The 60,140-nt window shown below is 34.4% G+C and overlaps 4 protein-coding genes and 1 pseudogene across 11 annotated transcripts; 4 read left to right on the top strand and 1 right to left on the bottom strand.

Annotated features, from left to right (window-relative positions):
- The first annotated feature begins 13,327 nt into the window (after positions 1 to 13,327).
- On the top strand, positions 13,328 to 16,227 carry LOC129870546 (cytokinin dehydrogenase 1). Its single transcript, XM_055945359.1, has 5 exons — positions 13,328 to 14,158; positions 14,747 to 14,874; positions 14,991 to 15,251; positions 15,342 to 15,604; positions 15,690 to 16,227. Exons 1-5 carry the CDS (start codon positions 13,507 to 13,509, stop codon positions 16,015 to 16,017), a joined length of 1,632 nt encoding a protein of 543 aa, XP_055801334.1. The 5' UTR covers positions 13,328 to 13,506; the 3' UTR covers positions 16,018 to 16,227.
- An 82-nt stretch (positions 16,228 to 16,309) lies between these two features.
- On the bottom strand, positions 16,310 to 20,703 carry LOC129870547 (uncharacterized). 7 transcript variants are annotated; one of them, XM_055945360.1, is made up of 3 exons: positions 20,466 to 20,703; positions 18,658 to 18,845; positions 16,310 to 16,859 (listed from the first exon to the last, which is right to left on the bottom strand). In XM_055945360.1, the coding sequence occupies exons 2-3, from the start codon at positions 18,686 to 18,688 to the stop codon at positions 16,513 to 16,515; spliced, it is 378 nt and encodes a 125-aa protein (XP_055801335.1). In that variant the 5' UTR covers positions 18,689 to 18,845; positions 20,466 to 20,703; the 3' UTR covers positions 16,310 to 16,512. The 7 variants fall into 7 exon arrangements, with proteins under 7 accessions (XP_055801335.1, XP_055801338.1, XP_055801337.1 ...); XM_055945363.1 differs by having other exon boundaries at positions 18,658 to 18,784; XM_055945362.1 differs by having other exon boundaries at positions 20,527 to 20,703.
- Positions 20,704 to 21,656: 953 nt separating this feature from the next.
- On the top strand, positions 21,657 to 33,649 carry LOC129870056 (uncharacterized). Its single transcript, XM_055944636.1, has 11 exons — positions 21,657 to 24,416; positions 24,614 to 24,853; positions 25,298 to 25,427; positions 28,080 to 28,232; positions 28,361 to 28,587; positions 28,678 to 28,747; positions 28,928 to 29,134; positions 30,986 to 31,224; positions 32,080 to 32,158; positions 32,242 to 32,382; positions 32,847 to 33,649. The coding sequence occupies exons 1-11, from the start codon at positions 21,856 to 21,858 to the stop codon at positions 33,069 to 33,071; spliced, it is 4,272 nt and encodes a 1,423-aa protein (XP_055800611.1). The 5' UTR covers positions 21,657 to 21,855; the 3' UTR covers positions 33,072 to 33,649.
- An 866-nt stretch (positions 33,650 to 34,515) lies between these two features.
- Positions 34,516 to 39,280, top strand: LOC129871524 (ribosome biogenesis protein BRX1 homolog 2-like; annotated as a pseudogene).
- A 2,276-nt stretch (positions 39,281 to 41,556) lies between these two features.
- On the top strand, positions 41,557 to 58,993 carry LOC129871649 (chromatin-remodeling ATPase INO80). 2 transcript variants are annotated; one of them, XM_055946603.1, is made up of 23 exons: positions 41,557 to 41,882; positions 43,810 to 43,897; positions 44,174 to 44,558; positions 44,684 to 45,119; positions 45,207 to 45,407; positions 45,564 to 45,674; positions 46,819 to 47,234; positions 47,358 to 47,466; positions 47,559 to 47,639; positions 47,751 to 47,923; positions 48,621 to 48,746; positions 49,882 to 50,043; positions 50,127 to 50,184; positions 50,613 to 50,843; positions 50,977 to 51,123; positions 54,213 to 54,767; positions 54,848 to 55,105; positions 55,204 to 55,311; positions 56,439 to 56,533; positions 56,609 to 56,765; positions 57,239 to 57,436; positions 57,568 to 57,717; positions 58,224 to 58,993. In XM_055946603.1, exons 1-23 carry the CDS (start codon positions 41,835 to 41,837, stop codon positions 58,545 to 58,547), a joined length of 4,617 nt encoding a protein of 1,538 aa, XP_055802578.1. In that variant the 5' UTR covers positions 41,557 to 41,834; the 3' UTR covers positions 58,548 to 58,993. The 2 variants fall into 2 exon arrangements, with proteins under 2 accessions (XP_055802578.1, XP_055802579.1); XM_055946604.1 differs by having other exon boundaries at positions 41,558 to 41,882; positions 57,571 to 57,717.
- Positions 58,994 to 60,140: the final 1,147 nt, after the last annotated feature.

The following is a 60,140-nucleotide window of genomic DNA, read 5'->3' as shown; positions in this document are numbered from 1 at the left end:
AAAGGCGACTCAATTTCTATAGTTCAAATTCGAGACCTCTGATTAAAAATGAAAAAATACTTACCACTTCAATACGATCTTTGAGGATTCATTTTCAATTCGATATCGATGTTGAACATGATTTATAAAATAACAAAAAGAAAAAAGAATAATCTAGATGTCATTTAAAACATCTTATACTAATTTTATTTTCATTTTAATTGAACTGTTATTACTTATTATTTCTACAAACCTTTTTAACTAAATTAGGCTAAAGGTAGAACTTAAAAAGAAAAAGGAAAAAAAAAAGAAGACAATGCTCATATTGAAGCTAGCTTTGACTTTTCCAGGACAACTTTTTACCCATTTAATTGTATTTCCCTAACCAATCCGTATATATATGTGTCATTTAAAATCTTCCGGTAAAATTGTTACACATTTTAATATAACGAAAAAATAATAATCAAACAACGCTCCTTCTCCATATGAAAAATTGAAAGATAGTGTTTGAGTAAACTATATTTTTTTGTGTGTGTAAGTTGACCTTAGTTGTATTCTTGCTGAATGGTACGTAAATATAACTCGTTGTTTAAATAATTATTCAGAGGTCCTAAAGCTTCTCGTAAGACTTGTTAGGAAATCCGTTGTCAGAATTATATATATATATGTAAAAAGCTAAACTTTGGTAATAAAATCATTCCCTAAAATCATTTTATTTACCCAAAAAAAGAACACAATATAGCTACCACGTGAAGATAAAAAGTGTCTATCATTCATAAACCAAAAGAAGTGATCGCTTTCTTTTCTCCATATCTTTGAGTTGAAACATATCTTTCTTTTCTCTTTTCTAGATTTATCTCCATATAATTTTTAAAAAACTTAACATTTGCTAAAATAAATAATGTACTATATTTCTTTTTTTGATTTTTTTTCGGTGTTTGATATTTGCTTTGGGGTCCAATTAATTTATATTTACGCTAGAAAGTCTCCGAGTGATCAAAGACGATTTCATAAGTAGGGTTCAACCTCGAGAACTCTAGTTAAAAATAAACTAATACTTATTAGAATTTTTTATCTTTGTTTTGTTTTGCTTAATTTGTTTTGAATGATGGTTCCAAGTTAGAAGCACATGAAAAATGTGTGTGATGAATAATTGATGGTCATTTTCATATACCAATCAAGAGATATAGTATATCTTATCCTCCTTTAATTTGCATGTTAACCTACCAAGCTAGGTTTTTTTTATCCTAAGGATAGCATTACTTGGCATAATGGTAAGAGTTTTCATCGTATGATTAGAAAAACATGGGATTAAGCTATAAAACAATCTCTTATAAAAAGATATGATAAGACTATGAATCACTTAATATAGTCTGGCCCTTCTTTGACCCCGCATATAGTGACTGCCTTCTAATCTATCTTGGGTTTTTGGTATATGAATAGAAGCATTGATATAATGGTAAAAGTTTGACGTTGCGTGGGACGGGTTCAAGTCGCGAAAAAAGTCTCTTCATAAAAATGTAAAATAAAATTACATATAATAAATTTAATATGATCTGACTTTTTCCTAAACCCTATATATAATAAATTTAGTGCATCTGACTTTTGTAGCATCATATTTTTTAATGGAAATTATTTAACAATAAGCTAATTATTATAACATCAAACAATGTTGTTTGTCGATAGTTTGTGGCAAAACCTTTTTTCTTGATTAAAAATTAAAGCGTAGCCTGATACATTAAACTTTCGATATATGCGGGATTTAAAAAAAAATCAGACATCAAAGGTCTATTATACATAGTTCTATCACATATTCTTTAAGAGGTTATTCATTCCTTAAACTTTTTAAAAATTTGGTGGAGGATGTATATATTGTCCAAGTATTTCAGATTACATGAACCTAAAATATGACTATGACCTCCATTAATATTAGACGAAATCCAATAATAATAATCACATTACACACTACTTTTAGTTTTTTTGAGTCACAAATTCATTCAATTTTTAATCGCAATCGCAAAGTCGGAAATTCTGATTATAATATCAAAAAACAAAAAAAATGGCAAAAGAAATTTAAAACTAAACCTCTTTAATTACCTAAACTTAGATCTGCCTTGTCTTTCACCTAAAGCAACGGAATGGTGGTCAATTATATATATATATATATATATATATATATCGTGTTACATGTACATTCTTAAACGCTCTTAGCAAAAATTCTGAATTCATTATGCCCTTGAAACCAATTGATCATGCAATTTTATGTCATCTCAACAATTATTCCACAATCAATTAATTAAATGCATTATTGTATGTATTGAGCTAACAAATTTCAAATGGAAATAATTGAAAAATAATGAAAGGAACCTCAAAGTAAGTATTGACCAAAATAAGTGCTCCTAATTCAAATGCAAAATCCTAAATAGACAAGTGAGATTCTTTGATTTTGGTCCAAAAATGCAACTAATATTTTAAACATAATTGGTACTAATGATGAAACTATGTAACATTTTGAAAAGTCCAAAATATCTCTTTTATAAATTATAGTGTTGCATAAAAGTCAATAATATTTTGATTGCACCTTTTTAATAAGAGTAATTCATTCATGTCTAGCATATATATGTGCAATGGCAAGATTCAGGTATATATTGATTTTGTTACTTTCAGGTATTTTAACTGAAATACGCACCCTAAAAATTATCAACATATTAAGATATAAGGCAAATAATGACTAAATATATTTATTTTATTAATTAAGTCAAACATCAAGTATCTTTAGGCAGTGGCGTTTAATAAGGGAGTTCAAAATTTAAAGAAGTAGACACACGAACTAATCGAAGGGGGTTCGACATCCACTATTTATATATAAAAATTTACTTTAATCATATATAAATAATATAATTTTTCGTTGAGAAAGAGGTTCGAATGAACCTCCTAGCCACAATATGGCACCACCCCGTCTCTAGGGATAATGGATCATCTATAACAAGGAGAAGCAGTGGTTTGAATTCATTTCTGAGCACAAGTCGTCGAATTTCTTAATTTAGGATAGAAAATCTTGAGCACAAATCGATTACTAATTATTCAGGCTTCATGCAGATGAGTTGCAGTCTGAAATACAAACTTTCAATGAATTTTATTTGAAGTTAGTTCACTACAACAATACCAAAATTGAATCATAATATTGCTTTATAAAGAAAAAGAAGAACAATAAGGAAAAAGATAAAAATAAAAATTGAAGCACAAAATGTTGACACCATCAACATTTGAATAGAGAGATCTAGGTCACCTTTAGAAATTAAATTAAGTAAATAAATAAAGTATAGGGAAAAGGGACAAATAGACAAGACTAGAACAGAATGTAAATAAGATGGGGAACAAGATAAGGATAAAACAGGATTTTTCCTATATAATCTTTTAGCTAGGGTTATATGAAACTTTTTTTGACCCCTATCTTTTCATTGATTTTTTTTTTTTACCTCAAAAGAATCTTGTTATATTTTTTACTTTATAACTTTCTATTATTTGAAAGACTGAAATTGACAAGTACAATATGACTACTCTCCTGGAGACAAGACACAGTATCACACTTAATTAGTGTCCTTAGGAATCATTTTCGCATATAAAAAATAAACTGACAAAGATTGTTGTAATTTTCATTATGTGATACTTATTTCTTTTAATTTATTAAAAAAATAACATTATTTTATATACGAAAACTCTTTATTTTTTTTTATTTTAGTAGTGAAATGTGTTTGTAGTGAAAGAAATATCATAACGTATTTAAGATTGCACGTATATTCTAAAAATGCACTTATTATAGGCGACGCTAAAATTATTTCTCTTAAATTTTGTGTAATATATTTGATCAAAACGCTATTATATTGAGTGAAATAAAAAGAGTATGACATAAAAATGGGAAACTTACATAAATATATAATATTAAAAAAATATTTACCATCTATAACAATAAAAAAATAATTTCATTGAACACTTATAATACATTTATAATACAGTTTTAATACATATTGCAGAGAACTATTTATAAAACATATACAATACAAGTTTTATAGATGGATAATACATTTATCACATATTTTAATAGACTTATAATACATTATGTTAGTTTCTTACTACACAAACATAATATATATTTTAAAATATTTATAATACATTTATATTGTATGCATAATTCACTTTTAATACAAGTATAGATTTATCATAATATTGCTATGTATTGCTATAAATGATAATAAATAAAAAATATCACTAAAATCAGTAATTAATTTTTAAAAAGCACTCAATCAACTCAATCAAGTAATTTTTTCCATTAACCCCTATGATGTGTTGATTCTCTATTTGATGTCTCCACCCCAACAGCCAATCAAAAAGGTTGTTGTGCATTATTCTACTTTTTTTTTACATGAAATTAAAATATCGTTTTCTCTTCACCTTCAACACTCAATCAAAAAAGCTACTATTGCGCATAATTCCACTTTTTTTTTACATGAAATTAAAATTAACTCGTATATGATGTGGACAAGAGGAGTTGCTCGAATGGTATATGCATCAATCACTTTCAACTCTAAAGTTATGAATTCGAATCACCAAAAAAGTAAAAAAAAGAAAAGGAAAGCTCCTAAAAAAGGGTAACAAAAATAACTCATATGATGTGTCGTTTCCCCATTCAATGTCTCTCCATCCCCTTCAATAGAAAAAAGTTACATAATTCTATATGTTTTTTTTTTTACATAAAATTAAAATTAACTCGTATGATGTGTTACTTTCCTACTGAATGTCTCTCCAACGCCAAGAGCCAATAAAAAAAAAGTTACATAATTCTATAAGTTCTTTTTACTAAATGAAATTAAAATTAATTCGTATGATGTGGCGCTTTCCTATTCGATGTCTCTCCACCCCCAACAGCCAATCAAAAAGTTACAAAGATATATATCCTTTTCTTTTATACATAATTAATTTTATACTACATGCCTAACTTAGTCTTTTTTTCAACTTGGTTGTCTCCTTTTCATGAGCATATGCAATAATATAATTCTCCATTATTCATTATAAAAATAATATTAGAATGGTTTTTTTTTACCTTTCTAGCTGTTGGAATCATGATTAAAAAAAGTTATAATTTATTATGTGTTTCATAATTAATACTATTTTATTAACAACTAAAATAATGAATTAAGGATTTTGTTTCAATTGGAATGTTTCTCAAGATTTTGCATGTGGGGTTCATTTGAGAAGTATATATTAGACAAAATCAAACAAGAATATCTTAAAAAGGAAAAAAAAATTAAAAAAATAAAGTAGGGTTCTTAATTAACAAATGGTGATTAAAAAAAGATGCAATGATGTTGTCTATAGGAAAATATTTTATTCCAATTAAAGTATGAATGGAATAACTTGGTTATTAACAGAATACAAAAATTGCCTAAATTAGTATCTTCTATAATATTTAATTATTTCAAGTATGATTTTAACTTAAGCTAGTTGCTAACAATATTCATATAATTATTGTTATGTTATATTTAACAGCAATAATAAATATGAATATTTATAATCTGCAATTTATATAAATGTCGTTAAGCTTTAGCGACTTTGAATACAATGACATTAACTCAATTGTTGTTAAATGATAAAAGAAATATTTATTACCACCTAATCTCTTTTGTTGTAGTGTGACCCTTTATGGCCCAATTTGGCATGCATATATTCGAGTTTGTTAAGCTAAATAGTAAATTTCAGAGATATCGAATACAAGTAATAATAACATATTCAATATAATTTCAAGTATAAAATCTAGATAGAATAGTGTGTACGCAACTTTAATAGTTGACCTAATTAATTTGAAAATGTGTGTGAAAGGGATTACTAGTTCAATTTCTACCAAATACGGACCAAACTCCAAACTCTATTTATTAAAAATGTCAAATTTGCCTATGTATTTGTTTGAAATTGAGAAATTTTATTCTTCGTTACACTTTCAGCCTAATCCATTCTCTAACGAAACTCCAACTCGAGGGCAATCTTAAATCATAGTTAAAAGTTGAGGGGTGATTCCGACTTGTAATTGTTTAGTACCAATACAGACTTAGCTAAAGATAAAAGCACAATAGAAGAAAAAGTTTCATATACGTAATAGCTACTAATTGAGGCTAGATTTTAGGCTCGTATGAAATTTAGTAGTAGTATTTGTATATATATTGTTAACCTATTGTGGCTAGGGAGTTCATTCGAACCTCTTTCGATAGAAAATTATACCATTTATATATGATTAAAATAACTTTTTATATATATAAAGTAGATGTTGAACCCTCTTTGACTAATTCATGTGTCTATTTATTCAGATTTTGAATTTTTTATTTAAAATCCCGACTCCACTACTACTGAAGGTATATATACTTGGCAATTTACTAACAATACGATGTGTATATATACATGGCAAGGTAATTTGAATGGTAGATAAGTAAAAAAATATTGAACCTTTTTCTCATCTACCAATAGTTAATGCACACGAAAAGTTCTTTGAAGGGAAAAATTGTGATTTGTTTTATAAGAGGAAAAGGCTGCAAATGACTTAAATAATCCACATAACAAAATCATTTGCAGTGAGAATCATGCTGGGATCTAGGACTTCATAGACAATATCTATTATTCTTGACCAGTCTTTTAGCTTTTGCAGATCCTTTTTGGTTGTCACATATGAAATGTTTTTGCTTTCTGACTCATTGTGACAACATGACAATGCTCATAATATGTTTTTTGATTTTCGTTGGGATTTGATATTCGTATGAAAGGCTCATTAGAGGACGAATTCTTGCTATTAGGACTTTTTTTCATAGGTATAATGTATCAACGAGATCTTTGAGTACTTAATTATTTGTCAGCTAAATTCAAATTTGAGCATATATTTATGTATTATCTCTTTTTCATATTCAACATTCAAAATCAAAATTTCTGAAGAAAAAAAATAGAGGAATCGATCATATTCTTCTCACCACGATCTTTGATTTAACTAAAAGGTTCATTGACTTTTCTCTATGGTTTAAAATAAGCAAATAATATTTCCCAACACCATAATAATGATCCTTTCCTTCTAGCAAGAGACATAATAATAACCTCATACTATTTCAAGATTCTGTCCTTTAAATGTGTTAAAAAGAAGTTTCTTCAAATTACAACAAATTACTATTAAAATTACTTAGGAGTTTATTTTTTCACTCAAAGTTTGTTTTAGTAACCCTATTGTTGGATTAACCAAATCAAATTATAATGTGCCATTAGTACATCATAAATCTTCTTTTGTTTTGTAACATGATGTAACTAGGCTCATAATTACAAAATCTCTTAGTTGCTTAGGTATTTTACAACATCATTAGACTATAGTCAAGTAACATAATTTGTATATGTTATTGATTAATGTGATTGTTATGATGGACATAATCTTTTTTTGTCATTTTTGTCTTCTTACACTCAAGCAATTAGAGGATCAACATCACAAGGTGCATTACAATGTCTAGCAACATAAATATTTTTTTAAAAAATAAATTCTCTTAGTTGGCTATGATAATTGATAACCACTATATAGTATAATATTCCCTCCTAGCCACCCCCACACCCTACACAAAAAGGAACCTTTCTCTTTTTTTCTTTCTTTTTAGGGTAGGAGGGGCATTGATCTTGTTTATTCATACTTGTAGCTTAATGTAATTCATGAGCACTATAAACTTTGTGTCTGAAAAATGTTACCTATGTGAAACACTAGCAATTTGTAAATTTCTGAGGATCAATAATAAAAAAAAAACCCTAGTGTGCTCGAAAGTCCCTGATCATTGAGTATAACTAAGGTTATTTACGTGCAATTTTAGAGAGACGTGAAAACGAAAATCTCTGAAATCTTTTTTGTAAATAAATAATCAAACACTGAAAACCAGCTCTAAATTGGACGATTTAATGTTATAATGATCCTAAACTTATTGAGGTCAACTAATTATGTATTTATTATCGTCTTCATTGATTTTCCTCCGATAGACTACTTGAGTTTTAGCAAAAGCGATTCTCCTCGATAATTCCATTAGATAGGAACAAATTTGACCAATACTGATAATTCCTGAATTCAATAATTAATGACGTATGATTTGAAATTCAGTGAATAAGGGATCCCTTCAATACCCTTTCTATTTGATTTTTTTTTCAAATAAGAGACGTACGTCTAATCAATACATCACATTTAATGATGTATCCTCACCACTAGACCAAAACCTTTGGCCCATTAAATGACAAGGATTTTAAATTTAGTGGCTGATGACACTATATTTAAGGGTATGTAAAAAGTACTTTATCACTGCCTAACTCTGGTTTAGGTGTCAATGGCTCCCTTTGAAAAATTATGCACACACGGATATCTCTTACCTTTTTTTATATAGTCGTCACTAAAATGATACTTTATATAACGTAGTCACACTAGAAGAGTCATAGGCCACTATTATTATAACTTTAGTCTTTTGTGGCAATATTATTGAGTCGCCACAAATATCCTTACTTTTTTATCACTATATGCTGACTACAAGGGTTACCACTAAAACTATAGCTTTTTTGTTGTGATCTTATTGAGTCACCTTCCTTACTCTACAATGATATGTTACATAAGATCACTTTTTTGCATATAATCGATAGTGAAATGATATTTTCTATGACGCTTATAAGGGTCACTGCTTAAATATCATTTTTTTTAATGTGATCTTATTGAGTCGCCTTCTTTACTCTTTGCATATAGTTGTCACTAAAATGATATGTTATGTGACATCTATGGCGATTACTAGGGTTACCGACTATTATAACTACAGCTTTTGTGACAATCTTATTGAATCGCCACGAATATCCTTACTTTTTGCGTTATTGTGTATAGCAGTCACCTCAAAATGTCATCACTAAAATGATATTTTTTGTGACGACAATGACACCTACAAGGGTCATCGGCCACTATAGTTACAATAGCTTTTTGTGGCAATCTTATTGAGTCAACATGAATTATCCTTACATTTTGTGTATAATCGTCGCTAAAATAATACTTTCTGTTGATAACTTGTAAGAACAACGGTCACCATTATAACTTTTTGTAGCAATCTTGTTAAATCGCCATAAATATTCTTACTTTTTTTATGTAGTCGTCACTAAAATGATACTTTAGTGACGACTATATAAGTCACCAGTACAAGTATAATTATTTGTGGCAATCTTATTAAATCACTACAAATACACCTTTAGTGGCAACTTAAATAGAGTGATTTTATTTGAGCATTAACACACATAGTAAACACACACTGATGGAAGTAATTAATTAATGTATCTTCACAAATATGCACAATATTAAAATACTTATATACTGTATAGTTCTTAGTACATAAATGGATGGAAGAGGCACTGGACATACATTATGATTCATTTTTGGAAGGTGAAGAAACAAAAGGAAATGGGGTAATAATTTCCAGAATAGTAATTTGTTTGGCACAAAAAAAACAACAAGAAAGCAACTCAAAGAACATTTTAAGAAAAAGAATATTGAGTTGATTACTTAATTAGCTTCTTTTTTTGTGTGTTTTCCCTATTCAATATCTATGAGGAAGCACTTTCCTTTTCAATAAATCTTATACAATATGAATTCGAATTAATCGAAATTTCAATATGAATACTGAACACTCACGATGAAATTGCCAAAACAAGTATAGTCTTTAAACGCAGTAACTTCATGAAGAAAACAGCAAATAGAGAATTGTTACTTATTTAAAGACCATATAATAGTTGTTTTGGCAGCAAAAAGTTGCCAAACTTATAAGCCCCTTTAGTTTATTTCTTTTTTTTTTATTGGATATATGTTCTTTTTGTCCTTTTAACTTTGAGTCATGGGATGTATTTTGTAAAAGGAAAATGTTTTTCTCAAAAATAAGTAATTTATTTATTTATTTATTTATTTTATGTTGTTTGTTTAGAAAATAAAATTTATTGTCTAAAAGTGTTTATATACCATCTAGATAAATATTATGAAAGGTGAAGGAGGGATAAGGGTGTGTAGGCGGAAGCACGCAGAGAGAAAATCTCACTTGTCCTGAACAAGTACGTAGAGATTTTATTAGAACTGTGGAGGGAGTCTCAATCGATGTTGGAGGTTGAGGACTACAAGAATGGATTGTGTTAGAGGAACGGAAGAAGTAAAATGTAACATTTAAAAATATTCCATCAAGAAAGTCAATCCTCCTAATTTTTAATTAACTCGTTTCTCCGATTTCAAAATTTTTGATCAATCGAATATAATATCTAAAAAATAGTTTCACCCTACCAAACTCTCCCCTAATCCATTAAGTATTTTTCCCCTCACAACTTTCATTCAAAAAATAACTAATTCACATAATTTTTTTACTCCAAATATCTGTTGAACTCTCTATTCAACTATTTTGGAAACAATCTCTCTCTATAAGATAGGTTTAAACTTATAAGATCACATCAAATATTATTATTATTTCAGCTCCAAATATCCCTTTTCTTTCACATGAAAATTTATCCAATTATATATTTCATCAAAGAATATTATAATAATGTACCAAATTTTCTAAAGTGGCAAGCTCAGGACCACCACTAAGCTTGATAAGTCTTTTTTTTCAACTCAGCCCCATACTAATAAGACCTAACAACAAGTAACTTAGTAGGGGCCTCCCCTTGGCTTCTCCACACCCTCTCCATCAAGAACTAAAATCCATCAAACAGATACCTGACACTATTAGTAGATGTAGATCCTATGTAGAGGTTGACAAGACTTCTAACAGTCAAACCTCTTTCTATTATTTGTTCAAATATTTTATGATAGTTTTAGAAAACTTATAATATAAACATAATACATAAATAGATACCTTAACCTCAATTAACAATAAAACACTCCAACTTACAAGATAATCTTCTAGACACCTTTAAAATTTATATGTCACGTCAGCGTTGAGTGTCCACAAGACATAATAGGGACAAGTTGGAGTGTTTAATTGCTAGTTGAAATCAAAATGAGGTATCTAAATAAGCACTCTCAAAGTTGTGAAGTGCTTACTTCCCAATTAATTTGAGTGTTTGTTCATGTATTATACCTATAATATAACATAACATGACAATCGGTTCCAAAAAGAACTCGATTGTTATAGTGAAATATTATTATATAAGATGATTATCATAAAGGGATCTAACTTTTATATACCAAGACCATACACAACCAGGTCATCTAAAAAATAACTACAAGACTTCGTGAAATATTAATTGTGAAATATTAGTTACGGACTTCTCAAAAAAGTTGTCGTACTAATATCGAATCCTTCGATTACATACTATTTTCGGATAAGGCGACAAACACTCCGACAACTTTTTTGAAAAGTTAAATTACCTGCTATAACATATTAAAATATACCAACTATATGATAGCTGTCGGTGTATATATATATATATATATTTATATTACCTACTATAACATATTAAAATATACCAACTATATGATAGCCGTCGGTATATATATATATGTCAAATCCAAGTTGGAATGTGATCTGGTAGACAGACAGAGAAACACACATGCATTCAATCCCGCGTGGATTAAATATCCTCTTAAAGCCTCTTACCCATTGGGGAAGATAAAATTTGTGGACCTAGTAAAGCTTAAAGGGCATCCACTATAACAGAGAGAATTGAGTAAATTGTTTGTGCAGCCAGCCAGCCATAATATATAATTTTTATATTAGGACACACTGAATACAACAACACTATATACAGTATAATCTTGCACTATATACAGCATAATCTCGTAAGTGGATTTGATAAAGATAATTTGTACGCAAACTTACCCTATCAGATGTTATTTCCGATAGACCCTCAACGTCTCAAGAAAGTAACATGAGTGAAGAAATCAAAACAAAATACAAAACTAAGCATCCTGACAAAAGGAATAGTAACTACAACAAAATAATAAGATAATCAAAATACAAGGACTAATACAGGCATAATACATAAACAAACACTCAAACTTGGCATTAGGGCTGTACAGGACAAACCGATAAACCACACCAAACCGACAAATCGAACCAAACCGGAAAAAAAACCCGACTAGTGGTTTGGTTTGACTTGGTTTGGTGTTTGAAAAAAAAATCCGACCATTATAGGATTGGTTTGTTTTTAACTAAAAAAAGTCAAATCAAACCCAAACCGATCCGATTATAGATATACTACTTTTAAATTATGTTATACATAAAAATATTTATTAAAATGTAATTTATAAATATTTTTTTAAAATTTTTTATAATTTTTATTTTCTTTCTTACATTTAGATTTGAACTTGAGAAGCTCATCTAAATAATATACAAAAAAAGATCATCTTATAAAGTTATATTATAAAGTTAAAACTTCAAAAAGTATTCTGCCTCCATCTTATATGTTGATATTTTGTACTAAAACTCTTTTTAAGAAGCACTGCTCTGTGCTTTTTATTAGATACTATGAAAAATCCGAGAAACCCGAAAAAATCCGAAAAATCCGAGAAAAATTGATATCAAAAAATCCGACTTTTATTGGTTTGGTTTGGTTTATAGATTTAATAACCCGACACAAATGGTTTGATTTGATTTGTAAAAAATTCGAACCAACCCGGTCCATGTACACCCCTACTTGGCATAAGCTGACAAGTAAGCACTCCAACTTTGAAAGTGCACATCGTGACACTTCAAATTGGTCTCAACTGACAACTAAAAACTCCAATTCATCCCACTATATCTAGTGGACACCGGACACTAACGTGGCACATAAATTTTAAAGGTGTTTAGTTGATCATTTTGTAAGTTGGAGTCTTTAGTTGATACAGTGAAGACGAGTTGAGGTATTTAGATGTGCATACACAAAGTTGGAATGCTTACTTGCCGGCTGAGGCTAAGTTTGAGTGTTTGTTTATGTATTATACCAACAATAAATAGTAACGGAAAATAGACGAAACAAGATTAAGATACACTGAAAAGGTTGCAAAAATATAATAGTAGTACATATCACCTTCATATAGAATGGCTTTAAATAAAGAAATTTGGTGACATTGTTTCACCAAAAATGAACACTTTGAATAAATAGTTGGTGTAGAATACCAGATTCTGCAGATAAAATTTGCTCAAAATAGCAAATAAGACATGTTAAAAAAAAATGATATGGTGGTAGTTGGAAGAACAGTAGTGAAGTACCAAGTGACAGGTGAAATTTTTTCTACTTCAAACTAAAACAATCTGAATCCAAAATCAAAATTTTCAATATTTTTCCATAAATTAACATCCACTTTCAAGTTATATAGTCCTCACATGCAGTCCAATAGACCACTTAATTAGTGCCAATTGATAGTGACACTTACAAATTCTCCCCTTTATATATTCTCTTGACCAACCTTAATTTTCTTGAGGCCATTCTACACCCCTTATTTTCAAGAAACTTTGTGTCAACAACCACTTTTAAGAAAGAATGAAGTCATCACCAACTCATTTCTTCTTTAAACATAATAATATGCTTCTAAGGTTTCTTGTATTCATATTAGGCCTTTGCTCAATCAACAGAAGTAACCTCTGTTGTGACCAACTTTTTGTCACCCCTTCAAGTTTCTCAGTGATTCAGTCATCACTGAAACAGTTAAAGATTGAAGGGTACTTTAGTTTCAAGAATATTGATCATGTAGCAAAGGATTTTGGCAACAGATATCACTTCCTTCCATCAGCTGTTCTGTACCCGAAATCGGTTTCAGACATATCATCCACTGTAAAACATATATTTGACATGGGAACAACAACAGACATAACTGTGGCAGCAAGAGGACATGGTCACTCTCTAGAAGGACAAGCTCAAGCTTACCAGGGAGTAGTGATCAGCATGGAATCACTTCGAGCACCAGCGATGCATTTCCACCATGCAGGGGAACTGCCTTTTGTTGATGTCTCTGCTGGAGAACTTTGGATAAACATCCTGCATGAAAGTCTTGAACTTGGATTAACACCAAAATCATGGACTGATTATCTTCACCTTACAGTTGGAGGTACTTTGTCAAATGCCGGAATCAGTGGGCAAGCATTCAAACATGGACCTCAGATCAATAATGTCTACCAACTTGAAGTTGTCACTGGTATGTTCATGCACAGCAAGCCTATTATTCAGGGCAAGTTCAGGGGGGCGGTGTTTGGCCCTGAAATTGATATCATTTTTCACTTTGAAAACAAAAACTACATTTTTTAAATACTCACAATTTTCATGGCCGAACGCCCCCTTTAGTCTTCCCATTTTTTCTATTTTATTCAATAGGAGTACCAATCAGCACTGAGAAGTCATATAGTTAATTAGTAAAAAAGAGATTACATTGTGGACTTGGACTCCACAAAGTCAATAACAGAAGGCAATTCTGTTACAACAAGTCTTCACCTTCTTCTTTTTCTAACTTTTGGATACTTAACTATAAATATTGTGGAAAAATCACATCCCTCCATTTATGGAAGTTGGATCGTAGTTTTTAATAATTGTGGTGTCCGAGCCAGCTTTCACACACCTCAACTAATTCTATGGGATACCTATCACCTCCAACCATCAACAAGTACGAAGTAACTTTGTCCAACCAAGGATAGGACAGATGGGAAGAAATCACCTATTGTCTTTTGTCCATACTGAGATTTGATCTTGGATCGTTTTGTATTGTTGGAGGTTAACATTTTTTTAGCAGGTAAAGGAGAGGTGATTACTTGTTCAGAGGAGCAGAATGCTGACCTGTTCTATGGTGTACTAGGAGGACTAGGCCAGTTTGGTATCATCACAAGGGCTAGGATTGCTCTTCAACCAGCACCTAAAAAGGTAACTTTTTCCAACTCCAAATATCAAATAAGTTAACGTTAATCGAAACAAGATTTAAGGAGGTAGAAAAGGGGGGAACAAGCCAGTAATTTCTACTAAAATCCAATTGTTAACAGGTAAAGTGGATCAGAGTGCTGTATTCAGATTTCTCAACATTTTCCAATGATCAAGAACATTTGATATCATCAAAGGATTCTTTTGACTATGTAGAAGGATTTGCCATTATCAATAGAACAGGATTGCTGAACAACTGGAGGTCTACTTTCAATCCTAAAGATCCACTTCTAGCCAGAAAGTTCAGTTCTGAAGGAAAAGTTCTCTACTGCCTAGAAGTTGCCAAATACTTCAATCCAGAAGAGACAACTAGTACTGATCAGGTAAGATATTTTCTAAAGTCAAGTTAATTAAAGCTTCTAGCTTTTGATAAAAATGTCAACATCTTGACTGTTGTTTTCTTAATACTACAGAATATTGATGTCCTCTTATCTAAGTTGAATTATATAGAATCCACGCTGTTCCAATCAGAAGTCTCCTACGTGGAATTCCTCGACAGAGTCCACGTATCCGAGGTGAAACTCCAAGAGAAAGGATTATGGGATGTCCCTCATCCATGGCTAAACCTTTTAATTCCAAAGAGCACGATTCATGACTTTGCACAAGAAGTTTTTGGGAAGATTCTTACTGACACTAGCCATGGTCCTATCCTCATCTACCCAGTTAACAAATCAAAGTATGGAAATCATTATCACTCAAATAATCTTCTTACAGAATGTATGCATTTTCCTAACATGAACCATGATCACTTTGTGTTGCAGGTGGATAAAAGGAACATCAATGGTTACACCTGAAGAAGATGTCATGTATTTAATAGCATTTCTATCTTCTGCCATGCCATCTTCAACAGGAAAGGATGGACTAGAACATATTCTAAATAAGAACAAGAAGATACTGAACTTTTGCGAAAAAACACATATTGGAATGAAACAGTATTTGCCACATTACACAACACAGGAAGAGTGGAAAGTTCACTTTGGCCCTCGATGGGAAACATTTGCTAGGAGGAAATCCACTTACGACCCTTTGGCTATCCTAGCTCCTGGACACAGAATTTTTGAAAGAGCATCACTCCTTCAACAACAATAACTTCTTCCGATAAATTAAATAGCTATATAGAGTTTTTTACATAGATCTATGGTTATAATGCTCCACAACGTACACATATAACAAAGTTGAAGCATTGTAGCATTCTTTTTCAGAAAGAATATCTTTGTACATTGAATACCTGAAAACTGGCAGCGACTCTGATGCTTGTGCTTAGGGGATTTGATTAAAGATTCAGTAAGATTCCACTCACGGTTGACATTTTCATTTTGCGTAATGGATTTTAATATGGAATTCCAATCTCCAACACAACAAGATACATTAAACAGGAAAGCACAGAAAGGAGAAACAATAGATTGACAAGTACGCACGTCGCTAAAAAGATCCATCGAGGTTATAATTAATTTCATACATGGGGATAGGATTTATTTCTTGAAGAACCATAAGACACATAAGGGAATGTTCAATCAACAGGAGCAGAACCGAGAGTCTAAGAGTGCCATTGGAAGTCCACCTTAAGTTGTACCATGGATAGATCTATTTCTTTGCAGGTTCTGTCCAGCCAAGGCCTGGTCGAGTAATGCTTTCACGTTGCCCTTCATAGTCCCAAGCATCACGAATAGAAGCTTCAAAGTCAGTGGTGTCAGCTGCCACAGGAAGAACACTATTTAAATCGTCTCTTGCTCCTAGACCTCCGGCTCTTATTACTTCATCCATAGTGATATCCGCCTCCATGTTTACATCGCCGTGAGATTTCTCATGTGCTGGGGCCACATCAGCTGCAATGTTTTTACCACCTTGACCTTGATTCACTTCAGATGTCTCTTCCCCAGAAGCCTGTTGCATTTTTCTACAGGACTCAATGCCTTCACTCTTAGCTGCAGCTAAAGATGTGTCATGTCAAGGGAAAGACATCACCCAGAATTGATTAAGATCAGATACAATTTATTATCATCTAATTGGAAAATTGCTAAGTTTGAGAAAACCTCAAATATATTCTATCGGCGAGAAAATTCATGATAAGATGATATACAGAAGTTGTGATAAAATGCATCAGAGCTCTTTCTTCGACAAAAGAGAATGATCCCATTTTTTATTGTTCCTTCCTTCGCAAAAAAAGAAGGCAAAATACTACATTTAGGATGCACTAAATCCTTATTTCTTCAAGGTTATTTTTTTATAAGGTTTAATATCTTCAATATTGGCATCTAGAAATGTTATTAAGCCCAATATAAGGAACTAGTTTATTTTCTTCTTGCCCCCCCCGCCCCCCTTTCTGAATTTCTGTATTGACCTTTAACCTTCTATCAAAGAAGAAATTGCTATCTTTAAGTACATAACAAATCAAGGATGTGAATTGTGATCTACCAGTTTTCTTATTTGAGCAGAGACATCCAGTCAACAAAGAATTACTAATGCTTGAACAACGTTTATTGAATTTACCAAACCTTTAAATCTTCCTGGTAGAAAGCTCTAAAATAGATCCAATTAGGGCCCATGTTGTTTCTCTTGGCTTCAGTAGCTAAGGCATATACTTGGCAGTTGGTATAGCCTTAAGATTCTTCACTTTGGCCTTCAGATAACATCTTATCCAACTACTAACAGGGGAACTTCTCAAAAATAATTTTTTGTTCAAGATATCACTAGTGGGTCAATTCAGTATATATTAATAGTAACCACAAGAAAATCAGATGACAGAGACATCTTGTTCTTTTTTGATGGATCAAATGACAGAGACATCTTGTTGGGATAATACGTTCCAGAACTTAGGAGTAACGAATTTTCGAGTAACTTAAGGGTCAAGTACTGATTTAGGGATAAGAATTCCCAACAGACCGAGCAGGATCCCTCTTCTCCCTTACAATGGTGTGCCTTGATCAACTCTTGTTTCTTAACTAAGGAAAAGAACTTGACCGAAAAAGAGAGTGAGAAACGAGTATGATATTTCTATTGGGAAAGAGGGGAGTTATTAACTTCTGCAGGGGATTATTTACTCTTCCTAAAGAGAACATTTTGTCAGTTTCCTAACCAAGTGGATACATCATCTCCTTGCTAAGCAGAGGACGTTAGTTACTCTTATGGATAATCACCCCAATGCGGCGATGCCAGCATGTTTTGCAACAGCCTTTCACCCTTAATTTTATGGTGATGCACTTTATTCTCAGAAAGTGAGGAGTTTTTGCAAAATATCGAAATGCCTTCCTGTGTTTTGAGGATATCACCCTACTCTAGAAATCTGGTACACTTCACTTTTAGCAAGTCCTGAACCATGAATTCCACACAGTCTATCAACAGTATTATCTATCCACTTAAGCTTAAAAAATGTTCAAGTTCTTGTCATTTTGCCTATTCAATTTTTTGGGCTCCGACAATCCACCACCACATGTCCACATCCTTCCCCACCCTATTATTTTGAGAACCAACATCCTTTTACTATTTTCTGATGAATAATACGTCCTTAAACTATTTGGTTAGCTCCTTCCAATGATATACCTTTATGTAAACCCCTAATTAAACTCTTTCAGACACCAAAAGACACATATAATTCTATAATCTGTTGGAAATTTAAAAACCAACAAACCTACGCATAAATTAATGGTTTTCAGAACAAACAGAAATGTTGTTAGAAGACCAGGTGTACGCGATGGGCAGAAATGGAGATCTAATAACAAGTCGAAATACCTTGTGAAGCTCCAAGAGTATTGTGGTCCATTCTGCCTAAATTAAAACAGAAGTTAAGATTTCCGCTAGCAAGTATCTTCACCAGTTAAGATTTCCACTAACAAGTATCTTCACCAGCTCACGACCCCTTGAGAGAAAACGGCAACAGCATCTATTATTGTCCAAGGACAAGAAACCATGAATACTCACTGCAAAATAAGACAACTATACTAAAAAGCCAAGCAAATCAGGAAGAGAAGATGCAATACACTTCTCAAATTTGTCAGATCAAGACTCAAGTTTTGAAACCAAATGATTGTTGTTACTGCATGCCATTACTAGTGTTTTTTTTCTCTTCACTCTCAAACAAGACAAATAGAAGACCTAACATGCAATCTACCAATACAAATTCCAGTCATTTCTTGAACTAGTTACCAGTCTTGTCAACTTTAACTTTCTAATCATGTATCATCAGTCACTAACAGACACAAAAAATAGCTAGCATTTCGGTTAGGGATTCAGCCAAACCTAGTAGTTTTGGTTCAAACCGTGTATTTGTATTAAAATTTCATTGAATATATACATATTATTAATTTACAACCCAATAACTTTAGTCTCAAATCTCGAACATATAAGCTTCAAATCCTGACTCCGACTCAGAAGTTGGAATCAATTCACTCCAATCCTTTCAACAAGAACTTGCTTGTACCTCCTAGAAAAATTCATATAATTTCTAATGCCCTTTAAGAAAGTTTTGTGTCAATATGTCCTTCTACTTCTCTGTCTTTTTTTGTCATTTTGGGGGAAAAGATTAGTGGTGTTAGCACTAAATCGTGTGTGCCTCGACTTATTTACTGTGCAGCCAGGTAAACCTGCACACGAAGTCTAGAGCATATGGGATCATACGGAGTGTTGTAGCTAGGACCAGGGGCGGAACTGGAGGGAAGAAATGGGTTCATATGAGGTCAAACAAAAGATTATGTATACATAGTATATGTTGAGCTTGAACCCCTTAGTGAAAATCCAGTCTCCGCCACTAGCTAGGAATCAAACAAAAGAATCTTCAAGTTGTTACTCCTATGCCTCAACCACTCAGCCGCCTATCATGGACATCTTGACTTTGTTATTAACCCTCTTTACATTGCTTAACATACATGCATACATCTAGAAAGAGCAACACATACATATTTATTACACATTCAAAGACTGCATTTTTATTTATGAATCTTTCAAAATAAGTCCAGTCATTTCAAAACACTAACTTCCTCTTCATCCCTCCTCCACCCAAAAGAGAAAAAGCATATAATAAGCAATATTTGCAAGAATTAATCTTTTTTTAGCAAGAGAAGGTGAAAACTTAGCTAGAATCCATAACAACAACATACCCAGTGTAATTCCACAAGTGGAGTCTGAAGAGAGTGGTGTGTATACAACCTTGGATCAGTAATAATCAGTGATTGATTTCTAGGTTTCGTCATTAACCTAATTGGTTATTACCAATTATGTAAATCAATAGTTCAAACTGCACCCTTATCTTGTGAAGGTAGAGAGGTTATTTCTGATAGATTCTCGGCTCAGGTAAAACATATGTAAAGCAAATACAGTAGTACGAAGCCATGCTGAAAACAATAAAGAAGACAAACAAAATAATAAGATAATCAAAGCAAATGAAACATCAGGTAATACTAAAATCGAAGAAAATAAAATCTTAGCTGGAACCATCACAAGAAAACAAGACATCCACTGTGAAATACTCAAAAATAAGCAGCAAACACTAAAAAGAACCAATCTTTTTCAAGAAAAATCCAATCTTGGCTATGTTTATGCACCTGTTCATTAACAAAACACAACTTCAATGTATCCTCTAAATTAGAGATTAAAAGGGGTTACAAGATTGACTAAGATGACGAGAATAAGCAAAAGGGCATCTGCAATATCAACTATTCTGCTACACTCTGTTATGAGGATTCTTGTGTTTTTTGATTATGCTGGAGTTGACAGTACAAAATAAACGTGTAGTAGAGGAAGAAAGAACACGTATCTTTGTCGTTTTAGAATGCTGCCAACTTTTAAATTGGAATTCTAGGAAAAATTGTTGGTAAAAAAGAGCCCAATGGCCCAATCTTGATTTGATTGGCCCAAGTTTTTGGTGTTTTTTCATCATCTAGATACTTTTTTTATATTTATATTTATATAAAATATAAATAACATATAGTAATTTTTTTAATTTTTTTTTAATGTAATGTAGTGCCCCCAAAAATGAACCTACAACATGTTACCAATAGAGGTTTAAGGTTTCACCTCGGGAAATGAAAAGAATCTTACGAGAGCGTTGAGGTTCAGAGAATGAAAAATAATCTTATGAAATCGTTTTTATCAAAATTAATTTTGCAATATGCGGATTTAAATTAGACAGTTCAAATATTAATATCAAATAACTGGGAGAAATCTAAAACAAAAAAGAACATAATCATTATTGGATTAGTTCTTAAAGAAAAAAGTCACTTGATAACTTATTTATCGAAATTTGTCTAAATTGATTTAGGCATTTATCAGGAAAGAATTTCCAAACAATTTAAACTATTCTTTATTGTGCTCTCCTTTAAAAAAAGAAAAGAAAATTAAAACATAGTGTGTATTATGTCCTACAAGACCAACCTACTTTTATAATGTTCTTGCTTATGTTGGTTCTTAAGGAGTCAAGTATGTTAACAACTTGCTTATTGAGGTTTTTATTTGGTTAGGCAGTTGCATGTTGAGATTTTTAATTAAACGATTGTATTCTAAGAAAGTTATTAAGAGATACAATTTTTGGACTGTTTTAGAGATTTGTTTTATAGTAAAAAAAATGGAGTACGTAAGTTTAATTTATTTTTTAACTCGTAAAGAGCTGGCTCAAGCAAGAATACATCATTTTTAAAGTAAATATAGCGACCGTCGAAATTAACCAATAATTTTTATTAAAAAGTTACTTATCAAGACAAATGTAAGACGTCTCAAACATTAGTGTTACAAAAATAAATCGAATCCGACCCGACTAACCAAGTATAAAACCCTTCAAACTTCAACCTAAAACCCCTAATTGCCCTGCTCTCCTCTTAACAAAAACCCAAAACCACAGAAACATTCATCACAAAGCAAAAAAAAATAATCAAAGAATCAAAAGCCCTAAATCCCCAATTTTTTTTTTTTTTTGATAACCAATTATCTCATCGGATTATGTCGTCGTCGTCGGCCGCCACAAATTTCCGATCTTCAGTAAGTTCATCCGTTCAATCATCCAAAACCAACGCTGATTCCAACTCCTCCTCTAGATGTAAGCTCGATGCAGGGTTTGATTGCTTCTTTCCTATGTCATCGTCGGTTCCCAAACCAGGTTCGGATTTTCCGGTTCGATCAAGGAGGAAGCCGAGGCTCGTGAAAATGAGGAAACAATCGGGTCCTCAAGTCGATCCGAAGGAATCGAGTTTTAATCGGGTCGACCCGATACCCAAGGTTAGTGACAATGTGAACTTTGGTTTTTGTGCTGGTAAGAGTGATTCTACTTTGAATACGATTTTGGAGAGTTTAGGTGCTGTTTTTGGTGCTAATAAGAGTGATGTTGCTGCGAATTCGGGCAAAATGTTGAACAAAAAAAATGGAGAATCTTTTGGGAATGTGGAGGGAATGGGGGACTGTAGAATTGGAAAAAATGGTAATGAGGGTTTTGTTTTTGGTGCTAGTAAGAATTTATCTGGTTTGGATTCAAGTTTGGAGAATTTGGGTTTTGTTTTCGGAGCTAATAACACCAGTAGCTTGAAGTTTAACTCGAAGAGCAAGAATGGTGATCGGACAAATAAGAGCAGCTTGACGTCCTATCTGAATGTGTCTAATAAGGAGCCTGACTGTTGTGAGAGCAGTGGAAATTCAGAGTCAAAATTGGAATTTGGACTGAGAAAGTCTAGTGGCAATGTAGGACAACCACAAGGTGTTGAGGTCAGGAATTGCTCGAGTGGGTCTCATAAAAATGAGCAGTCTAGTATTTTCCACTTTGAAGAAGTTACTAATGGAAGTACATTGCAATCAGATAAAGTAAATGCTAACTTTGTTTTTGATGCTTGTAAACCTAACGTTGACTTAGGAAATGGAGTGTGTAATAAAGATGAAGCATACAGGGGGCCAAAGTATCAGGGTCCAAAACTGAATGGCACTTTTGTTTTTGGTTGTGGCGTCAAAGGGAAGAACAAAGTGAACGAAGATGGTAAAGTTGCTGAAGACGTGGAGAATTTTAGTCGGGGAAAGATCCAAAATCACAATGGTTGTTGGAATGCCCCAAAAAGTGACATGGATTCTGATGGGAAGCTCAAGTTTGATTCAAGTAGTAGGAATATTGTAGACACTGACTTACTTAAAAACCCCATTTATAAACTCTCCGATGAGATGAATTCATTGAACATTGGCCAGCCAGCACCGATTAATGGTGCTAAGAAGACCAATGGTTTGAATGAAAAGTCACATGTCACCCTCCAGAATGTATTTGTTTTTGGATCTAACCAAAGTACTTCAAATGTTTCCACTGAAAACGGTACTTGTAATTCTTGTGATCTGCCCAAGGATGTCAATTTAAAAGATCCTGTTAGTAGCTCTGGTTTTGATAAAGCTGATACCATTGATGGAGAATCAAATGCCAAGAAAGCCTGTGCATCTGAAATTGGTGAAATTTTTGCTAGTTCATTAAAGGGAAGCAAGGACCAAAGGATGCCTGGAGAAACAGTGCATACAAAGTCTGGTCTTTCCAGTGAGCAAATAAATTCATTTGGCTTCTCAGCAGGAATCTCTGGGAAAGAAAATCAGCCAATAAATTTTAGTAGTGAGTTTGATGTCTCGAGTGAATTGCCGCAGAATCATCTGAATAGTGACATTGAGAGGGATAAGATGACCTTTCCATTATTTAGACCAGAGAGTTTTGGTTCCCAGCACAAAGTTGACACCCCTGAAGCACCTTCTGACCATCGAGATGAGAAGAAAGAAGAATTCAGCTTTCCAAGCACACCATTTATACCTGGGAAGTCCTTTTCCGATTTTAGTGCGTCCAATTCAAGTAAATCATTTTCTTTTAGTGCTAATTTATTTCCTGGAGTGAATGAAAAGTTGGGTTGTGGAACAAGTAGCAGATTGAGGGACAAAAAAGTGAAAAAGAAGAAGTCATTGAGGCAAGAAACCTTGGTACAGAGGTTAGCTGCGCAGACTGATCTTTCCAACGAAAACAGTTCCACGCACAATGATCAGTCTCCTGGATGTTGTTCACCTATGGATTTTTCACCATATCAGGATACAAATTCTTCTACTTCTGCTGATAATTCTACCAGGGCAACTGAAATCAAGGACGATGTGGTTGCTAACAAAGACACACCTGTTTTCAATGACTCTCACAAGAAATGTGGAGAAGGAAATGAGAAATTTTCTGGGACTGATTCTGAAAAGGACTCTGATACTCAGAGAGATTTTAGTTCCTACACTTCACCTTCTGCTCAAGATGGGTTATCATCCATAAGGCATCAATATAGGAAAAAATACAAATTGAAAGTTGATAGTGGTTCAAATAACTTAAATCACAGAAAAGTCGAGTTTTCCACTGACACAGTTCAACATTCTTCCTTTGGTCGCAAAAGTTCAGCAGACATCCCAAATGGAGTTACATCTCATATGCGAAATAAAGGGATACATGTGTCTAAAGCAGTCGAAGACCATGGGATGCTGGGGCTCAATGGCCGTGAAGCCTGTGAAAAGTGGCGGATCAGGTGCTAATATCTTTGAGCTACTCTTTGGTGAATTGTTATACATTGTCACGATTTCCTTTGAGTTTTCGGTTTTCTAATTTTGCTGCAATTGTTTCATCATTATGGATGTGTTCTGACTTTTTACTGGAACTATCACATCCTGATATTAAGCATTATGAACTTGTCCTTCATATTTACAATGATTTTATCTGTATCAGGGGAAACCAAGCCTACAAGGCTGGAAATCTTTCGGAAGCTGAGGATTTATACACTAAGGGTATCAAATCAGTCTCTGCTACAGAAATTTCAGGCTCTTGCCCTGAGCCTCTTTTGTTATGCTACAGCAACCGAGCTGCCACACGAATGTCACTTAGAAGGATGAGGGAAGCCATCAGTGATTGTACATCTGCAGCTGCCTTAGACCCTCACTTTCTTAAAGTAAAACTAAGAGCAGCAAAGTAAGGGTTCTATATGTGGCATCTGATGTTTATAACATGAATATTCCATATCTAACACTGATAGAAACTACTTTTTCATTAATAAACACTGAGAGAAAATGTTGAAGACATACTTAGGTAAATAAAAATGTACTCTCTCTAACAACTTAAGCTTTTATATGAGATGGTCATATACTTTAACATGATATTTGAACAGACAAAGGTCCTGGATTTAATCTGGTCCAATTTATTTTGATCCTGTATGGAGAAAAATAGAAGATGAGGGCTAGTGATATCATTAGGTGTCGTATAATCATCATCTGCTTCAATTTCCTTATTCCAGAAAGAAGTCTGTTGAGTTTTGAACCCTATGCAGTGTGTTCTTTTATTAGACTGTTATCTTTTCCTTCATGAGTGAATTATCTGTTCACAAACTTATATATCTTGACAATCTTTGCATGCCAGTTGTTATCTGGTTCTTGGTGAGGTCGAAGAAGCAATTAAGAATTACAACAATTGCTTGGAATCAAGAATGAATTTGTGCCTGGATAGGAGAATTACAATTGAAGCAGCAGAAGGCTTGCAAAAAGCACAGGTGACCAATTTTTGCTTTTCCCATGTAATTGATGCTCCCACCAGCCCCAGTGCTTACCTATTTCTTTGAATGGCAATTTTTTCGGAATTCCAATTATTCAAAATGATGTAGACTTTACTTCTTATGAGATTACATTGGGTATGTTGTTGTTGTTGTAGACTATTACTTGTCTATGTGGCCGTAATCTTGGCATAAATTCTTCTCATCTAAAAACTTCCCTAACTGTAATTTGATTCTTGCTGCTATACTTTTCCTTCTTAATCGACATGCTAGTCAAATTAAGTTTAAATTAATGGGAGAATGTTCGTGATGTTGTCAATTACTTGTTTTACAATAGTGATGATATCTGCTTAGCTTAAATTCTTCTTCCGGAATGCCTAAATACTGTTCAATGAAAAAAATGCTTAATTAGTAAGATTGGGAGGTATTGATAATGAGTTATATTGGGGTTGTGAAACATGTGGTGGTCTGCGGACTTACTTTCAGACATTCAACATTGTTGACAAGGAGCTTGACTTCCTAAGTTTGTAACATGTCCCTAAGCTACTGTGGTTATTCTATACAGATTTTTGCATAGGATTGTATCTGTTGGCACAATACATCAATAATCTTCTTTCCTGAGGTGCTTTTTGAGTGTAGGTATTAAAGAGATTTTGATGAAGATATGCCTTGATTTCATGAAATTAAAAGAAATATTATAATATGACACTATCCCATTCTTATGAATTTCACCAGTTATTGCAAAGTACTTTCGGGCATATTTGTTGGGCAAAATATTCAGCACAGACATAAAGTTCTAAAGAAATGTGAGCAGTAGCTTTTCTTTTTCTTTCTCTGATAAAAATAATATCTTTTCTTTTTCTTTAATCTTCTAGAGGTAAATCTGCTAAAGAAAATTGACCCTCCTTTAAAATAAATTTTGGTTCCTTTAGGGGGTTGTTTGGTTGGGTAACAAGTTGTACTGGGAATATAGTGACAGGATTATAATACGGGGATCAAATAATAATGGGATTATTTAGTGAATAGACTTTTATTGGTTGGTGTCTGTTCTTTTATTTTTTTTTAGAGAATGGTAACTTTTCAACAATATCTCCACAGGTATACTACATCAAAAAATGTAGTTCCCTCCAGAAGTACTAAAACTTACAACTCGAGTTCCTTTGTACTTTTTGTTACAAATAATCTAAAACATCAAAAATATCTTTTGTTTGGCTAACACTTCCTGTTTACACCAAAAGTAATAAAGAGCTAGTTGTTTTGCTTGCCCTCAAAGCATCTCTGATTTCTTTGTCCACCATATACATGCTGGGACAATCTTCCGTCTCTCCTCCTTTTCTGTTGCATTGGCCACACTGTTCAGCATTTTAGAATACCTTCGATATTCCTTGGCCTCACCCATCTGATTTTCTATATTGCATGCCCATCTCCTCATATCATTAAAGGTTGGAGTCTCCTGTAATGAGTTGTAATGGATTCTGGAATTTTCCGACGATACATCTAATTGAGCAGATCTTTATCCGATGCCAACATTCCACCTGTGATTCTTATGTGATCATTACAGCTTGAATCTGTGTCTTCTTTGTTGCCTCCGTCGTCCATCTGTTGCTGTCGAAGGTCTCTTTGAAAGAGCCTCCAAGTTGCCTTGCGATGTTATTCTGTGGTTCTTGTTCTCCTGTTGGCTCATAGATAAACATTGCTTTTTTGTGTGCAATATCTTCCCAACCTCCTTTGTATGTAGATTCCGGTGTAATAATGACAGATTTGGTCTGTACTTGAATGGAAATAAAGCTGATGTATCTACTGTTTTCATTGTATCTAAGAGAACAATAAAATTCTGAGAAGTGGTCCTTTAATTTCCATCTCCTAACTACTTTCCCCTGCTCCGATGCTTCAATAAATTCTGAAACTAACCACTTCCAAGACTTTAACGCTAACCTTTACCGTCCTCATTAAATTCCAACTGTGCTCGAACCATTCACACTAGGTTTCTGCACTGTATTTACACCTAGTGATGCCGTAAGATTTGAAACCCGCATTATAGAATATACTGTTATCAAACATTCCTGCCATAAGTTGCCGGAGTAGCCTCCCAGAAAGGGAAGTGAAATCAACTTTGGGTTCGAAATCAAGTTGGTTCATTTAGAATTACATACCCAGTGAAATCCCACAAGTGAGGAATGAGGAGGGTAGAGTGCACACAGAGCTTACCCCTACCTCGTGGTTGTGGAGGTAGAGAGGCTATTTCCGTAGAACCCTCGGCTTGATTACAACAAATCAAAGTAGGTATGAAAAGGAAAAATGATAGTGAAGAAAACATAGCAATTAATAAGGAAATAGTAACAACAACAAATTGGTGCAATAACCGAAACACCATAAACAATAGATGATTTCTATCATCTTCTAGACACTACAAGAATAAGTTGGTTCGTTTATAATATAATATATCTGTTTGGTCAAACTGGATAAATTTGGAAAAAAATATATTTCCAATTTTAAAATTGTCTTTCTTAAAAGAATTGGGTTAAAATCCTTGGAGAAGGACAAATGTGTGATTTTGTTGTTTTAGTTCCTGGATTGTTATCCCGCATAGAGTGTGCTACAAAATTAATATTATCTTGGTGAACTTCTGATGGGGTTACTTATTGGTGGCAGAAAGTATCTGAACATTTGCATCGCTGTGCCGAACTTTTGCAACAAAGAACTCCAGATGCAGGAAAAATTGCACTTGGAATTACCAATGAAGCCTTGTCTATCAGCTGCTATTCAGAAAAGTTACTTGAAATGAAAGGAGAGGCTCTTTGCAAGGTGTGTGGTAGTGTGCTATTATAAATTTTGAATATCTTTTTCTTTTTAAACTAGGTAGCTTATAAAACGTAAAAACTTATTGCAACTTGATTCTGAATTCTGTGTGCCATTACTGTAATATTTTACAGCTGCAGATGTATAATGAAGTGATTGAGCTGTGCGAAAATTCTCTTGATATTGCTGAAAAGAACTTTACTTCTGACTTCATAAACTTAAATTATGTCGATAGCAAAAGCTCCTCTTTGATGCTTTGGAGATGGCTCCTCAAGTCCAGGGCGCACTTCCATCTTGGAAAGCTTGAGATGGCCCTTGACTTAATTGAGAAACAAGAGAAAATGGTTTCTGTTGGGAAAAGGTAAACCTGAACTTTCAAGAAGCATCTTCAATTCTCTTCCTCCTCTTCTTTCAGGAATATTATTGAGTAATTTGCTCAACCTTTCTGTAGATCTGGAATCATGACCCAGGAATCATCATCTCCTCTAGCAGCCACTATTCGTGAACTTTTGCATTGCAAGGTATTTTACCTGTTGTTTTAGGATTCTATCTGGTATTGGGTTGACCAAAATTATTGACTATTTGTTCCTCGTCTTTTCGGTTGTACAATTCCACATTCGTTCTTGTAAGTGTTTTCTTCAGTTTGATTCTGCTTCAACTAGCTTTTCTGAAGTAGTTTATTGTTTTCCTCTCTAAAACAGAAAGCCGGAAACGAGGCATTTAAATCTGGAAAATATATGGAAGCTATTGAACATTATACTGCTGCTATATCCAGCAGTGTTGAGTCACGTCCTTTTGCAGCTATCTGTTTCAGCAATCGAGCTGCTGCTCACCAAGCTCTTGGTCAAATTGTTGATGCCATTGCAGATTGCAGTCTTGCCATTGCTCTTGACAAGAACTACACAAAGGTTTGTTTGCTAACATGCTCTAAGCAGTCTTTTGCTTTTCTCTTTCTAACTATCTTCGATAACCTTTAGTAAGTTCCCTTTCTTTTTAAATGAAACCTTAAATAAGGTGTCAGTAAGGATATTGTGAGCGGGAACTTAATAGATCTGGATAGTTTTACAATCTGTTAAGCCGTAATGCAACAGGAAGAGTAACAATGCTAGTAATCTTGAGGCCTTTGCTATGTTTCCATGTCTTCACCTTATTAGACATTGTTTATTGGAGTAGCAGTCACCACTCCTACAAAGGAGCAAGTATTAGGATTAGAGAATGAATACAAACTTCAGCGAGAACTTTCTCTGTTCCAGCATGTGTGTGTTGGGTTCTATGGAGAGGAAGGAATTCTTGGTGTTTGTAGGGCAAAGCAATCACTCTGCATGAGATGAAATATTAAGTGTGTATATGCTAGCTTTTTTGGTGTAAACTCCAGGATGTATATGAGACACACAAACTGATAGACGTCATTAACTCGTTTCACGAGTAGGTTCTTTTGTATAGAGGTTATCCCCTTTTTCTGTTATTTTAGCATTTGGGGACTGCCCAACCTTGTACTTCCCGATCACCTTCTTGGTGTCTGATTTTATCCTATTTATAAAATCTCTTGTTTACCAATCAAAAAAATTATTGTTTTGAACCCCTCTCCCCAATTACACACACACAAAAAAAAGAAAAAAAACTAAACGTCAAAATTAATTTGAATGTAAAATAATAGGAACGTAAGATTTTTTTTCAGTTGCTGTTAGGTTCTGTATTCCAAAAGGCTAGCTTTGTTCTCCCCTCCAAAAATCACCAAAAGTAATTTTGAGAAGTAGTAGTTGACTGTAAGCCAACTCTCTACATCACTTCCCAATTGCTTACATACTTAACAGAAAAATATTTTACTGCTTCTGTTAGCTGATTGTTCGAAAGGATGCTCCGTAGATTGTTTCCTTGTGGGGGGCGGCCATAACTGGTGTAAGAGTCTGCTGGACAACTAAGCTCACAAGGCCATACCTGGATTTGAACGCACATTCTCTCTTCCTCCTTTTTTCCTCCTGAAAGTTCTCAACTATAAAGGAGAATAGAAAAATAGGACAGCATTATATTTTAGATTTGATTTAAGAATTGCCTTTTTATGGAGATTTTCTTGTACGGATTTTCCATAGGGTAGAAAATGAGAGAGATTGGTTAACTCATTTATCCTGTGGCAAGTTTCAGAAAAGCACCCTGAGATTGTGATTTCCTCCAACTGGCAGATTAAAATATTTATTATCATTCTCTATTAATAATTTCCTAATTCTTATCTTCAGTAAGTCATGTAATATCATTTTTGTCATGTTATTTTCACCTTTTTTAAAAAAACATATGAATCTATGTTTTAAAAGAAACAGCCAAAGTTCTCAGCCTCTGCATCCTCAGGGCTTAGAATAAAAACAATTTATTGTATCTCCACTATATAAACACTGGATCAACATATACAGCAGAAGCAGGAAAAGAAAACACCAAAACTGCAGAAGATTTTTACTAGATATTTAACGTTTTCAGTTAGGTTGACATGCATCATCACTTTGTGGAAAATAACTTGTAACAGGTAAAAATGGTGATATTTGCGGAAGTTGTGGTGTCAGTTAAGATTTTAAGTCCTCCCAGTTGTAGTTTATCTTGGATGCTCTACTATTGATTTACAACGCAAATTTGGTGTAACATTAATTATAGGGAGCTGCTCCTCGAGATTGTAACATTAATTATGCTGTCCATATTGTCACAGCCATCTTAGTTATTTTGTGTCTGAAGTGGACTTTTAACTGATCTGCTCGGTCTTCTAAATTTGGCAGGCTGTTTCAAGGAGGGCTACCTTACATGAGATGATTAGAGACTATGGGCATGCTGTAAATGATCTTGAGAGGCTCATATCCCTTCAGGAAGCTCAATCACAAGAAAGGACTCGACAATCTGAGGCGCTGGATAAGTCAAATGGAAGCAGTGCTAAAGAAGCAAAGCGAACTCGTCGGCAGCTTTCGTCAATTCAGGAGAAGGCTAAGAGAGGAACGTCATTGGATCTTTATCTTATTTTGTAAGTTCCAATCTCATTCCAATTACCATTGAATTCCTTCATAGATAAAATTTTGATAAAACGAGAAACTTTTCAATGAGAATAAATGAATTGAACGCGACTGTATGAGGCTTGTCATTCTTTGCTGTTATTTGGCATTCCATCCTTTCCAAGTCGAATGTCCTTGTTTCTTCATTGTCCCTGCATTACATAGCACTTTCAATTGTAAGTTTTCAATTGTACATGAAAATATATATTATCTCCCGTTTCTGATACTTGAACTCTTGTAATATGCTTCCTTTGTCTCGTATATTGTTCACTTTTTCAGGTCTAATTTTAGCCAATTTTTAAGTGTAATCTGGCATGATTTATTATAATAGTTGTGTCTCTACTATTGTACTAATCCAATCACATAAGAGTGGTGTTCGGTAGAAGGAATGCTTTGAAACATTTTTGCGATGGTCCTAAAACTGCTATTTTATGCAATGAGAAAGCAAATACCTACTGGCTACTTGCGTCTTTGTGTCTAGTCTTAAAATACATGTTCTGCTTTTATGTGGTTGGTGCAGTACTTCTCTGATACAAAGTGTGCATTCACTTCTTGCATTTGATGTAGTATTACTTCACTTTCCATGAAGAAGTTTCCTCTGTTAAAATTTGACTATTTGAAGTTGAGAAACTGGTTGTTCTACATTGAAATATACCAGATTCACATTGTCAATGTTTCTGACCTGAAGATCTTGCATCTGGTGGATGATACTCCGGTGTGTGTTTAGCTAGAGCTAGTGTGTACCTCTTGTAACCTTTGCTTTCTGAACATCTGTGAAATATTCTTATGCATTTGAGATATCTGTGACCTTAAACTCTCTTTGGCAGGGGAATCAAGTCATCTGATACAGAATCTGACATCAAGAAGGCATATAGGAAAGCAGCCCTCAGACATCATCCTGACAAGGTCCAAGTCGCATGCTTTTTAGAGTTCAGAGGTTGAATTAATAGTTGATAGTGTACTCATTAATCATTATATTGTTTATGTAGGCGGGTCAAATTTTGGCAAGGAGTGATGCCGTGGATGATGGAGGGTTGTGGAAAGAGATCTCTGAGACTGTTCGCAATGATGCTGATAGGCTATTCAAGTTGATTGGGGAGGCATATGCAGTTCTCTCAAATTCCAACAAGGTACACTATTGATAATTTGATCATATGCTTCTCCAGCACTGTCATCTTACTAGCTTTGCAAGCTGCATGTGTATGCCATGCAGATTTAGACTTTTAACATCCAGTAGAATATTCTTGATGATTATGATTTATGTCGTTAGAAAAAGGAGAATCTATAAAAATGTCGCACAAAATTCAAAATTTTACCCAAAGTAGTTGCTTTATTATATGTAAACTGCCATTTTAAGAAAGATGTATACTTTAGGGACAAATAAAAATTGGTAAAGATAAATTGGGAAAGGGTTTATGTTTCTCCTGTGCTATGTTGCCCGGACTTCCCAAAAATGCTTCTGCACCCGTGTCGGATCCTCCAACTACTTTTGGAGGATCCCACATGCCTCCTGAGGTATTTTTGGAGGGTCCGAGCAACATAGCTCCTGTGTGGGTAAGTTACTAACTTGTGTATTATTATTTCTGCTTTGCAGCGTGCAAAGCACGATTTAGAAGAAGAAGAAATGTGGGATATTCAAAGGGAAGGTGCGAGAAACAGCGGTTCTTGCAGACCTTCTGATTCTTACTCTTCTCCATTTGAGAGGACCAACTGGTCTAGAAGACAATCTAACTTTCATAGATCTCCATTTGGTAATAGTAGTAGGCACTATGGGCAAGAGTATTGGAGAACCTATGGAGAATCACATCCCAGATGGTAAAAAAAGTTGTGCATCTTCTACAGATTGATGGTGCTTGTAGCCTCGATGATCATCTCGTGGCTATTGAGAATGAATTAGATCAGGTGATTCTTTTTTCTCAATCTTTCTGACTTGATCCTACGAAACCAAGGTTGGAAAAATTGAAAATGAAGGAGTCCTCGAAAAGTTAAGGAATCGAATGGATCTGTCTTTAAACTATGTCATGGGCTGGTGACCTGATCCTGCTAAGCAAGAACTGTTGTCGACACCAATTCTATCTTAGTGACCGATTTGCCCCTGGACATTCCGTCAAGTTTCCTTTTTCCAAAGATGAAGCTTTTATTAGTTTGGCATCTGCTTGCCCAGTGGAGCTGTTGGAAAATTTAGCAAAAAAATAATAAATATTTATTTTCTTTATTTTGCCTTTTAGAGTGGAGCTGAACTTCCCTTTGGTTCTCCCCGAAAGCGCCCTTCCTTTTTTGAGCCCATTTTTAAGGAACTCGAAAAAAATCGAGATGTGTGTAAGTTACTCAAACATATAATAAGAATTAACATCAAATTTTGCTCATGTATATATGAAAGTGGTTAATTTGTCTATCAACTTCTTTGTTTCTACTTTTATTATTATTATTAATAAGTTATCTCGTATTTCATTAACTATTTCTGTTTCTTTTTCTCTGTGAGGGCCTGTTTGAATGGACTTACAAGTAAAAGTTGTAAGTTGTAAATGACTTTTTTGAATAAATTTAAAACAACTCAATTATTAAAATTGACGTGGCATAAAGAGTCAACAATAAATATTAAGGCTTTGTAGTTTTGTACGTGTCATTTGCGCAATCCCACGTTATAATCATAATATTAGAGTGGCAAATTCCTAATAATATCCAATTTCAGACCTATATTCTGCACTCCCCTAATAGCTTGTTTGGAAGGTTGTCACACCTAATTTCATAATATATCGTATCCTATTATGCATTACTATTTTGATAAATAAACATTTGTAAATATTATATCATTCACGTCCATATTTAATGTTGCATGTCAATAATATCACAAACAATGCTTTTTAGAGCCCTTTTCCCCATTCTTTTTGTTTTGGGACGACAAGTACTTCGTCTCGAATAGAACGCTGACAATTTTTACATTCACTTATATAATTTCAAAATCTACGGAGTTAATAAATAAAACAGAACTCTTGAAAGCAAAATTAAAATGAGGGGGAAAAAAGATAACAACGTAATTATTTCAATTCTCGTTACATAAAATGAGACTTTTCATTATTATGTAATAATATATCTAACGATACAATTACATCAAGTTAATCGTTACATAAAATAAATCTTTCATCATTATATAACAATATTTTTATTTAATTTTCAATCAAAATAGACTTGCAATACTTAACAACCGTCCAAACAAGGTGTAAGTATATTTATATGAAATGCACCATTTTGTTTTTCTAAAAATCACTTCACAAAAAATTGAAGCTTCTCCGGCGGAAAAAAAATGTCCGGTTACTCTCACAATCTCTCCGGCTACAGTTCCGGCCAACCACCACCACAAATACAATCCTAATTCTCCCTAAAGTTCTAGTAGCCCATTACCTTAGCATGCCTAAAAAGAAAGCCCAAATTTGAAATCCTTTACAAACACAAATACAATCCTAGTTCTCCCTAAAACCCCTGCCGCCATTCCTTCTGAAGCAAATTCTTCAAGATTTTCCATGGGAAAAAAGCGGAAGCATGCAGAAACAGAGGCTACGGCTAAAGAAGAAACTGCAATAGAAAGGCCTAAGAGAACTCTTTTAGGTTTTAAAGATGGTTCTACTGAAGAAAAAAAAGAGAGTTCAGTAGTTACTTTTAGAAATAAAGAGAAAGTTTTGGTTACTTGTTCTCGTCGTATTAGCTACAGGTTCGTTTTTTCTTGCTATTTAGTCAAAAGGGTTTATGTAAATGATCAAAAAGATTGATTTTTTGTTGATTTTGGTGTACTTTAGGTATCAAAAAGATTGTTTTTTTCTTGCTTGTTAGTCAAAAGGGTCGTTGTAAATGATAAAAAGATTGATTTTTGTTTGTTGGGTTTTTGTTGATTTCGGTTTATTTTAGGTATCGGCATTTAATGTTGAATTTGGTGTCTCTTTTGCCTCACTGTAAGAAAGATAACAAGGTGGAGTCTAAAGATGCTAAAGGTGCAACATTGAATGAGCTAGTTGAGTTGAAGAGTTGTTCGTCTTGCTTGTTCTTTGAAGTATCTTGTTGTTTTTTATTTTTCAGTTTGCGTGTGAAAATTTTATTTTGGTGTTAATTGAACTTGATGTTTTTTAGCATACATTATAAGTGGTTGTTTGTTAGGGTGTATAAGAATTTTAATTATTAGGGTGTATAAGTAATGTCATCATTGATAATAGTGATATAAGATATGATGAGATTATTTCTTATGCGCGGTTTGGTTGTGGTTTGGTGTATTATAAAATAACATGCCTAAAATAATTTCTAAAAAAGTATTTATTTTCAAAAATACTCTGCAAAAATACTGTGGAAAAGACTTTTGAGGGACAATTATGTTTTTAATCATGCTAAAGCATGCATTAAAAAACCTTGCATTGCTAATACCATGATTTACTATGTGTTAGTTATAAATAGCATTATGCCAAATAGAGCCTATGCATTTATACATAGGTTGAAAAAGTGCACCAAACAAGATATTTGTACTACACAAAGCTAATGACATAATATTAATGCTCATTATTCTTACTCCTGATTGAATCACTTGCGGTTACTTTTTTTACATTTTGACTGTAGTTCATATGAGGTTTTAGATTTCACTTTCTGACCTTTCTCTCTTTGTTTTATTTGATTGGTAATTTTTGTACTCTCTTTTACCCTCTTTGTTAAAAATAATTCAAACAATGCATTTTGTTAAACCACTTGTACTCCAAAGATGCATATACAATGTGAAGTTTAGATTACTCCTGGTTATTTAAAAAAACTGTAGGTTGTTCTTGGTGAAGCCTACAACTATCTAATATCAATTGGACTAGTCATATGTATCCTGTCGATGTCTCCAGTTCTAGATGCACCTAATAAAAAGATTAAAATCATAAAATAATGTGCTGAATCATTCAAAAGATGGACATCCATGTGCACCAGGTACATCTTAAGCTCATTACCAGCGTGGACATTCATTATAAAAGATTATACCTCTTTCATAGGCAACCAAATTTTCCCACCACTGTTTGCCTTCTCCACCCTGGTGAAATCATCCCCAAAATGCACCGTCACAGCTATACAATAGCTTGGCTTAATGATCAGATGCCCAGATTTTGAAGGACTTATCTTTTGGATTGAGTAACCTGGGGAAGGATGAAATATTAGGCAAGTTCATTTTCTCTGGTGTGAGCAGGACAGCCTCTTGAAATTACCTCATGGCAGATACCAGAGGCTGTTTGAGTGGTTGTAGAGAATACCATAGGCATATCATTTTGTCAAATAGAGGCTTTAGGACTTATTGTTCTAGAAAATATACTTAATGTGTGATTTATTGAGTTGCGTCTGTAGTTGTTTTGGCTATAATAAATAGAAATTCTGCTGAATGACATTTTTGGTTTTTATCCTTTAGAAGCTATGGTTCATCACTTCTGTTTTTTTATGGTTATCCTATTTTTGCTTTTATATATGTTCTATTTTCTTATTTTCAGTGCCGAAAGGTAAAAGACCTCTACTTGTGGATGGCCAAATGCCCCAATGGTCCATCTGTGAAGTTTTTTAGTCAATGCAGGTAATCAAGTAGATGCTTTTTATCAATCATGTTCTGATGTTCATGTATAAGTGGGATACGATTGAAATTGTATGGCAACTGAAAATACATTTTTCACCTCACTTGTGATATTCTCTTGAATGAGGAAAGGTCCAACTTATTCTACTTCTCCTTTTGTTGTTGAAGTGCACATGATGGAAGAATTAAAACTTACTAGAAATCACTTGAAGGGTTCACGTCCTATTTTGACTTTCTCAAGCAATTTTGATAAACAGCCTCACTGGAAGCTTTTGAAAGAAATGTTCATGCAGGTAATTTGACCTCGTTCAGAGCATTAATCTTTGTAATAATTCCTCGTTACTAAATGTAGACAGTTGATATTTATAGTACTTTTTCAGTTTTTGCCTATTATGTTTAGCTAAACTATAAGTTATTCCATCCTCTAAGAAGGCTGAAGCAGAAAACCTCCTTTTACTTGACTAAAGTTGTTTGGTCTATTTAAGATGTTGTTTTTACTGAAGAAGTTTGGCTGTTGTAGTCATATAGAAGAACTTATTTGGTTTCCACTCCTTTTGTTTTATTCAAGTTGGTTGCTTGCAGTGACTCTTCAACGTGTTCTTGCTATTCAAATTAAGTGATGGTTAGAGCATTTTCGTAAAAAAATAAATTGTTGAATCTGTTTCTTTAGAGGTTGAAGGTTCAAATGCAATAGGTTATTTGTTTGAGTTGCATTTATTATCCATTATGTAAATCCCTCTGTAAGTTTTTAGCTTTCTCGTGACATCATTACTTACTATATTTGATGACATTCTAATACATCCTTTTTCTTTCGTTTCATCAGATTTTTGGAACCCCAAAGGATCACCGGAAATCCAAACCTTTCTATGATCATGTAATTGTGTTTTCAATTGTAGATGACCACGTGTGGTTCCGTAATTACCAGGTTCGTTACTACTCATACCTCAGTAAACTGTCTGCATTGTGAGTATTGCTCTCTCTTAAAGAAATGAGTTCTTTGTATGGTCCATCTCTTGCCCATAGCAAAGTGTGCTTCAAGTATTTCCCTTTTGTCCTCCGGTAGGAAATTATTTCTTGGGTAGGCTATAGGTTGTTCAATCCTCATCCTTCGAGTTCCAGCTATTGTGAAATCCTTGCCCTTTTCCTCTCTTTCACGAAAAAACATATACATTATGTAAAGATTCCTCAAAACACAAAACAGAGGAAAATTCAGTGACCTCCATTATGGTCCAAAAGGATAATATAATTTCTCAGCCAATATTAGAGGTTGAGAACTGGTATAGCCAGAAAAACAAATGTAGAAAGGAACAAAGAGAAGTCTTTCAGTCATGAATGTAGGAAGTAGAAGTGATACATGAGATCATCTGATATGATTAGTCTTAAAATCCATGGATATGTAAGTTTTCTGCCATTTAACCCACACTACAACTACACTTGTGTTTTGTGGAAGAGGAAGTCCATAGTTCTACCCTCAACTTCCTAATCAAATTTTAGTGGTGGTCTATTTGGTAGGGGTAAAAATTGCATGCCAAGTATCTGCGGACATATAAGATTTGATTTATTAGCTACAAGGGGAAAAGGATGTCTTATAGGAAGTATCATTCACCTCAAAGCCTTCTGTTACTTCTTTTTTCCTTTGTAGTAACAAAGGCTTCTGTCATATCTTAAGGTTCTCTTTATATCTATACCAAGTATTGTAACCTTTTGTCAAACCACTTGTTGACTCTCTGGAGCAGATATCATGTCCTCAAAATGAAGGAACACAGAAAATAGACCGTGGGGACCTGGAAAAGATGACACTTGTTGAGGTTTGTAATCAAACTATGAATAGTCCTAGAGAAACCATCATGTTTGATATTGAAGTTGTGTTTTTATGTATGTAGTTTGGTCCAAGTTTTTTCTTGAATCCAATCAAGATCTTTGGTGGTAGCTTTGGAGGCCCTACACTTTATGAGAACCCATTTTACGTTGCACCCAATCAGGTAAGATTCATCCCTATGAGCAGAGATTTGTTTTTCTGCTTGCCGGCTGCTGCTTTTCCTATGAGCAAAGATTTGTTTTGTATTGCGTAAGAACTGACTTTTAAGTCCAGTTACTAATGTTTATCTTTTCACATTGCTCCAGATCCGATCACTAGAGAAAAAACAGAAGGCTGGCAAATATGCAAAGAAAGTCAAAGCGAAGACCAGGAGAAAGATACATCAGTTGTCTAATCCTATGGAGGTGGATGAATTTGTCGATATGTGGAAAGAGTGACAACTTGTTGGCCAACACGGGGTACTCGAGATCCAGGACGATGAACACATGCCCCATAAGTTTTGTATTGCTAGAATTATGATCCTTTTCGAACATTTGAAGTAAACTATCTCCTGATTTTCTGCCTAGTCAGAATGTATTCTATGCAAAATTATTGTAGGGAAGTGTAAGGATGCCCCTTTTTTATGGTGCAATAAGAAGCTACATGCCTTGCCATTGTCAATTCTCTGGCATTGTACTTCTTCCCAGGATTGAACTTCCAGGTTTTAATCCACAAAAATACATCATGTAGTTTATTGGATTGGTTGAAAGTAATGTCTTTTTGCCCTGAGCTTTTCAAACCGAATCCTACCAGACAAAAGCTTAATATTTACGTGGAGAAGGGTAAAAGTGAAGAAGGCTCATTATGCATCGAGTTTCGATCCATGCGTGTGGTTCTATTAGATACATAGCAATCATATGAAGTCTTTTACTCATATGATTCGAATTTTATCATGTCAAAATTTGCCTTAAAAGTAGCAACACCTATGAGCCATGGGATACAAAAACTCTCACTTTCCAATTTCCAAAGTTTAGCAATTCAATTTATTTGTTCTATTATAATTTGATACGAAGTTTAAGAAAATAACGGTTTTTTTTTAAAATCTTGTGATCATCATTTAAAAATATGTCAAATATACTTAAAAATGGTCTTTAAGGACGAAACACTCTTAATTTAGTTAAAGATATAATATAGTGATTATATGTGATACATACAAAAGTTTAGTTAATCCGATAACTTTCTTTTGCAGAAAACGATCAAAAATTTGTAATTAATTTCACGACTTAAATCCATAATTCATAGGTCACACACAGAATCTTGATGAATCAATCATAGTCAAAAAAAATTATAACGATATTTCACGATAACAACCATGTTTTGTTATATATATATATATATATATATATATATATATATTACGCTATAATATAAGTGTGAATCTTGAGGATCTTAGGGTCAGTCAGTCAATTGATCAGCTTGCCCTTCTCCTTCAACTTCCTCTATTATTTTATACGTTTTAATTTATTTGTCTTATTTTCCTTTCTATATGTTATATATTTATAAAAATAGTACTAAAAATCAACTTAAAATATTAAAAATATGGTTTACTCTCGAAATTTCACCCGTGGTGCATAGTTGAAACCGTGGGAGTAATATATATTATTTGAAAATTACGTTAAGAGTACTATAAATCACAATAATTAACAACTTAAAAATTTTGAAAAACATATTGAAATGTGATTAACTATCAAAATTTCACATGTGCCCCATAAATTGAGATTGGTTAAATCTTGAAATTTTATCCGTACCGCATAATTAGGACTGAGGAAGTGACATGTATTATCTAAAAATGACATTAAGAGTAGTATAAATCACAATAATTAACAATTTAGAATATTTGAAAAACATATTAAAATGTGATTAACTCTCAAAATTTCAAACGTGTCACATAAATTGATACAAAGGGAGTAACATATATTATTTAAAAATTACATTAAGTATATTATAAATCATAACTTAAAATATTAAAAATATATTAGAAATTTGGTTAAATCTCAAAATTTCACACGTGCCACATAATCTGGGGTAAGGGAAATAACATATATTATTTAAAAATTTGTGTTAATTAAGAGTAATATAAGTCATAATAATTAACAACTTAAATATTTTAAAAAAAAAATATACTAAAAATTTGGTTGACTTTCAAAATTTCACATGTGCCACATAAGTTGAAACAGAGAAAATAACATATATTGTTTGAAAATTACGTTAAAAGACCATACCGAAATTTGGTTGACTTTCAAAATTTCATATGTGCCGCATAAGTGTTGACAAAGTGAGTAACATGTATTATTTAAAAATTACGTTAAAAGTACTATTTATCACAATAATTAAGAACTTAAAATATTTAAAAATATATAAAATTTGATTGACTCTCCTAATATCATTTGTGCCACATAAATTTAAACAAATTGAATAATATATATTGGGCCCTTCCTTGCACGGATTCTTATTTATGTATATATATATATATATATGTATATCGGAACAAATAATGTCATTATTATAGAGAAGTTATTTTAAAACAACAATAACATATCCAATATAATCTCACATGTAGAGTCCAAGGAATGTAGGATAACTTATCAAATGTAATCCCACACGTGGGGTCTGAGTAATATAAAATATACGTAATCTTATAACATATTCAATGAAATCCCATAGGGTCATAGGAGAGTACAAAGCGTGCGATTTACCTTCTATCTCTTTAAAATTAGAAATAGATAGATTGTTTTCGAGAGAACTTAGTTATTTTAATTAGAATTATTGCAATAGCACACATGACCAAAACCATTGGCATTCATATACACACACAACAAAAAAACATCAACACAGAAAGAAAGAAACCTAAGCTTTTGATATTGAGAAAAATAAAAAGTGGTCACTATAGCGCACATTAACCAAAGTTAACTCTCCCAGCGCACATTAGCATATACCAATGTCTTCACCTCCTCTTCCCTCTTCTTTCTCGTTACACTCCTTATCCCTCTTCTTCCTCTTCTTCTCCTCTTTTAGGGTTACCTTTCTCCTTTTTCTTCTTTACTATTTACTCCAAATTTCATCTCTTCAAATTTGTGTTTTTGGTTTTTTATCATTACTCCCACCAAATGTTTGTTCCCATTGTTGTTTTCACAGCTCAAAGAACATAATCTATGGACCCAAAGAGTCGGTATTCGTACTCCAATCTCTTCAATCTCGAGGTATTGTTTGTGGGTTTTGCTATTTTGTCAAAAGGGTGTGTTGTGATATGGAAATCTTGGTAGTTAGTGTTAGGGTGTGGGATAATTTTGTTGGTTAGGGATTTGATGGGTTCGAGAAAGTTAATTTTTTTTTACATGTTTGGAGTGTTTTTTTTTTGATTTTATTGTGGGTTTTGTGCTTAACTCTCAAAAGGGTGTCTGTTGATACTAAAATCTTGGTGGTTAGTGTTAGTGTTTAGGATAATTTTGTGGGTTAGGGATTTGATGGGTTAATTCATTGAGAAAGTTTATGTTTTTTTTGCATGTTTAGAGTGACTTTTGATTTACTGTGAATTGTGCTCAAAAGGGTGTCTGTGATTCTAAAATCTTGTTTTTTTTGGTTTTTGGTTAGTTTTAGTGTTGAGGATAATTTTGTGGATTAGGGATTTGATGGGTTAATTCATCGAGAAAGTTTGGACTTTTTGCATGTTTAAAGTGATTTTTGATTTATTGTGAATTGTGCTCAACTCTCAAAAGGGTGTCTGGTGATACTAAAATCTTGGTGTTTTTTTTTTGGTTAGTGTTAGTGTTGAGGATAATTTTGTGGGTTAGGGATTTGATGGGTTAATTCTTCGAGAAAGTTAAATTATTTTTTTGCATGATTGGACTGATATTTTGATTTACTGTGTGTTGTGCTCAACTCTCAAATAGGTGTCTTGTGATACTAAAATCTTGGTGTTCTTTTTTTTGGTTAGTGTTAGTGTTGAGGACAATTTTGTGGGTTAGGGATTTGATGGGTTAATTCTTCGAGAAAGTTAAATTATTTTTTTGCATGATTGGACTGATATTTTGATTTACTGTGTGTTGTGCTCAACTCTCAAATGGGTGTCTTGTGATACTAAAATTTTGGTGTTCTTTTTTTTGGTTAGTGTTAGTGTTGAGGATAATTTTGTGGGTTAGGGATTTGATGGGTTAATTCTTCGAGAAAGTTAAATTATTTTTTTGCATGATTGGACTGATATTTTGATTTACTGTGTGTTGTGCTCAACTCTCAAAAGGGTTTCTTGTGATACTAACATCTTGGTGGTTAGTGTTAGTGTTAAGGATAATTTTTTTGGTTAAGGATTTGATGGGTTAATTCATTGAGAAAATTTTGAATTTTTGCATGTTTATTATGAATTGTGCTCAATTCTCAAAAGAGAGTCTGGTGATACTTAAATCTATATAGTTAGTGTTAGTGTTAGGATAATTTTGTGGGTTAGGGATTTGATGGGTAAAGTTGGTATTTTTTTGCATGTTTGGAGTGATTTTTGATTTATTGTGAATTGTGATCAACTCTCTAAAGGGTGTCTGGTGATGTTAAAATCTTTATAGTTAGTGTTAGGATTTTTTTTTTTACCCCCCATTTTGGAGGTAGTTAGTGTTAGGATAGTTTTGTCAGTTAGGGATTTGATGGGTTAAGGGTTAATTCATTGAGAAAGTTTTAACTTTTTGCATGTTTAGAGTATTTTTGATTTATTTTGGATTGTGCTCAACTCTCAAAATGGTGTATGGTGATACTAAAATCTTGGTGGTTTGTGTTAGTGTTAGGATAATTTTGTGGGTTAGGGATTTGATGGGTTGAAGAAAGTTTATTTTTTTGCATTTTTGGAGTGATTTTTGATATATTTTGAACTGGGTTTCTCTTGGAGTTTCTGTTCGGTTCTCAAAATGGTGTCTTGCTTTATTAAAATCCTGACAAATTAATGTTGCTGTTAGGACATTATTTTTTGGGTGTATTCTTCGAGAAAGTTTATTTATTTTGCTTGTTTCTAGAGATTTTTGATTTACTTGAGCTGGGTTTTACTTGGAATTTCAATTGGGTGTTGTGGAATTGTGAATTTTAATTGAAGTGTGGAACTTTTTTTTGACTCCTGATATTCTCAGTTTTTTTTCTTCTTTTGGATAGTCTTTGATTAACTTCCAGCTGCCCCAACTCGATGATGATTTTGATTATCATGGGAATAGCAGTCAGGACGAGAGCAGAGGTAGCCCAGGTAGGCACATTCTTTCTTGACATTGTTTCTGCTCTCTTGTTTTATTGAATTTTTTGTTATTTGAGTGATGAGTATGACCAAAAGGCGAATAGGACTTAATTTGTGACTGAGCACATTTTTCTGAGTAAAAAGTGTTTATTACTACTAATATTAGTTCAAAAGAATGAAAATACTTTAGTTTGTGAATGCACACTCTTTCTCCTATTACAATGCAAATTTGAATTGCTTGAAGCAATGAAAAGTTAATAATCAGCTGCATCTTATGTTGGTTGGTAGGTGGAGCAACCGGAAGCCAGAGTAATGGTATATTGTCTGGTAGGGAGTCAAAGAGAAAGAGGCGGACTTCATATAGTAGTGATGAAGATGGGGACAGGGACAGAGCTTGTAGTACCTATATTTCTGAGGAAAAGTATAGAACAATGCTGGGAGAACACATTCAAAAGTACAAGAGGAGGCTTGGTAATTCCTCAGCAAGCCCTGCAGCTACTCGTAATGGGGTACCTGTGTTGAGAGGTGGTGGAGGTTCAAGAGACCAGAAGTCAACAAATGATCATAGAGGAGCGATCAGACTTGCCTCTACATCAGAATTTTTTAACAATAGCACTCAGAGCTTAGGAAACCATATTCAGTCAGATTTTCCAGGGCCATATGGTGGTGATAGGTTTGCCTCTCTGCTTTCACTTAATCTTTTCAAATGAATGTTGAGTTGTTTTGGATTGTTAACACCCCCCCCCCCCCTTCCCCTAAAAGGTAAAGTGTGTCGCCTAACATTTGGAAGTCATGCAGATCTATTTATGAACCTGCTTTCTTGGATCTTGGGGAGGACATCACATACAAGATCCCTCCACCCTATGAAAAGCTGGCAACATCATTGAACTTGCCAACCATGTCAGATATTCAAGTTAATGAAATTTACCTCAAGGGTACACTTGATTTGGAAACTTTGGCTGCAATGATGGCTTCTGATAAGAAACTTGGGCCCAAACGTCAAGCAGGAATGGGTGATGCCAAGCCACAATTTGAATCTCTTCAGGCACGATTGCGAGCCCAGCCGGCTAATAGTGCCGGTCAGAGATTCAGTCTGCAAGTCAGTGAAGCTGCATTAGAGGCTTCTTCCATCCCTGAGGGGGCTGCAGGAGGTATACGGCGTTCTATATTGTCAGACGGTGGTGTCTTACAGGTTTATTATGTGAAGGTGTTAGAGAAAGGAGACACCTATGAGGTCAGTCATTCTCTTTTGTGTTTATCTCATAGTTATATGGGCATTTAGTCCTGTTGCTTATGTCTGAATGGTCACTTGGAGCTGCAGATTATTGAACGTAGTCTACCCAAAAAGCCAAAGTTGAAGAAAGATCCTTCTGCGATTGAGAAGGAAGAAATGGAGAAGATTGGAAAATATTGGATAAACCTTGTCAGGAAAGAAATCCCAAAACATCATAAGATATTCATCAATTTCCACAGGAGGCAATTGACTGATGCCAAGCGGATTGCAGAAACTTGTCAGAGAGAAGTAAGCACATCAGATGCTTTTTTTATGTTGATATTTTTCTATTCAATACTGGATCTTGTACGAACAAATTTGTGTGTTATTCTTCATATGACTCTGCAAATTAATACCGCTAGTCGTCATTTGGACATTCTTACTTGAGTTGTGGGTTGGTTTCAGGTGAAAATGAAAGTTAGCAGATCACTTAAGGTGATGAGAGGTGCAGCAATTCGTACAAGGAAACTTGCTAGGGATATGCTCGTGTTTTGGAAGAGAGTTGACAAAGAGATGGTACTTAAATTCTACGTTTTTATATTATTTCATTTGAACTTTTTGCTATTACGGTATGTATGAAAAGTTGCTATTCAAGAGAGACCTGAGCAGCCGGAGAGGAGGGAGGAAGGAAGAGTTGGCCACAGTTACCTGCATCCTTTTTTTTCAAAAAAATCGAACATGGCTAACTGCATCCTTAAATAACCAAAATAGAGCTCTCTGGTTTGATGCTTTTAAGACTAATTTTAAGACTATTACTGCATTATATGTGCATCTTAACCTGTACTATCCCAGAGAAGAAATTGAAGGTGACAGATATGTTCACCTAACTGGCTCTATAGTTCTGTCCCTATTTTATATGATATTGTTGCTGTAAGAGTTTCTTTGCAGCCAATATTTTGGGTTATATGTTGGTTTAACTACTAAAACTTGCAATGGAGTATTGATATACTTTTGATATAAGAGAGTATATGTTTATCAGGATTCAGGACTCGTAAATATAGTTTTCCAATATATAGATTTCTTGGAAATGTGAGGATGAAGAGTGTAGTAGGCTGTTTTGCCACTTAATATAGTCTTTACCTTATTAAAGAAAAGGCATAATACATAAAAGCTAAGTTGCTCGGACTCTCCAAAAATGTTGCCACACCAGTGTCGGATCCTCCAAAAATGCACTACTTTTGAAGGATCTGACACACACCCGATGGCATTTTTGAAGAGTCCGAGCAGCATAGCAGAAAATTGCCCTTTTAACTTGGCCTCAACTGACAACTATGCTCTCTAACTTTTGATGCGCATAGTAGGCACTTAAACTTGTATAAAGGTGAACTAGTAGACACACACGTCCTACGTGACAATTTGCATGAGATACACTAACTGATTTGTATATGCCACGTAGGCCGGGTGTGTCTGTTCAACTTAATACAACTTTAAGTACCTACTTGTACACACCCAAAGTTGAAGGCATAGATGCCAGCTGAGGCTAATTTAAGGACACGTTTATGTATTATGCCTAAAGAAAATGACTCGTAAAGATGCATGCCTGTCATCATGTTTCCTCTAGAAGATTGAATATGCTAAATGAACATAGTTCTTCATGAGTTTCTGCTGTTCACTGTTTGACTAGAGGACTTCCTAAAATGTAAAATTAATAATGTTGTAGGCAGAAGTAAGGAAAAGGGAGGAAAAAGAAGCAGCAGAAGCTTTGAAGCGTGAACAAGAGCTTCGTGAAGCAAAGAGACAACAACAAAGGCTCAACTTTCTGCTATCACAAACTGAACTTTACAGCCATTTCATGCAAAATAAATCAGCTTTACCCTCTGAGGCTGTGCCTTTAGGTGATGAAATGATAAATGACCCAGAAATGTTGTTAAGTTCTACTGAAAGACCTGGAGAGGAAGAGGATCCTGAAGAGGCTGAACTGAGAAAAGAGGCTCTGAAAGCTGCACAGGATGCAGTTTCAAAGCAGAAAATGATGACAAGTGCATTTGATAGTGAATGTCTGAAACTGCGTCAAGCTGCTGAAATTGAACCCTCCCAGCAAGATGCTCCAGCTGCTGACATAGACTTATTGCATCCGTGAGTTTTTGAGTTCCTTCAAGATATATCGTCTTTGTTCTTTTGCTGAGTGATTTTGGTGTCACAAATTTTCTTGCTCCACTCTCTGGGTTGTACTTACTTGCTGTTTTGGTGCACCTTTAGGTCAACCATGCCTGTGGCTTCAACTGTGCAAGCACCAGAATTATTCAAGGGTACTCTTAAAGATTATCAGTTGAAAGGCCTCCAGTGGCTTGTAAATTGTTACGAGCAGGTAAGCTGTTATTTCCTGTGAGTTTCTCGTTTTGCTCAACCTCTCTGGAGATTTTCCTTGGCTGACTTATAACATTCAACTTTATCTGTCAGGGTTTAAATGGCATTCTTGCTGATGAGATGGGTCTTGGGAAAACAATCCAGGCCATGGCTTTCTTGGCACATTTGGCAGAAGTAAGCGATCTAGTTATTCATGTTTTATTTATCACTTTCTTGTAGTAAATTATCAAAATCAAGAACTGTTTGGTAGAGTATCTAGCAACTTGGCTTCATTGATCTCTGCAGGAAAAGAATATATGGGGTCCCTTTTTAGTTGTTGCTCCCGCGTCAGTCTTGAACAACTGGGCTGATGAAATTGGTCGTTTTTGCCCTGATCTAAAAACTCTTCCATATTGGGGAGGTTTACAAGAACGAGTGGTGCTTCGAAAGAATATTAACCCAAAACGTCTTTATCGTCGGTAATTTCATTTGGCTTTGGCTGTCTTATACATATTAATGGAGTGATGGACTTGCCTACACTTACTGGTTCTTTCATGTCCCCCTCATTTATTGTGGATTTGCTCTTCTTTTCTTTCTCAGTAACTTTCTTGCTTGGTAAGGCACTTATTAGTTTGATGAATATTATTGATGAGGCGAAAGCTTCTGAAAACTGATCTGCTTGATGTAGTGAAAGCTAATCATAGGTTAGATGATGGTGTTTGGATTGGGATACCTAGGAATATAACAGTATTTACAAGTATAGTAATGAAAGGGAGGAAAGGATGGGGAGCAATCACTTGAATGTCAAAAAGTTAATTCTTTGAGTTAACAATTTTTCTACTTTACTAAGCTGTTAGTCCAAATAATGAGTAACTGCTCACACGGGGATGCTTGAGATGCTCACACGGGGATGCTTGAGATCGTGATGTGAAAATCCAATAGAGCTTTAGTGAAACCAAGCTTATCTGGGTAATAAACTACCCAATGCTGTTGGTGATGAAGTTAACAATTATTACCGAATTATAAAAAGCATTTCTTGGCAGTGGAAAGGTTGTTAGCATTTTGTTCCTCTCTTGGTTAAGTATCCATGCATTTAATAAATAGATAAAATCCATGAGTTGAATATTGTAATTCGTCCGGCCTAAGTTTAGTGATGGAACCAAACTTTGATTTCAGGGATGCTGGATTCCACATTCTCATTACCAGTTATCAACTACTAGTCTCTGACGAGAAATACTTTAGACGTGTTAAATGGCAATACATGGTGCTGGATGAAGCCCAGGCAATCAAAAGCGCAAACAGGTCTGATCATCTAGCCTTGAAAACTTTGTCCTACTGATTAATTTAACCCCATTAATAAGTTTTATCATTTACTGGGAATGTGGTGGAAGCCAAAGCTGCTAAGCAATTCCTAATTGAGTACCAGGATCCTTGCTTTCTAGTTACCATCAAACTTCTTAACTTTTTTCATATAAAACAAGTTGTAAACACACTAGTTACTGGGAACCTACATTACTCAAACTCTCCAACAGAGTTGCCGTATCCGTGTCGGATCCTCCAAAAAAAATTGCACAGCTTTTGGAAGATCCAACTACACCCGGCGATATTTTCTAAGAGTCTGAGTAACATAGCTGGGAACAACAATCATATAGTTGACAGGCATGTAAAGATTAAACATGGCTGAACTCTACCTTCAAATTCAATCATCTGAAATCTACTTGTCTTAGCTTGAAGCTGGTTGTAAAAATTTGCATAATAACAGTTCTATTTGTAGTATATGGAGTTTTGGTGTGCGTGCTGAGGAAAATCATATATTACAATTTGTAGTTTCAGGATTTGATTCTTTAGTTCATTTGATTCAGTGTCCATATGATGTGATGAGCATATCCTGCACAGGTTATAAGTTGATCAACTTTTAGTAAGATCTGAGTTGAATCTTGAATGTGTAATCATTATCGTGCAAAAAATATTAAAGCAGATGTGCACATACTGTTGACTACTGCATTATTAGACCATGAGTAATATTTTCACTTTAGGTTCTTTCTCCTTTGTCCTTTCCTTTCCTATTTTTAGAAATCTTTTTCTCCTTTTAACTGATTTTGGAATTGAATACATGAGTTTCAATTGCTTTCCATGCCCGTGGGTATATGGACAATTTTTATTTTTCCATCTACAATATTGGGTATAGATGCTAGCTGTTTTCAGGTATTCCTTTACTGATAGCGAAGCATTAGTAAGATCTAACAGGGGATGCAAATGGTGACAAGAACATCAACTTACATTTTTCAACTGTCACAATTTAAAACATGACACATTTATTTATTTAAATCTGCACATCATATATCTTGTTGCACCTACAGAATAAAATAAATAAGCAAACAAGTTGTTAATCTTAACTTCTCTCTCTCATTGTATCCTGTTGTACTCTGATTGACAGTATAAGATGGAAGACATTGCTGAGTTTCAATTGTCGAAACCGTTTGCTTCTGACTGGTACTCCAGTTCAAAATAACATGGCTGAGCTGTGGGCGCTCCTCCACTTTATCATGCCTACCTTATTTGATAGCCATGAACAATTTAACGAATGGTTTTCAAAAGGGTACGTATGTTTCAGTGTAAGGTGTTCTTGCTTTAATGTATCAGTTTTGCATTTTGTGATGGTTCTTTGTGCTCTATGATCAGAATCGAAAACCACGCGGAGCATGGTGGGTCATTAAACGAGCACCAGCTCAGCCGACTGGTAAGGGAGCTTTGTTTTGTAGTTGGAATGCAGACAATCCAATATCTTCAGATACAACTGGCTTATGGCCTACAGTGATTCAATATCTTTCTAAGGAATATTTTTGGTCATTTTGACTTAACAAAGTAGGCATGTAGTATGGGCATATTGTCATCTTTTATATTTTTTACTTGTCAAGAACACTCTATAATGGAGTAAGCACCTAATGTGTTCTACTCCTGATTGTATTAGCATATCCTCTTGCATGTTTCTGGTGTTAGAACATTCTAGTAATTAGTTAGAAATGTCCTTGTTATTGTTAATCATCAAACCCTGTATTAGTTCTCCATCTTTTTTCTCTCTGTTAATCCTGGTATTATTAGCATACCTTCTTGGTTAACTAATGATTTCATCTTCATGAATTTCTCTTTCTGAAATCTTCCAAACAGCATGCCATTTTGAAACCTTTCATGCTACGGCGGGTTAAAAAGGATGTGGTTTCTGAGTTGACTGGGAAAACTGAAATCACAGTGCACTGTAAGTTGAGTTCTCGTCAGCAGGCATTTTATCAAGCAATAAAAAATAAGATATCCCTTGCTGAGTTAATTGATAGCAGCCGTGGGCATCTTAACGAGAAGAAAATTCTAAACCTGATGAATATTGTTATCCAGTTGAGGAAGGTGATTGATCTCTTGTTTTGTACTGCTCTTTCGCGTTGCATCAGCAGATAATTTTATGGTGGACCTGCCATACTACTGTTCTATCTGATTTTTTTTTCACTAAGAGTTTCTATTTCTTTTGTTGGTATGCCAGGTTTGCAACCATCCAGAGCTCTTTGAGAGAAATGAAGGAAGTTCTTACTTCTATTTTGGAGATGTTCCATACTCACTTCTTCCTGCTCCCTTCGGTGAACTTGAGGATGTATTCTTTTCTGGCGGTCGAAGTCCTGTTACATACCAGGTACTGTTTGGAACTCTTTATAGTTCTTCATGGAGTTATTATTGTTTATGTGTGCACAGAGAACAGCCTGATTCAGTGCATCATCTGCTTCTTGTTTCTTTAATTGATATTTCTGAAACGTTAATAGTTAGGTATAATATCATTCTGCAATTATAATCCTCATTTGGCCACTTCACACATTCCATAGTTGGCGTTATTGCCAAATTTTAACATTGAAGTATGGAAACTATAAATTGCCATCTTGAAGGTAAATCTTATGACTTCAGAGGTGATGTTTGATGCTGGCTCGTCTCTCTTCCGATAAAGAGGATTGCTGAAGTTACTTTTTACGAAGTTAGTGTGTTGAAAAGTTGGGACATTATTGAATGAACTGATAAGAAATGGACCTTTTAAGTCAACCCCAAAAACTAGCTTAAGAGGTGAGAATCGCCCAATGCTATGGAAAGAGCCCAATAAAACTCTTCCCAACCGAGTCCCCCATTAACACCCAGCACGATCAGGATTAGACATCTGGAGCAAGGACAATATAAGATGGGGCGGAATATCGGGTAAACCATGAATTGAGTTGAGTCTGACTCTAATACCATGATAAGAAAATTGATCTTGGGTCTAACTCAACTTCAAAAGCTAGCTCAAGAGGTAGATTGTCCAAAATCATACAAAAAAAACAATAATACCCTTTCCAACTGATATGGGAACTCAACAAGAACAAACACTTTAGAAGTATAGATTCCTGTAGTCTCTTAAGAATTAGTTTATTAGTGAGATAATATGCTTACTTTAATTTCATTTCTCACATCAAATTTTATAATTGAGACCTTATTATTGTGAATTGGTAATCATAAGGTCTCAATAAGCTGTATTTCCTAGAACCAATAAAGTGCATATACTTGTCAACTAAATAATTTTATGATCTACAATTTCAAAAAAATAATAATTTTATGATCTATTTAGAACCGGGAGCAAAAGTAGCCTGGGCCGTATCTGTTATAAAACCACCCCAAACTATCACTATATTATGTTATTTTTTACAACTATTTCTATAAAAAATAATTAGAGAGCTAAGAGTTAGCTAAGCGATCTAGCAATTTAGAAAACGTGAAACATAATAAAGCAAAAATATAGCACAAATCTTCATACCCAAATCCATAAAAAGGGTTCAAGAAAATTGCTTAGCATTATGTGAGAAAGCAGATCATAGAATTGAATTATAGCATAGAACTTTTGCATCAACAACAACAACAACCCAGTGAAATCCTACAATGTGGGGTCTGGGGAGGGTAAAGTGTATGCAGACCTTACTTCTACCAAGGTAGGACGACTGTTTCCGAGAGACCCTCGGCTCAAAAAAAGCATAAAAAGAGGTCAGATAAGGCTAAAGAAGTTCAAAGCGTTGTGGGAAAACAAATAACGAATAACGCAATTAACGAAAGCGACACAGATAAAATAGAATAATCAAAGTACAGAAAGTAATAGAAAGATAATAACAGAAGTTAGAGCACAACAAATTATAGTGCGCTAATGCGCCTACTAATACGAAAGAATAACGAGACTATGTACTAGCCTTCTACCCTAATATAGGTCCTCTACACCCTTCTATCTAAGGTCATGTCCTCGGTAAGCTGTAACTGCGCGATGTCCTGTCTAATCACCTCTCCCCAATATTTCTTCGGCCTACCCCTACCTCTTCTGAAACCATCCATGGCCAACCTCTCACACCTCCGAACTCTCCTCTTCACATGTCCAAACCATCTCAGTCGCATTTTCCGCATCTTGTCTTCCACCGAGGCCACTCCTACCTTATCCCGAATAGCCTCATTTCTAATCTTGTCGCTCCTGGTATGCACACACATCCATCTCAACATTCTCATCTCGGCTACTTTCATCTTTTGAACGTGAGAAACCTTAACTGGCCCAACACTCCGCCCCATATAACATAGTCGGTCTAACCACCACTTTGTAGAACTTGCCCTTAAGTTGTGGTGGCACCTTCTTGTCACATAGCATCCCGGAAGTGAGCCTCCATTTCATCCACCCTGCCCTAATACGATGTGTGACATCATCGTCAATCCACTGTCTTGCATGATAGACCCAAGGTACTTGAAACTACTTTTCTTTTGGATGGACTGGTCACCAAGCCTAACTTCCGCGCCAACCTCCCGAGGTGTCTCACTGAACTAACTTTTGCATCAATATAAATAAATTCAATAAAGACAGATCAAAATATCATACATAAACAACAAAACCAATGAAACATCTTGCTTCAAAATCATATCAAACTTTGATGAACTAATAAAATGATCAAATTCTCACCAAAGATTTCTTCATAACAACATTCCACAGTTCAAAGATAAGTCAACCATCATACATGAGAATTCGAGAACATTCTGTAACAGAGAATTTAAATTCGTAGAAAAAATTGAAAACATCCAAAAAAAAAAGATTGTTGAATAACTTTTCGATTTGTGACACACTGAAATGAATAGGATGGGAACTTACTTTATAGTATGCATCAAAAACTTACTTTGTAGTACCTAAAAAATTCCGTAACTCCCATTTATAGGGTGGAACATTGAGTTCATTTGATTTTAAAAGTTTGTGTTATGAAGTCATACGTTACATCCGTTCTCATATGTTATGTCTTTTACTATACCTGAAATAATGAGGAATATAAAGCATAAGCAGGAGAAAACAAATAGAAAGGTCGAATATTAATTTCCTTAACCAATAAAGTGTAGTTGACTGGTAAATCCGTAAATGTCACTAATTATTGATATATTTAATGTTATTACAAAGATACTTGCAAAGTAGTAGGAAAACCAATTTTTTAAAGAAAAAGCCAAAAAAAGATAGATATGAATGAAGGTCATACAATGGTGCCACATCACTTTGTCTATGCCTAGCTTCATTTTATATATATGTAATATTGTATGATTCGATCAACTAGTGCCACTTCAGCAAGATGATTCTTACGATGTTCCTAAATGTATACATGTGACAACAGTGAAATGTCGGCTTAGTGGGACTTCTTAATAATCAGCAAATTTCATGCTTATCGAACTTACTCTTTTGTATTAAATCCTTTTCAGATACCAAAGCTGGTTTACCGGGGAGCTAATAGATCGAGCATGCTTCACTCTACTATGGGGCAGGGTGTAAGTAAAGAATTATTTGAGAAGTACTTTAACATATATTCTCCAGAGAATATTCACCGCTCAATACTCCAAGAAATGCACGAGTCGGATGTTGGCTATATACAGAGCGGAACATTTGGTTTTACTCGTTTAGTTGACATGTCACCCATGGAGGTTGCATTTTCGGCAACTGGCTCTTTATTGGAGAAATTGTTATTCTCAATTGTTAGAGCCAGCCGACAATTTTTGGATGAAATTTTGGACTTGATGGAGTCTGAGGATGATGATCTCTGTTGTAGTCACCTTGGAAGGGACAAAGTAAGAGCAGTGACACGAATGTTATTGCTTCCATCAAAGTCCGAAGCAAATTTATTAAGAACAAGACTAGCAACGGGGCCTGCTGATGCACCATTTGAGGTTTTGGCCATGGAACATCAGGATAGGCTTTTATCTAATGTTAATCTCTTGCATTCGATATACTCCTTTATTCCTAGAACAAGAGCACCTCCTGTAAGTGATGTTATATTGTTTGCTCTTAGTGCTTTCCATGTGTACGCAATGGGTTACTAACTACCAGATGTATCTTGCAGATAAATGCTCATTGCTCAGATAGAAATTTTGCTTACAAAATGCTTGAGGAACTACACCATCCATGGATTAAAAGGTTGTTGGTTGGGTTTGCGCGCACATCGGAATGTAATGGTCCTAGGAAGCCAGGTGTCGCACACCATTTAATACAAGAGATAGACTCTGAATTACCCATCACACAACCTGCTCTTCAGCTTACGTACCAAGTTTTTGGTTCATGTCCACCCATGCAACCATTTGACCCTGCAAAGATGCTAACGGCATGTTATCTGTTCCTTCTATTTCCTTTTCTCTTTAATATACAATGTGCCTTTAAGCACATAAAGTATCTAAATTTAAATTTCGTATGTAATTACAGGACTCAGGGAAGCTTCAAACACTTGACATATTATTAAAGCGTTTGCGGGCAGGGAATCACCGTGTTCTTATCTTTGCACAAATGACAAAAATGTTGGATATTCTAGAGGTATTTGAATCTTTCTGCTGCTCGTTGGTGGTTTAGATTTATATTTTCATGATGATATGATATTAGCAGCAGTGGCAGATTGCCTGTATGAAACTCTTATGTTCGTTTACGGTTTTAGCTCTTGGGAGTTGAGAAGAGTGAGACTCTTAGTTTACTGGTATCTGATCAAAATTCTCTGGGCAGTGGTGGTCACAGTAATGCTTTGGTTCACTAACCAGGCTGATATAGATGCAAAATGCAGCTTGCATATAAAAACTTCACAACTAAATTGATCAAAAAATAATCATGGGTTGCTAAATTAAGCACTGCTATATGTTTGTCATGTAGTACCTTATCCCGTGTTTTTGTGCTCGAGTACAGGTTCTCTTCAGCTGTCAATGTTTTGAAGAGGTTTGTAGCTCATCTAGGAAGAACTATTTGATAACTGGTACTTAGACCGGCCCTTGCATGAATTATGAATTTTGGGTATTGTTTTCTTTTGAAGTCCAACCAAAACTTAGGTTACATTGAATCATGGAATGGTTTCTTGAGCATATTATATGAGGGTGGGCATACTACAACAAGGACTATGCTTTATAATGTATTAACAACAACAACACACCCAGTATAGTCCCACACTTGTGGTCTAGGGAGGGTAGTGTACGTAGAGCTTACCTCTACCTTGTCAGGTAGAGAGGTTGTTTGTGGAAGACCCTCGACTCAAAGAAAGCAAAAACACAACATTTATGAAGACATAAGCAATAGCAGAATAGTTAGAAAATATAGGCATACAAGAAACATTAGTATAGAGAATATAATAAAAATACGGGAACAGTATAATAATAAAATACCGAAAATAATACTAATACTTCTAAATGGAGAGACCAGATGCAGAACTATTTATAGTGTATGAAGCTAAGCATGAAAAAAAAGATACTATGTGAAGCTGTTGTTGGGATTCTCTTATAGTGGTTTCCCTAATTGCTTCATTCATCTTATAATCAGTTCAGCTTGCAAAGACAGCGTATGTTTTCTACTGGAGCGTAATCCCATGACTAGGAAAGTTTTCATTGGTAATGGGTCTAAAATTGAAAGGGTAAAGGAACTTTGCTCTTGTAAAATTGCTAATATTTTCACTTGATTTGCAGGATTACATGCACTACAGGAAATATAGGTACTTGAGGCTTGATGGATCTTCCACTATAATGGATCGACGAGACATGGTCAAAGATTTCCAGCATCGGTATGTTTTGAATTCGAAGGGACTTGTAATCCATTTATGCTGTATTTGTACTGACTAATGTTGATTGCCTCATAGGAATGACATCTTTGTGTTCTTGCTGAGTACAAGAGCAGGGGGGCTTGGTATCAACTTGACAGCTGCTGACACTGTCATCTTCTATGAGAGTGACTGGAATCCAACTTTGGATTTACAGGCAATGGATAGAGCTCATAGGCTGGGTCAAACTAAGGATGTAGGTCTTCAACTTCTACATTTTCCTTTTTGACCACATAACTCTATTTTTAAAGATAATGATAGTGTCATCTTTTCTTGGACAATGCTGCTTTTGGAAGAAATCAGAAATGATGATTAAGAACTCATCAAAAAAAAGAAAAAGGATAATTGGGAACTTGCTTGCATCTAAGAGAAGCCGGTTTAGCTAGTCAGTTGGTTTATGCCGAAAAATCTGGTAGTGGATGTACTAACAGTTCTTTAGTCAGGCATTAAGATGAGCAATAAGAAAACTCCACCTATCTTTGTCTGCAAAGGTGTACTTTCATGCCAATAGTGTTTCTTATATATTGTTCCATGAAATTCCTTATGCTTTTTTCCAGTTTACTGGATTACATTGTTCTGGTGAAAATGATAATAAAATAATTTGCAAATGGCCTTTCTTCCCTCCTGATCATTTTCCCTCAATGTAAAGATTTATTATTTCACTTGCAGGTTACTGTTTATCGCTTAATCTGTAAAGAGACAGTTGAAGAGAAAATTCTGCAGAGAGCCAGTCAGAAAAACACAGTGCAGCAGCTTGTCATGACAGGTGGACATGTCCAGGGTGACCTTTTGGCTCCAGAAGATGTTGTTTCTTTGTTGATTGATGATGCACAGTTGGAGCAGAAACTAAAGGAAATTCCTCTTCAGGTGGGATATAAGAATAGTGTTCGGAATCTCCTTGTGAGAATTAGCTCTCTTACTTCCTTTCAGTTTTTCCCCTCTTTGTTTTTCTGCTTATTTCTTGTTTCTAACCGAGCAATATGGTGTTGGTTCATTAGCAGGCTAAAGAAAGACAAAAGAGGAAAGGTGGCACAAAAGGCATACGTATTGGTGCAGATGGTGATGCATCATTAGAAGATCTTACACATAGTGAATCTGTTGGGAGTGATGCTCTTTTACCGGAGAAAGCAAAATCAAGTAATAAAAAGGTGATCATTTTCTTACTTCTCAGATTCAAATGTTGTTTTTGAATTTGTCCTCTTCATAAACTTAGGTTGTCTAGTTACTCTTTCTGCATTTGACAGTTTGACACCTTTAAATTACCTCCATCTGCATGATGTGACCAATTTTGTGTTGGTGGATAAGCTAAGGTAGACGACACTATAGAGATGAAATTCCATGTCAGCCTCTGTATTCCTTTAGTTGTTTCTTATTGCACAACAAACAAGTAAACTGTATAGTAAAAAATTTCGATGCGTATTCAGTGGTGGAGCCAAGATTTTGTCTAAGGGGTTCAAAAGCTGAAGAAGTAGACATATGAACTGGTCGAAGGGGGTTTGACATCTACTCTATATACATAAGAAATTTATTTTAACCATGTATAAATAGTATAATTTTCTACTGAAGAGGATTTGGATGAATCCCCTAACCCCAAGGTGGCTCGGCCAATGTGCGTGTCAGTGTGTTGACTTGATTCATAATCTTATATGTGCAGAGGAAAGGTTCCACAGACAAGCAAACCCCAAGATCAAGGCCTCAAAAGAATCCGAAAAATCTTCAATCTGCATCACCCAACTCATTGTTGGAAGATGATATAGATGGCTTTCCACAAAACATTGACATGCAACAACAAAGGCCAAAAAGACTGAAGAGGCCAACTAAGAGCGTAAATGAGAACCTTGAACCAGCATTTACTGCCACTGTTCCTATGAGCCAAGAGGGGAACCATAACCATCCTTCGTCAGATATCAGCTCTGGTGGTGGGAGAGCAGGGGCTGAGGAAGAGGCATTGAGACATAATAATCTGTTTGCTGGCTAATAACAGGACAAGTGAAATATTATATCTTTTATCGAGCTACCGTTCTTTCTCCTCTTGGGGTGGATGAATTGCAGACTTGGAAGCAGAACCCAGTTACTTTCCAGTAGAACGTGGTAGCAGAATGAGAAGGTAGTGCGGAACTGTATATTAGTTGTACAGATTATTCGTAGGACTCCGGGGCACGAGACTTCTTGGCTGCTATACTTGAAATATAGTGATGTACAGTAGGCATTGATCTGTACCTTTTTGGTTAGGGGAAGTTAATGTAATCTGCCAAGAGTTTGGCAAATTTTTCTCCTGGTGGTGATTTTTGTTAGACATTATGTAATCACAAGGGGATGATTTTATAGAGCCATCAAAAGAAAATATTTGAATGACCATAGGCCATAGTTGTGGCCATTGGTCACTATGATTGTATTGATGATCTGGCCAATGCTTTTGTCACATGTGGATATTTTTTTATTACGTTGTCTTCTATCCTGAATTCCTATTTCATGATTCCTAAACTCTTAAAAGAAAGGCGTAGATCCTAGCATTTGGGGGGGGGGGGGGGGATTAAGCTATTTTTTTCAGTTTTTTGTGTTAATAAATTTTTTGGTGAGATGATTTTCATGCACTTTCTTGAAACATCTTTACAGGATCCTTCGTAATAACTTGAAAAAATAATAAGTATATTTTCATCATGATCCACAATATTTTTTAGCATTTAAGGGGTTACTTAATAGAAATTAGACATTTTTTTAGTTTTTTGTGTATTAGTCGATAAACTTTTTGGTGATATAGTTTACGGACACTTTTTTTTTCAAAATCTTTACAAGACACTACGTAATAACTTGGAGGAATAGTACGTATAACCTCATTATGTTTCACATTCTTTTTTTAACGTTTAGGGTCACTCAACAAAAATTAAGCGATTTTGTGAGTTTTTTATTTATGTTAGTCAATAAATGTTTTGGTGATATAGTTATTGGGCACTTATTTCTAAAACCTTTACAGGACCCTCCATATTGATTTGGGGGAACAATGCGTATAGCTTCACCATGATCCATGTCATTTTTTATCATTTAAAAGCCACTAAACAGAAATTAGATGATTTTTTCAGTTTTTCGTGTGTTAGTCATTAAATTTTTTGGTGATATGATCCGAGCTATTTTTTTTAGCATTTAGGAGCCACTCACAGGACCCTCCGTAATGACCTAGAATGACAATACGTATAGCCTCGCCATGATCTACACCATTTTTTAGCATATAGGGGTCACTCAACAGAAATTAGGGGATTTTCTCAGTTTTTCGTATGTGTTAACCAATGAATTTTTTGATTAACTAACTTTCAGACATCTTTTTTTTCAAAAACTTCATATGACACTACATAATGACCTGGGTAACAGTACATGTAGCCTCACTATGATCCACACCTTCATAACAATTAGGGGCTATACAAGCGGAATTAGATGATTTTCTCATTTTTCGTGAGTGTTAGCCCATGAATATTTTGGTGAGCTAACTTTCAATCATTTTTTTTTTCGAAATCCTTATGGGAACCTTTGTAAGTACACGGGGGATTAGTACGTGTAGCCTCGACACGATCCACTG

The sequence above is a fragment of the Solanum dulcamara genome, chromosome 10 (genome assembly GCF_947179165.1).
Source record: "Solanum dulcamara chromosome 10, daSolDulc1.2, whole genome shotgun sequence".
Classification (NCBI taxonomy): Eukaryota; Viridiplantae; Streptophyta; class Magnoliopsida; order Solanales; family Solanaceae; genus Solanum; species Solanum dulcamara.
The sequence above is the reverse complement of the archived record's forward strand: the minus strand, read 5'-3'. Positions and strand labels throughout refer to the sequence as shown.

Excerpts from the sequence above, each read along its gene's own strand:
- LOC129870546 (XM_055945359.1), top strand. The coding sequence starts at position 13,507 with ATGAAGTCATCACCAACTCATTTCTTCTTTAAACATAATAATATGCTT. Across the intron at positions 14,875-14,990 it reads TTCAACCAGCACCTAAAAAG|GTAAAGTGGATCAGAGTGCT; the intron begins GTAACTTTTTCC and ends AATTGTTAACAG. Across the intron at positions 15,605-15,689 it reads TACCCAGTTAACAAATCAAA|GTGGATAAAAGGAACATCAA; the intron begins GTATGGAAATCA and ends TTTGTGTTGCAG.
- LOC129870547 (XM_055945360.1), bottom strand. The coding sequence starts at position 18,688 with ATGGACCACAATACTCTTGGAGCTTCACAAG. Across the intron at positions 16,860-18,657 it reads TACTCTTGGAGCTTCACAAG|CTGCAGCTAAGAGTGAAGGC; the intron begins GTATTTCGACTT and ends ACACATCTTTAG.
- LOC129870056 (XM_055944636.1), top strand. The coding sequence starts at position 21,856 with ATGTCGTCGTCGTCGGCCGCCACAAATTTCCGATCTTCAGTAAGTTCA. Across the intron at positions 24,417-24,613 it reads TGTGAAAAGTGGCGGATCAG|GGGAAACCAAGCCTACAAGG; the intron begins GTGCTAATATCT and ends TATCTGTATCAG. Across the intron at positions 32,159-32,241 it reads TCAGACATCATCCTGACAAG|GCGGGTCAAATTTTGGCAAG; the intron begins GTCCAAGTCGCA and ends TTGTTTATGTAG.
- LOC129871649 (XM_055946603.1), top strand. The coding sequence starts at position 41,835 with ATGGACCCAAAGAGTCGGTATTCGTACTCCAATCTCTTCAATCTCGAG. Across the intron at positions 45,408-45,563 it reads CAGAAACTTGTCAGAGAGAA|GTGAAAATGAAAGTTAGCAG; the intron begins GTAAGCACATCA and ends GGTTGGTTTCAG. Across the intron at positions 51,124-54,212 it reads GAAGTCCTGTTACATACCAG|ATACCAAAGCTGGTTTACCG; the intron begins GTACTGTTTGGA and ends AATCCTTTTCAG.